This window comes from Oncorhynchus mykiss, chromosome 1, assembly GCF_057628025.1.
Source record: "Oncorhynchus mykiss isolate SJ-2025 chromosome 1, ASM5762802v1, whole genome shotgun sequence".
Taxonomy (NCBI): domain Eukaryota; kingdom Metazoa; phylum Chordata; class Actinopteri; order Salmoniformes; family Salmonidae; genus Oncorhynchus; species Oncorhynchus mykiss.
The window spans coordinates 42,685,759-42,739,402 of NC_143022.1; the positions used below are offsets into that span (position 1 = coordinate 42,685,759).

Consider the following 53,644-nt stretch of genomic DNA (forward strand, 5'->3'; position numbering starts at 1 on the left):
CATTGAGCAAGTTTGGGATGCTCTGGATCGACGTGTTCAGCCATTAAAAAGGAGTGGGACAACATTCCACAGGCCACAATCAACAGCCTGATCAACTCTATGCAAAGGAGATGTGTCGCGCTGCATGAGGCAAATGGTGGTCACACCAGATACTGACTGACTGGTTTGCTGATCCATGCCCCTACTTTTTATTTGAAGGTATCTGTGACCAACAGATGCATATCTGTATTCCCAGTCATGTGAAATCCATAGATTAGAGCCTAATTAATTTATTTACGTTTCCTTATATGAACTGTAACTCAGTAAAATATTTGAAATTGTTGCGTTTATATTGTTGTTCAGTATACATATAAAAAAATCCTTTGTTTACAGTGTGGTTACATTTTCTGTCAGAACAAATGTACAAAAAGAACACTCACATGAAAATAATACACCCCTTGAATATACATTCTTCCTTCCAAACTGGAACTCAAGTGCTCAAGTGTTTTTTTGTTTGTGTGGAGGCGACTGACAAGAGTATGTAGTTCAAATTGTATTATTTTACAAGTTGCTTCTGTTGTTCTAGCTAGGGCATGAGCAGGTAGTGGTCATTTACCAAGGAAAACTACTAGGCCTAGATTCAGTCACATCAAGAGTTAATTAACCGGTGATAGCTGACACCTGCATAGCTGATGTTTTGGAGGTGTCCAAGGTAACTGCATTGGAGCTGTCACATCGTCGAGCATCTGCTCTTGATCATTGTCAGGAAGCCATTCCCATCCCACCAGCGTTAGAAGTTCAGAACAAGAAAGTGTAGGCTACATAGAAATAATGACGTTCAAATTGAAAATCATTCAACAAAGTTAGGATTTCTATCAGCCTAATCAAGCTGTAGATTACATCTCACATTCCAGTGTTTGAACTTGTAAACAAGGCTGCATGAGATTTATCTTAATTATACTCTCAACAGCCAATGGCAATTCCCCCACTTTAGGTAATGCCAACAGCCGCTTGTGGATTTGACAGCTCTATTACAGTGTCACCCCCGACACCGCCAAAACAACCGCTCTGGGGATGTCTTTGGTGGTGTTCCTGCCTGACTACATTGCAAACACCTTCCAGATATCACAACACGTGTTTAATATATCAGCAAACCACATATCTTATGACACAGCAATCTGGTGCCCAACTGCATAACATGTAGTTGTCGTGAACTAATCAAGGCGATCAATCACTATCTGTTCAAGGTTAAATCAGAACACAAGATACATGTTAGCACCAGGTACTGTATAAACAGAGCTAAAGGAATAATCTCCTTCACACATGCCATGATTGCCAGAAAGAATATTCTAAGGGACACACTAGAGACAGTGCTGCTGTGTACTAACCAAAGAACCAAACCTCAACCATGCCATTTTCTTCAAATGGAGTGATGGTCAACAATATTATAAACTCCATGACCTATACAGAAGGCCTATGCATCTATTCAATATGCAGCACTGTAACTCAGTATCTATACATCAGTAGATTACACATATATAAAATACATTGAGTCTTCAAAATATTTTGTTTTTCTACCGTTTTAATGCCATGCGGAATCGGCTAATGAAAGTTACATTTAGAAAAGTCATTTTAATAAACATTTCTGAATGTCAAGAGTCCCCAATGGGTAAGGCAGAAACCATCCAAATACTTATCGCCCACCAGAGGAATATACAGTGCCTTCAGAAAGTATTCATACCCCTTGACCTTTTCCCACATTTTGCTGTGTTACAGCCTGAATTTAAAGTGGATTACATTGAGATTTTGTGTCACTGGCCTACCACACACAATACCCCATATTGTCAGTGGAATTATGTTTTTAGAATTTTTTAGAAATGTAATTAAAAAATAAAGCTGAAACATCTTGAGTCAATAAGTATTCAACCCCTATGTTATGGCAAGCCTAAGTAAGTTCAGGAGTAAAAATGTGCTTAACAAGTCACATAATTTGAATGGATGCATTATGTGTGCAATAATAGTGTTTAATATGATTGTTGAATGACTACCTCATCTCTGTACCCCACACATACAATTATCTGTGAGGCCCCCAGTCGAGCAGTGAATTTCAAACACATATTCAACCACACAGACCAGGGAGTTTTTCCAGTGGCTCGCAATGAAGGGCACATATTGGTAGATGGGTAACAAAAAAGAAAAGCAGATATGGAATATCCCTTTGTGCATGGTGAAGTTATATAATACACTTTGGATGGTGTATCAATACACCCAGTCACTGCAAAGATACAGGCGTTCTTCCTAACTCTGTCGCTGGAGAGGAAGGAAACCACTCAGGGATTTCACCATGAGGTAAATGGTGACTTTAAAACAGTTAGTTTAATGGCTGTGATAGAAGAAAACTGAGGACGGATCAACAACATTGTAGTGACCTAATTGACAGAGTGAAAAGGAAGCCTGAAGAGGATAAAAATATTCCAAAATATGCATCCTGTTTGCAACAAGGCACGAAAGTAATACTTCAAAACATATGGCTAAGCAATTCACTTTTTGTCCTGAAAATAAAGTGCTGTTTGGGGCAAATCCTGCTACATCATGTTATGGGTATGGTTGTAATCGTTAAGGACTGGGATGTTTTAGAGGATAAAAAAAAAATTGATGGAATGGAGATAAGCACAGGCAAAACTCCTAATGTAAAACCTGGTTAAGTCTGCTTTCCAAAAGACAGAGAGGAATTCACCTTTCAGCGGGACAATAACCTAAATCACAAAGGCCAAATATACACTGGAGTTGCTTACCAAGACGACATTGAATGTTCCTGAGTGGCCTAGATAGTTTGACATAAGTCGGGTTGGAAATGTATGTCTAGCAATTATCAACAACCAACTTGACAGAGCTCGAAGAATAATGTGCAAATACTATACAATCCAGGTGTGCAAAGCTCTTAGAGACTTACACTGAAAGACTCACAGCTGTAATTGCTGCCAAAAGTGATTGTAACATGTATTGACTCAGGGGTGTGAATACTTATGTAAATAAGGTATTTCTGTTTTTTTTTATCTTTAAATTTGCAAAAAAATTCTAAAAACCTGTTTTCCCCTTTTCATTACGGGGTATTGTGTGTAGATTGATGAGGATTAAAAAAAAATGTAATCAATTTTAGAATAAGGCTGTAATGTAACAAAATGTGGAAAAAGTGCATAGGCTGAACTCGTTCCAAATGCACTGTATACAGAAAGTATTCCTACCCCTTGACTTATTCCACATTTTGTTGTGGAATTCAAAATGGATACAACTTTTACAATTGTCACCTATCTACGCACAATACCCCTTAATGACAAAGTGAAAACATGTTTTAAGACATTTTGGCAAAGTTTTCAGACCCTTTGCTATGAGACTCGAAATTGAGCCTTCCGGCGAAACTGAGCAATCGGGGGAGAAGGGCCTTGGTCAGTGAGGTGACCAAAAACCTGATGGTCACTCTGACAGAGCTCCATAGTTCCTCTGTGGAGATGGGAAAACCTTCCAGAAGGACAACCATCGTTGCAGCACTCCACGAATCTGGCCTTTATGGTAGAGTGGCCAGATGGAAGCCACTTTTCAGTAAAAGGCATGACAGCCCGCTTGGAGTTTGCCAAAAGGCACCTCAGACCATGAGAAACAAGATTCTCTGGTCTGATGAAACCAAGATAGAACTCTTTGGCTTGAATACCAACAAGTGTCACATCTGGAGGAAACCTGGCACCATCCCTACGGTGAAGCATGGTGGTGGCAGCATCATGATGTGGGGATGTTTTTCAGCGGAAGGGACTGGGAGACTAGTCAGGATCAAGGCAAAAATGACTGGAGCAAAGTACAGAGAGAACCTTGATGAAAACCTGCTCCAGAGTGCTCAGAACTTCAGACTGGAGCAAAGGTTCACCTTCCAAGAGGACAACGACCCTAAGCACACAGCCAAGACAATGCACGAGTGGCTTTGGAACAAGTTTCTGAATGTCCTTGAGTGGCCCAGCCAGAGCCCAGACTTGAACCCGTTTGATCATCTTTGGAGAAACCTGAAAATAGCTGTGTAGCAACGCTCCACATCCAAGCTGACAGAGCTTGAGAGGATCTGCAGAGAACAATGGCAGAAACTCCCCAAATACAGGTGTACCAAGCTTGTAGCGTCATACCCAAGAAGACTCAACATTGTAATCGCTGCCAAAGGTGCTGAGTGAAGGGCCCGAATACTTACGTAAATGTGATATTTCCGTTTTCTTTATACATTTGCAAACATTTCTAAAAACCTGTTTTTGCTTTGTCATTATGGGGTATTGTGTGTAGATTGAAGAGGGAATAAAAAATATTTAAAAAATCTAGAATAAGGCTGTAATGTAACAAAATGTGAAAGAAGTCAAGGTCTGAATATTTTCCGTATGTATGTATGTATGTGTATATATATATATATATATATATATATATATATATATATATATATATATATATATATACACACACACACATACATACATACATACATACATACATACATACATACATACATACATACATATGCACGCACGTGTGTGTATAGATAAACTCAGCAAAAAAAGAAACGTCCCCTTTTCAGGACCCTGTCTTTTAAAGATAATTTCACATATCTTCATTGTAAAGGGTTTAAACACTGTTTCCCATGCTTGTTCAATAAACCATACACAATTAATGTATCATTTCGACACTAACAGCTTACAGACGGTAGGGTATTAAGGTCACATTAAGGTCACACGGGACAGGTACAGGATGGCAACAGCAACTGCCCGAGTTACACCAGGAACACAATCCCTCCATCAGTGCTCAGACTGTCCGCAATAGGCTGAGAGAGGCTGGACTGAGTGCTTGTAGGCCTGTTGTAAGGCAGGTCCTCACCAGACATCACCGGCAACAACGTTGCCTATGGGCACAAACCCAACGTCGCTGGACCAGACAGGACTGGTAAAAAAGTGCTCCTCACTGACGCGGTTTTGTCGCGGTTTTGTCTCACCAGGGGTGATGGTTGGAATCACATTTACCGCCGAAGGAATGAGTGTTAACACCGAGGCCTGTACTCTGGAGCGGTGTGTCACAGCATCATCGGACTGAGCTTCTTGTCATTGCAGGCAATCTCAAAGCTGTGCATTACAGGGAAGACATCCTCCTCCCTCATGTGGTACCCTTCCTGCAGGCTCATCCTGACAATACCCTCCAGCATGACAATGCCACCAGCCATACTGCTCGTTCTGTGCGTGATTTCCCGCAAGACAAGAATTTCAGTGTTCTGCCATGGCCAGCAAAGAGACCGGATCTCAATCCCATTGAGCACGCCTAGGACCTGTTGGATCAGAGGGTGAGGGCTAGGGCCATTCCCTCCAGAAATGTCCTGGAACTTGCAGGTGCCTTGTTGGAAGAGTGGGTTAACATCTCAGAGCAAGAACGGGCAAATATGGTGCAGTCAATGAGGAGGAGATGCAGTGCAGTACTTAATGCAGCTGGTGGCCACACCAGATACTGACTGTTACTTTTGATTTTGACCCCCCCCTTTGTTCAGGGACACATTATTCAATTTCTGTTAGTCACATGTCTGTGGAAGTTGTTCAGTTTGTCTCAGTTGTTGAATCTTACGTTCATACAAATATTTACACATGTTAAGTTTGCTGAAAATAAACGCAGTTGACAGTGAGGACTTTTCTTTTTTTGCAGAGATTATATATATATATATACACACACACACACGTACGTATGTATGTATGCATATACAGTGGGGCAAAAAAAGTATTTAGTCAGCCACCAATTGTGCAAGTTCTCCCACTTAAAAAGATGAGAAGCCTGTAATTTTCATCATAGGAACACTATGACAGACAAAATTAGAAAAAAAATCCAGAAAATCACATTGTAGGATTTTAATTTATTTATTTACAAATTATGGTGGAATATAAATATTTGGTCACCTACAAACAAGCAAGATTTCTGACTCTCACAGACCTGTAACTTCTTCTTCAAGAGGCTCCTCTGTCCTCCACTCGTTACCTGTATTAATGGCACCTGTTTGAACTTGTTATCAGTATAAAAGACACCTGTCCACAACCTCAAACAGTCACACTCCAAACTCCACTATGGCCAAGACCAAAGAGCTGTCAAAGGACACCAGAAACAAAATTGTAGACCTGCACCAGGCTGGGAAGACAGAATCTGCAATAGGTAAGCAGCTTGGTTTGAAGAAATCAACTGTGGGAGCAATTATTAGGAAATGAAAGACATACAAGACCACTGATAATCTCCCTCGATCTGGGGCTCCACGCAAGATCTCACCCCGTGGGGTCAAAATGATCACAAGAACGGTGAGCAAAAATCCCAGAACCACACGGGGGTACCTAGTGAATGACCTGCTGAGAGCTGGGACCAAAGTAACAAAGCCTACTATCAGTAACACACTACGCCGCCAGGGACTCAAATCCTGCAGTGCCAGATGTGTCCCGCTGCTTAAGCCAGTACATGTCCAGGCCCGTCTGAAGTTTGCTAGAGAGCATTTGGATGATCCAAAAGAAGATTGGGAGAATGTCATATGGTCAGATGAAACCAAAATAGAACATTTTGGTAAAACCTCAACTTGTCGTGTTTGGAGGACAAAGAATGCTGAGTTGCATCCAAAGAACACCATACCTACTGTGAAGCATGGGGGTGGAAACATCATGCTTTGGGGCTGTTTCTCTGCAAAGGGTCCAGGACGACTGATCCGTGTAAAGGAAAGAATGAATGGGGCCATGTATCGTGAGATTTTGAGTGAAAACCTCCTTCCATCAGCAAGGGCATTGAAGATGAAACGTGGCTGGGTCTTTCAGCATGACAATGATCCCAAACACACCGCCCGGGCAACGAAGGAGTGGCTTCATAAGAAGCATTTCAAGGTCCTGGAGTGGCCTAGCCAGTCTCCAGATCTCAACCCCATAGAAAATCTTTGGAGGGAGTTGAAAGTCTGTGTTGCCCAGCAACAGCCCCAAAACATCACTGCTCTAGAGGAGATCTGCAAGGAGGAATGGGCCAAAATACCAGCAACAGTGTGTGAAAACCTTGTGAAGACTTACAGAAAACGTTTGACCTTTGTCATTGCCAACAAAGGGTATATAACAAAGTATTGAGATAAACTTTTGTTATTGACCAAATACTTATTTTCCACCATAATTTGCAAATAAATTCATTAAAAATCCTACAATGTGATTTTCTGGATTTTTTTTCTAATTTTGTCTGTCATAGTTGAAGTGTACCTATGATGAAAATTACAGGCCTCTCATCTTTTTAAGTGGGAGAACTTGCACAATTGGTGGCTGACTAAATACTTTTTTGCCCCACTGTATATATACACACACCACCGTTCAAAAGTTTGGGGTCACTTCGAAATGTCCTTGTTTTTGAAAGAAAAGCATTCATTATAACATCAAATTGATAAGAAATATACTGTAGACATTGCTAATGTTGTAAATGACTATTGTAGCTGGAAACGGCAGATTTTTTATGGAAGGCATATAGAGGCCCATTGTCAGCAATCATTACTCCTGTATTCCAATGGTCCATTGTGTTAGCTAATCCACGTTTATCATTTTAAAAGTCTAATTGATCATTAGAAAACCCTTTTGCAATTATGTTAGCACAGCTGAAAACTGTTGTCCGGATTAAAGCAGCAAAAAAACGTGCATTCTTTAGACTGGTTGAGTATCTGGAGCATCAGCATTTGTGGGTCCGATTACAGGATCTAAATTTCCAGAAACAAAGACCTTCTTCTGAAACTCATCAGTCGATTCTTGTTCTGAGAAATGATGGCTATTCCACGAGAGAAACTGAAGATCTCATACAACGCTATGTACTACTCCCTTCACAGAACAGCGCAAACTGGCTCTAACAAGAATATAAAGAGTAGTGGAAGGGCACAATGCACAACTGAGCAAGAGAAGAAGTATATTAGAGTGTCTAGTTTGTGAAACAGACGCCTCACAAGTCCTCAACTGGCAGCTTCATTAATATAGTACCCGCAAAACACCAGACTCAAAGTGATAAAGCTAACACAACGTGCCATTGGAACACAGGAGTGATGGTTGCTGATAATGGGCCTCTGTACGCCTATGTAGATATTCCATTAAAACTCAGCTGTTTCCAGCTACAACAGTCATTTACAACATTAACAATGTCTACACTGTATTTCTGATCAATTTGATGTTATTTTAATGGACAATGTGCTTTTCCTTCAAAAACAAGGACATTTCTAAGTGACTCCAAACTTTTGAACTGTAGTGTATATATACACACAAAAAGACACTACCAGTCAAAAGCTTGGACACACTTACTTGTTCAAGGGTTTTTACTATTTTCTACATTGTAGAACAATAGTGAAGACAAAACTATGAAATAACACATATGGAATCATGTCGTAATCACCCGACCTCAACCCAACTGAGATGGTTTGGGATGAGTTGGACTGCAGAGTGAAGGAAAAGCAGCCAACAAGTGCTCAGCATATGTGGGAACTCCTTCAAGAATGTTGGAAAAGCATTCCAGGTGAATCTGGTTGAGAGAATTCCAAGAGTTTGCAAAGCCTTAGTCAAAGCAAAGGATGGCTATTTTGAAGAATCTCAAATATATTTGAGATAACTTTTGGTTACTATATGATTCCATTTATGTTATTTCATAGTTATGTCTTCACTATTATTAAACAATCTAGAAAATAGTAAAAATAAAGTAAAACCCTTGAATGAGTAAGTGTGTCCAAACTTTTGACTGGTACTGTATATACACACACACGCGTTCTTTTACGACTTATTCTGTGAGCACTCATCCTAATAAATAGTCACACGTTCAACATATAAAGAACAAAATCAACATATTTATATATCTAAGGAATGATTTCCTATCCAAATTCAATTACAATTTGGCCAAACCCCACCCTGTCAACCATGCTTTTAGTGATTCACATCTATACAGCAATTTGATTAAGAACTATCTTTCATTCTATCAAATTTGAGAGGCATGAGCGGAGAAATGGTTCATTAAAAAAATTCAAACTAAACATTAAAGTAGTAACAATGCTGTGGTCGGGAGGATGTGCTCGACCGTAACCCTATCTTTTCCTGTGTCGTATCAAGTCAGGCTTAAAAATCTGCTTTTTTGTTGTATCAAGTCAGGCTCAAGTCAGCTTTAGAGAACAGAACAGCCTATGGAGAAAGGGTGAGACCCCTTCAGTCTCTGACAAACAGAGGAAGACAGACAGCAAGTGAGGGAGGGAGGGAACCTCTGCGCTGGACACAACCTACTATAGGTACAGTGCCTTCAGAAAGTATTCACACCACTATTTCTTTGTTAGAGTCTGAATTTAAAATGGATTACATTTAGATTTTTATGGTCAATGGCATACATACAATACTCCATAATGTCAAAGTGGAATTATGTTTTCCTGAATTCTTAGAAATGAAATAAATATGAAAAGCTGAAATGTCTTGAGTCAATAAGTATTCTACCCCTATGTTATGGCAAGCCTTAACCAGTTCAGAAGTAAAATGTGCTTAACAAGGCACTAAAGTATAACTGCAAAAAAATGTGGCAAAGCAATTAACTGTTTATCTGGGGCAAGTCCAATACAACACATTACTGAGTAACACTCCATATTTTCAAGCAGAGTGGTGGCTACATCATGTTATGGGTATGTTTGTAATCGTTAAGGACTGGGGAGTTGTTCATGATAAAAATAAACAGAATGGCGCTAAGCATAGGCAAAATCCTAGAGAAAAACCTGGTTCAGTCTGCTTTCCACAATAACCTAAAACACAAGGCCAAATCTACACTGGAGTTGCTTACCAAGAAGACAGTGAATGTTCCTGAGTAGCAGAGTTACAGTTTTGACTTAAAGCTGCTTGAAAATCTATGGCATGACTTGAAAATTGTTTAGTAATGATCAACAACCAATTTGACTGAGCTTGAACCTTTTTGAAAAGGATAATGGGATGTGAATACTTATGCAAATTAGATATTTATGTATTTTCAATAAATTTGCAAAAATGTTAAGAACCTTTATTTCACTTTGTCATTATGGGGTTTTGTGTGTAGCTGGTTGAAAAATAAATGATATTCAATCCATTTTGAATTCAGGATGTAACAACTAAATGTTGAATAAGTAAAAGGGTATGAATACTTTTTGAGGGCACTGTAGGGTGGTCTGATCTGTGTCGTAGTGGCTCTAGTCGGAGTCTGAGCTGTCAGCCGTGGGCTGTCTAAGAGCCTCCTCTAGGGGTGCCAGTGTGCCGTCCCTCCTCACCCCCATTGGTCTGATCAGCTGCTGCCTGTGGAGCACAAAAACAGACACAAACAACATCACAACTGGGTCGTATTCACTAGGCAACAAACTGAAACAGCCCGGGACTACCTGAACGTGTCCAATAAGAAACACTTGTTTTCATTTTCCATTTCAAAATGAATTCGACCCTGGTCTGGAGAACCGTGTTTGATGGTGATTAGAAACCACGGTTGGGCTCAACTTGAATTGAAGGCAGTAATTCAGGAAGCAAACAAAAATTAGAATTCAATAATTGAAAGGTCATTTATTTTCAATGACTTATCAATAAACTGAAAAGTAGAAGCTATTTCAAAACATTTTACATTTTAAATTCAAATCACTTCCTGAATTTACTATATTCTATTCAAATTGAGCACAACCCCTGTTAGAAACAAGAATATTACTTTGTGATATTCACAACAGTTTGGAAATCACAGCAGGAGAAAACAAATATTCACCAACAAAGACTAGGGGGAGTGCAGAGGAAAACAAACATGTTACAAACCAGAAGATGTCTCACAGTCACTCAAGGTTGAGAAGAGGATGCAGCCCAGAAGGATGCTCGTCAAGCACTAGAAGGGCGCATTTGCCGATGTACTGTTAGCTTATAATGTTTACTTTGCTACCGGTAGAAATGTAGTAAAGTTGGCTAAACATAGTGGTAAGTAGAACTAATATACTTTTTTCTCCAACCAGCAAAGCTGCGAAGTTAGCTAACATTATCCCATTTCAATGTTTTTAACCTCTTAAGTCAACCCACTACTTTTTCGAACATTCTGTTAAAAATCGCGCAACATTTCAGCGTCCTGCTACTCATGCCAGAAATATAGTATATGCATATGATTAGTATGTGTGGATAGAAAACACTCTGAAGTTTCTAAAACTGGTTAAATAATGTCTGTGACTATAACAGAACATGAACAGCAAGCGAAATCCCAAGAAAAACCTGGTCACAAAGACCACAGAAAAGTATTAATCCGCCAGTCTCTGAATTGTTTATTGCAAGCAAAAATATATAGCCGGGGGCTTGCAGTTCCTACAACTTCCACACGATGTCGCCAAAAATCCTTTGTGTAATGACAAATAGATCCTTCATTTCGTCCAGCATACAGGAAAAGATTTTTGGAAGAGAGAAAAAGGACAACGTTTTCTTGAGTAGCTGCTATTGAATACAGATCGCCCAGTGATCAATTTGATCGATTATTAACGTTTACAAATACCTAAAGTTGGGTTAGAAAAGTAGTTTGAAGTGTTTTGTCAAAGAACATAGGCAACTTATATAATTTTAAAAAATGACGTTGCGTTTTGGAAGGGAGCTTTTTCCTGAACCAGACAGGCTATACAAATGGATATTTTGGGCATACATGGACGGATTTAATCGGGAAAAAGACCCAATTGTGATGTTTATGGAACATATAGGAGTGCCAACAAAGAACATCATCAAAGGTAAGGAATGTTTTATATTTTATTTCTGTGTTTTGTGTAGCGCCGGCTACGCTATTTCTTCTGTTTACGTCCCCTTCAGGTATATTGGGGTGTTGCATGCTATCAGATAATAGCTTCTCATGCTTTCGCCGAAAAGTATTTTAAAAACCTGACTTGTTGGCTAGATTCACAACGAGTGTAGCTTTAATTCAATACCCTGCATGTGTGTTTTAATGAACGTTTGAGTTTTGACGAGTACATTTAGCGTAGCGCATTTGCATTTCCAGGTGTCTAGATGAGACGTCTGCGTCTCAGGTGGGAGTAAGAGTGTTTAATCACAAATTGTCTATCTAGCTAATAACTGATCATGTCAATATGGCTAGTTAACATGCTAACTTTCAGGGGATAAACTAGATGTTTATTTTAGCTTGCCATCTATAGTGGTGCTGACAGTAGTCTTGACTGACAACTACCAGGATGAGGACTTGTCGATGTCAAGGTCTTTCCAAAAGGTCAGATCTCTTATGAAACAAGCTAAATGGCACGTTTGCTTAGCTAGCGAGCTCCATGCCAAATGGATAGGCTACCCTCACGTATCTGAAAAATAATTGATCAATTGATGTTTACTGATCATGAAAAGCATTCCGTTAATTGCTGTATAAATGATGGTAGAGAAATGTGGAATAATCGAAAATGTATAGTTCTGACTGTGCTCTTCAAGAGGTGTTGACATTAAAACCAAACAGTTATAACATTTATTAAAAAATCTCTTAAAAACGGCATGCAGTGGTCAATGGTTTTAGCGGAGCTGGGGGTCTCCTTGCCCCACAGCAGCCAAACCGAACACTCTACACTGTATTGTAACGTTTTATTGATAACAACCTGTAATGGAACCGAACAAGAAGCATATAGAACATTTGTTATTTAAGCAGAGGCTTAGTCCCAGTGTATGGATTCAGAAATCTTCCCCTTCAACATTTGACACAATAGTGTACAACGCCCACATGTTTCATTTGGTAGACAAATATGTTGCTGCCACAATCCACATGTGCTGCTTTGAACCTCAAAACCCTTTGTGTCATGCATTCTACACCTTCTAAAGAGGACCGTTGTTGAGTGGTGGTGGCACTTCTTTTTTTCTTACATCTGGCGCTCAAGAACCCTGGCTGACGACCCGTCCCCCCCTTCATTCACTCAAACACATGTGAACACACACACAAACTCTTATTGTTGGTCATCTCCCTTTCCACGCTCTCCTCTCCTCTGTGGGTCAGTTTAATTACAGGATCAGTGCTCTGTGTAATCTCCTCAAAGCCACACCAGGCCCTCTATCCTAATCCAATTATATCTGCACTGTGTGCCACCAGCTCCCTCTCAGATGTGTTATCACAGAATTAGCCAATCAAAGTCTTAAAACCATGGCTACATTTGCATTCATTTGCACAATTCAAACACAAATTAACATATAACTCCTCATTCCTGGTTCCTCCCCCCAAAAAACAGAGTAAAGCTCTGGAGGAGGACTATGATAAAGAAGACTTGGAGGTGAGCCATGTAATATGATTGTGCGTTATGAATACGGCACAAAGGAAATTTGAAGATCTTATCTCATGTCCTTTCAGTGAAAAGCACTAAATCATTTGTTTTATAAAAAAAAAAAGATACGTAAGCTGGGGTGAGTTCTGACGACTACGCACAACCCTGTTTCACGGTGCCACATCCTCTATCAAATGTGTAATGAAACCATCAACAATAACCAAGACCAAAAAATATTAGAAGCACTTGCTCTTTCCGTGACATAGACTGACCAGGTGAATGCTATGTTAAATCACCTGTCAAATCCACTTCAATCAATGTAGATGAAGGGGAGGAAACAGGTTAAAGAAGGATTTTTAGTGAGACATTGATTGTGTACTGTATATGGCAGGCTATGGCGGAAAGATGGCAGGTTAACAGTTATGGGGTCAGTGTTGTTGACAGATACGTTTTTGAGGTTTAGCCTCCGTCAGGACACTTCAGTATCTCCAGATAGAGAGTGCCATTCAGCCATCCACCTGTCCCAAGCCAATCCCAATCACATCAACCAGAGATGGGCTTTATAAAGATATAATAAGTTCTAACAGGGTGAAAAACAAGATAATGAGTCTAGAGAAGAAGAAAAAAACACCCACTCACTGACAACACTCCTACATTGTAGTCCGTTCTACCAATTAATCCCATGGTGCATCCTGTCCTGTTCCCCACTCTGCAGGATCTGAGGACCCAGGCAAGCAGATATGGTTTGTGTAGGGGGTCAGATTCAGAGCATGCGCTAATTGGAGGAGCAGGTAAGCTGCGAGGGGAAGCACATTCTTGCAGGGCCCTGAGCCATCTCCTGAGAGCCCATCGTGGCATGTTGGATAGGAAGGGCAGCAGCTGGTGACTGTGGTTGCAACACAAATGGCACCCTATTCCCTATATAGTCCCAGCTCTGGTGAAAAGTACTGCACTATATAGGGAATAGGGTGCCATTTGGGATAAAAACCTGTGTCATCACCCTCTCCCTTTCGCCATGTCTACTTGACACCGACCGACACAGCAGAATAGAGAGCTGGAGGGATACAGGAGGAGGAGGATCTGGCTTCAGAGGAAAGGAATCAGCCTCTTGTAGACAGGCACACGCGTCTCATTATGACTCAACCCCCTCTCTGTGGCTGAACAATGACAACGTCAGCTTTTCTTGTGTCTGTAAACATAGTCACCCCTCCACCCCAAAACTAATGCCTCTTCTTTCTAATTGTGCCTATGTCTCAGTCCTACTCCCCTGTCAGTTAGCGTACAATGTTTGGCTCGTGGGCTGAATGAGGAGAAAGGTGAATAAAGGGAAGTAGACATGTTATTAAAAACCCTGACATAAAGTACCACATAAAGGAGTAGAAAGGAGCCGAGGGCTTCCGACCCCACTGTGTGGGCCAATTAGGACGCTAATTAATGGCGTTCTGGTAATGATGCAGCAGCGGCACGCCAACAGCGGCAGCTTCCATTGACTCCAGCTGAATGCAGCGGCAGCCGAGGTGGTATGGCCGGGGCCTAATTGAGCACCGGGGCTAACGGCAGGAGATTCTTCCTCAAATGAACTGGTTGGCAGGGAGCGCGCTCAGTGTTACTCAGCCTCGCATCCACATCATTCTCTGAGTAGCGCTAGGTTCTGCTTGCTAAGGAAAGGCCAGTATGAATGAAGACAGCAGACGTTCAGGTTCAGGGGGACAAATAATAAGCCATAGGGAATCATTCAAACAGGATACAAAGCTATATAATTCAGAAAGGTTAATAATCTGGCATTGAGGGTTACAATGAATAGAAACACTGCTGGCAAACACAGTTGTTGTTGCATTCATACATGATGAGGCTGTGTGGTGGTTGGTTTACCTTGACAACTTGTCAAACATGTTGACCAATTTCTGGGCCTCGTACTCTTTCTGCTCCTCAGTCATGTCTTCGATGGGGTTAGGCATGGGCTCCTCCACGTGACCCGTGATGGGGTTGATGCTGAGACAGACAGAGATAGGACAGAGAGAAGACGTAATGTGTGTAACATTTATTTAACTAGGGAAGTCAGTTAAGAACAAATTCTTATTTACAATGACAGCCTAATAATGATGGTGAAAATGACCCAATGCTTGACTGTCCTGAATGTTTGGCTAGAACGCAGGGCTGTTCAATTCTGGTGCTGGAAGGCCAAAACATTTCTGTTTTTTATTAATACCTGGTAGATAATGGCAGTCACCTGGTGTCACAGGTCTGAATAAGTCCCTTGTCACAGGTCTGAATTAAGTCCCTTTTAAGAAGGAGAGGGTGAAAGCCAGAAGTGTTTCGGCACTCCAGAACCAACATCGAACAGCCCTGGCCACTAGAGTGGCACTTAAGTGGTGTCACGTAAAAGTGATTGATGAAACACCCCTTGGCCCAATAGATTCTGTTGTAGTTAAATAAATGTTGTGGCACTCCCATGATACACCCTAAAGCCAACACAACATTTAATCCAAACATTTAGTAATTCAAAGCAAGGCATGTGTGTCTATGGTCATATATTCAAAGCTTCTGCCTACTCACAAAGGTTTAGCCGATTTGTACTCTTCGGTGTCAGAGTCTTCGTCGTCTGAGTACAGAGTCTCTCCTCGCCCCCCTGCCAGCAGGCCTCTAGCCACCAGGAGTCCTGCTGCATTACCATACCCAGTGTACTTCAACAGGTGGTCCACTGGAGGATTAGAGGGGGAGAAATAAGAACAACACCATGGACAACTGTACTTTATGTAGGGATGGGGGTTTGAAATCATTTCACTGTTCGAATAGTATCATACATTTTTGTTGGATATTCGAAAAACCGTTTAAAGACAGACATAACAAGGATATTTTTGTATTTGATTTAGATTTAAGACCCCTTGAAGTATATAAAAATAGAGTTTCAAACATTTTACTTGGCCTTACTGACATTAGCCCATAGAAACACATTCACTACATGGAACAACAGAACAACATTCCTTTTGATTTTTTGGGGTTGGACTGAAGTGTCTGTGAATTCAGACCCCTCAACTTTTCCATTTTTTTTTGCCAAACTGAGCAATCAGCGGAGAAGGGCCTTAGTCAGGGAGGTGACCAAGAACCCAATGATCACTGACAGAGCTTCAGAGTTCTTCTGTGGAGATGGGAGAACCTTCCAGAAGGATAGAAATCTCTGCAACCCACCACCAAATGAGGCCTTTATGGTAGCAGCCAGATGGAAGCCACTTTCAGTAAAAAGGCACGACAGACCACTTGGAGTTTGCCAAAAGGCACCTAAAGGACTCTCAGACCATGAGAAAAAACATTCTCTGGTCTGATGAAACCAAGATTGAACTCTTTGGCCTGAATGCCAAGCATCACGTCTGGAGGAAACTTGGCACCATCCCTAAGGTGAAGCATAGTGGTGGCATCATCATCATATTGTAGGGATGTTTTTTAGCATCAGGGACTGGGATACTAGTCAGGAACGAGAAAAGATGAACAGAGTAAAGTACAGAGAGAGATCCTTGATGAAAACCTGCTCCAGAGCACTCAGGACCTCAGACTGGGGCAAAGGTTCACATTCCAATAGGAAAATGACCCTAAGCACACAGCCAAGACAACACAGGAGTGGCTTCGGGACAAGTCTCTGAATGTCCTTGAGTGGCCCTGCCAGAGTCCGGACTTGAATCTGATCGAACATCTCTGGAAAGACCTGGAAATAGCTGTGCAGCGACAATCCCCATCCAACCTGACAGAGCTTGAGAGGATCTGCAGAGAAGAATGGGAGACACTCCCCAAATATAGGTGTGCCAAGCTTGTAGTGTCATACCCAAGAAGACTCAAGGCTGAAATCACTGCCAAAGGGGCTTCAACAAAAAGTAAAGGATCTGAATACATATGCAAATGTGATATTTCAGTTTTGATTTTGAATATATTTGCAAATAAATCTGTTTTTGCTTTGTCATTATGGGGTATTGTGTGTAGATTGAGCTGGGAAAAAAAACAATCTAATCCATTTTAGAATAAGGCTGTAACATAACAAAATGTGGAAAAAAATCAAAGGGTCTGAATACTTTCTAAATTGCCTGTACATCTGAGAGATAAGAAAGATCAGGAAAAATGTGTTATTGTTTTTTTTGTGTTTTTTTTTTTACATGTCTGTAACCCCTTATTTTTGTCACCAAACAGTCTCCACAGTACCAGTCAAAAGTTAGAACACCTACTCATTCAAGGGTTTTTCTTTATTTTTACTATTTTTTACATTGTAGAATAATGTTGAAGACATTAAAACAATGAAAAAACACATATGGAATAATGTAGTAACCAAAAAATATTGGATTAGATTTGAGATTATTCAAAGTAGCCACTCGTTGCCTTGATGACAGCTTTGCACACTCTTGGCATTCTCTCAACCAGCTTCATCTGGAACACTTTTCCAACAGTTTTGAAGGAGTTCCCACATATGCTGAGCACTTGTTGGCTGCTTTTCCTGTACTCTGCGGTCCAACTCATCCCAAACCATCTCAATTGGGTTGAGGTCGGGTGATTGTGGAGGCCAGGTCATCTGATACAGCACTCCATCCCTCTCCTTCTTGGTCAAATAGCCCTTATCGGGTCATTGTTCTGTTGAAAAACAAATGAGAGTGGGACTAAGCACAAACCAGATGGAATGGCATCTTGCTGCAGAATGCTGTGGTAGTCATGCTGGTTAAGTGTGAATTGAATTCTAAATAAATCACAGACAATGTCACCAGAAAAGCACCTCTACACAATCACTCCTCCATGCTTCACGGTGGGAACCACACATGGAGATCATCCATTCACCTAATCTGCGTCTTACAAATAGACAGCGGTTTGAACCAAAAATCTACAATTTTGACTCCAGACCAAAAGGACAGATTTCCAACAGTCTAATGTCCATTGCTCGTGTTTCTTGGCCCAAGCAAGTCATTTCTTATTGGTGTCCTTTAGTAGTGGTTTCTTTGCAGCAATTCGACCATGAAGGCCTGATTCACACAGGCTCCTCTGAACAGTTGGTGTTGAGATGTGTCTGTTACTTGAACTGAAGCATTTATTTGGGCTGCAATTTCTGAGGCTGGACACTCTAATGAACTTATCCTCTGCAGCAGAGGTAACTCTGGGTCTTCCTTTCCTGTGGTCGGTCCTCATGAGAGCCAGTTTCATCATAGCACTTGATGGTTTTTGCAACTGCACTTGAAGAAACACAAAGTTCTTGAAATTTTCCATATTGACTGACCTTCATGTCTTAAAGTAATGATGGACTGTCATTTCTCTTTGCTTATTTGTGCACGACCGGCTCAAAATCGGTTAATTTGAAATTGTGTTTTTTTTTTTATACATTGGATAAAAGTAGAGACTCAGAGCTACAAAATTGTATATCATACATAGAGGTCGACCGATTAATCGGAATGGCCAATTAATAAAGTTTTCATAACAATCGGAAATCTGTATTTTTGGACACCGATTTTGCCGATTTTTCTTTTACACCTTTATTTAACTAGGCAAGTCAGTTAAGAACACAGTCCTATTTTCAATGACGGCCTAGGAACGGTGGGTCAACTGCCTTGTTCAGGGGTAGAACGACAGATTTGTACATTGTCAGCTCTGGGATTCAACCTTGCAACCTTTGGGTTAACTAGTCCAACGCTCTAACCACCTGCCTCTCATTGCACTTCACGAGGAGCCTGCCTGTTACGCGAATGCAGTAGAAACCAAGGTAAGTTGCTAGCTAGCATTAAACATCATAATGACTAGTTAACTACACATGGTTGATGATATTACTAGTTTATCTAGTGTGTCCTGCATTGCATATAATCGATGCAACGCTGGGGGATGATTTAACAAAAGCGCAATTGAGAAAAAAGCACAATCGTTGCACGACTGTACCTAACCATAAACACCAATGCCTTTCTTAAAATCAATACACAGAAGTATATTTTTTTTAAACCTGCATATTTAGCTAAATGAAATCCAGGTTAGCAGGCAATATTAAACAGGTGAAATTGTGTCACTTCTCTTGCGTTCATTGCACGCAGTCAGGGTATATGCAACAGTTTGGGCCGCCTGGCTCATTGCGAACTAATTTGCCAGAGTTTTACGTAATTATGACATAACATTGAAGGTTGTACAATGTAACAAGAATATTTAGACTTAGGGATGCCACCCGTTAGATAAAATACCGAACGGTTCCGTATTTCACTGAAATAATAAACGTTTTGTTTTCGAAATGAAAGTTCCCGGATTCGACCATATTAATGACCAAAGGCTCGTATTTCTGTGTGTTATTATGTTATAATTAAGTCTATGATTTGATATTTGATAGAGCAGTCTGACTGAGCGATGGTAGGCAGCAGCAGGCTTGTAAGCATTCATTCAAACAGCACTTTTGTGCGTTTTGACAGCAGCTCTTCGCAAGCACAACACTGTTTATGACTTCAAGCCTATCAGCCTAATGGCTGGTGTAACCGATGTGAAATGGCTAGCTAGTTAGCGGGGTGCGCGCTAATAGCATTTCAAACGCCACTCGCTCTGAGACTTGGACTAGTTATTCCCCTTGCTCTGCAAGGGCCGCAGCTCTTTTGGATCGATGCGTAACGCTGCTTCGAGTGTGGCTGTTGTCGATGTGTTCCTGGTTCGAGCCCAGGTAGGCGCGAGGAGAGGGACAGAAGCTATACTGTTACACTGGCAATACTAAAGTGCCTATAAGAACATCCAATAGTCAAAGGTTAATGAAATACAAATGGTATAGAGAGAAATAGTCCTATAAATACTATATTAAATCCAACCTAAAACCTCTTACCTTGGAATATTGAAGTCTTATGTTAAAAGGAACCACCAACTTTCATATGTTCTCATGTTCTGAGCAAGGAACTCATGGCACATATTGCACTTTTACTTCTCCAACACTTTGTTTTTGCATTATTTATTTGAGGCTAAATGGATTTTTATTGATGTATTATATTAAGTTAAAATAAGTGTTCATTCAGTATTGTTGTAATTGTCATTATTACAAATAAAAAATTAATCGTTATCTGCTTTTTTTTGGTCCTCCAATAAATCGGTATCGCCGTTGAAAAATCATACTCGGTCGACCTCTAATCATACACTACAGTTGAAGAACAATGGGAAAGTTATTCTGCTTTGAAAGTTGATTAACTTTTAAATTAACTTTTGAGAAAATGGCCTTTGAATGTTTTGGTCCTACTATTGGAGAACCCTTCTTTGTCTACACCCATTTAGCATCGTTCACACCCTCTTAAGCTTTTGCCTCACCCATCTCTTTAAGGGTGGATCCGAATGTACTAACAACAGCAGTCAAGAATCCAAGCTAACTTGCTAGTTACTTCCAGACATCTAAGTGAGAGAGAACAGCTCACTGAACATTATTCACCCTAGCAGTGCTGGTTAGGCTGTTATGTTATCCAGAGCGTTGGTGACTACAACTGTGCTGTCAGATTGTCCGTTCTTAAATTCAGACCGTTTCGCGTTGATCCGGACATTCTGACCTCACAACAGAGGTCAAGCACCAAAGCTAACTGGCTAACATTGGCTAGCTTGCGAGCTACTTCCAGACACATAACGAGAGAACATCCCACTCTGACCATTTTACTCACCCTAGCAGAGCTGGTTAGGCTGTTTTCATGTTATCCAGAGCGTTGGTGACTGTCACTGTGCTGCTGGCAACAATTTAACTACGCTTTTTTGCTGACGTTTACTGACACCGGCCAATTTCAACGGGTGTTGAGCATTTGTAAATTCATCAGATATTCAGCACTCTCTGCCACACTCAGACTAGAGTGCTCTGAAATCGGAGTATATGGCCAGACTGAATTTACGAACACACCCGAAATAGTTACTTGCATAGTGAAGTCTTTTATTAAGACGTGTAGCTAGCAAGCTAGCTTGGTAAACAATGAACCATAATCCCTACTCATGACGTTATTACCCTGCATGAATCTGCAGGTAGCTAACCAACCACGTTCAATGTTAGCTAGCTAACATTAGTCTATAGCTAGCTAAGTAAATGGCTCTGAGATATGAATAATAAGGTCATACACGTAACATTAGCTAGCTATCTAGCCAGCCAGCTAACATTATATAGCTAGCTAGGTAAACAATGAACCCTAATCGCAACTCATGGCGTCACTACCCTGCATGAATCTGTAGGTAGCTAACCAACCAAGTTCAATGTTAGCTAGCTAACATTAGGCTATAGCTAGCCAGAAAAATGTCTGTTAAAATTAGAAACGTGTAATGTCTGAAAACGTAGCTAGCTAGACTATCTTATTCATTCATGGTTGGACGCGTCTCCTGTCAGATGCCATCGTTGCCCTTTGTTTTAAGATGTAATCCGGAGACAGGTATTTTCTCCATCTCCTTAGCTATCATACTCAAATTCCACTGACTTCAGTCCTCCAGAAAGTGGTGAGCAACACTTATGCAGTTTTAATACAAGATACATGTTGTTTTTTTAAAGCCGTGTTAGACAGGATTACCTAGACATACTGACCAGCTCAAATAGATAAAAACATGCTATATGGCAGACCAATCCAAACGCATCTCTCGGCATGTCCAGCCCACTCATCTCAGCCAATCATGGCTAGTGGGAAGGTTGCTCACTTTTTCTTTGGCTAAACCAACTAGGCTCGTAAATTAACAATTGTATTAGTATTTACAGATGGCATACATGTTTGTTATTAAGGCACATGAAAGTTCACAAGTTCGAAAAGGCATTTCTGGCAAAAAAAATGCATTTTGATAAAAAAACATTTTTTAACGTTCAAACAACTCTCCTGTGAAATAGTGACCCACGACATATGCATCGTTTCCTGAAACGGATCACATTTGAGCTGTTCTTGCCATAATATGGACTTGGTCTTTTACCAAATAGTTATATCTTCTGTTTACACCCCTACCTTGTCACAACACAACTGATTGGTTCAAATGCATTAAGGAAAGAAATTCCACAAATTAACAAGGCACATCTGTTAATTGAAATGCATTCCAGGTGACTACCTTATGAAGCTGCTTGAAAGAAAGCCAATAGTGTGCAAAGCTGTCAAAGGCAAAGGGTGGCTACTTTGAACAATCTCAAATATATTTGGATTTGTTTAACACTTTTTTGGTTACTACATGATTCCATGTGATATTTCATAGTTTTGATGTCTTCACTATTATTCTACAATGTAGAAAATAGTAAAAATAAAGAAAACTCTTTAATGAGTAAGTGTGTCCAAACTTTTGACTGGTGCTGTATACTTCCATTAATTTTTTCAACTGGTACCAGGGGACATTCAGATGAGGCCTGTAGGTGTCCTAGAGCATAACAACTGACATGTACGTCTCACCTTCCCATAGAGTCATCATAATAGTTTATAGGCCAAACCGTTCGGACCCTACATACAATTTTGTGAGAAGACCAATTTGTGGGATGTCCATGGTCTGACAGACACCGCATCCGATGTAAAAACATAAACATCTCTGTTTAATGCTAATTATATTTCCGCAGGGGCACAGACATCAACCTTGGGGGGGTGAAGAAGATATTTTTAGCTAGCCAGCCAGCTATTGCTAGCCAAGATAGGCAGCTATAGCTAGCCAGCTATTGCTAGCCAGGATAGCCAGCTATAGCTAGCCAGCCAGCTATTGCTAGCCAGGATAGCCAGCTATAGCTAGCCAGCCAGCTATAGCTAGCCAGCCAGCCAGCTATTGCTAGCCAGGATAGCCAGCTATTGCTAGCCAGCCAGCTATTGCTAGCCATCCAGCTATTGCTAGCCAGCCAGCTATTGCTAGCCAGCCAGCTATTGCTAGCCAGCCAGCTATTGCTAGCCAGCCAGCTATAGCTAGCCAGGATAGCCAGCTATAGCTAGCCAGCCAGCTATAGCTAGCCAGCCAACTATTGCTAGCCAGCCAGCTATTGCTAGCCAGCCAGCTATTGCTAGACAGGATAGCCAGCTATAGCTAGCCAGCCAGCTATAGCTAGCCAGCCAGCTATTGCTAGCCAGCCAGCTATTGCTAGCCAGGATAGCCAGCTATAGCTAGCCAGGATAGCCAGCTATCGCTAGCCAGGATAGCCAACTATCGCTAGCCAGGATAATTGAGGCCACATGCTGCACTTTCTCCGCCACCCCATTCAGTTAAAACAACAGTTGGTTAATTGTTGTAGCCTACTCCTTCTCATTTTTGCTAAACTTTTAATTCCGTTATTTTATTCCATCATGCATTGCATTAAGTGAACCATCACTCCACTTGCTACGAATTAAGCATATTTGCCGCTTTGATTGGCCAACATAAACAACAAGCTACACATTTACGGTGTGCAAGTCATAAAACTATGACATTTGTCGTTTTCTTAAATTATTAATTTTAAAATGTCATGGTATATCCCTGTATGTAACATGAATATTTTAATTTAGAAAAAACCTTTTCAGTGTTAAAATAGGTCAATCATAATTATATATTCTTTATTCTGCAAAAATGAACACACACAAGTATTCGAATACTAACGTCCGTTCGGCTATTCGAATAACCGTGCACATCCCTATCATACAGACTGCCCAGTGTCTCTCTCTCTCACCACTCTCTTTGCAGAGGACGAAGAGGAACTCTGCAGCGCTCTGCTTCACGCCCATGTCCACGTGGGTCATGAGGCGCACCAGCTTGTTCCTAACGGTGGACCCTATCTCCGGCCTGACCTTGACCTCCTTCAGCGGGGGCAGCACCTGGAGACAAATACAGCCAACGGGGGCAGAGCCACAGTGAAAATTAACACTGTAGTACACTAGACTAGTGAACTGAGTGATCAGGCCAGCTAATGATCCATCTGCCACTGCTGGAGGATATGTTAGAAGAAAAGTAATCTAGACAGATTTTATAAGATATGTTGTAAGATATGTGAAATAAATACACAGAACAAAAATATAAATGCAACAATTTCACTGAGCTACAGTTCATATAAGGATATCAGTTAATTGAAATAAATTCATTAGGCCCTAATCTATGGATTTCACATGACTGGGAATACAGATATGCAACTGTTGGTCACATATACCTTTTTAAAAAAGGTAGGGACATGGATCAGGAAACCAGTCAGTATCTGGTGTGACCAACATTTGCCTCATGCAGCACGACACATCTCTTTCGCATAGAGTTGATCAGTCTGTTGATTGTGGCCCATGGAATGTTGTCACATTTCTCTTCAAAGGCTGTGCGAAGTTGCTGGATATTGGAGGGAACTGGAACATGATGTCATACACGTCGATCCAGAGCATCCCAAACAGGCTCAATGGGTGATATGTCTGATGAATTTGCAGGCCATGGAAGAACTAGGACATTTACAGTTTCCAGGAATTATGTACAGATCCTTGTGACATGGAGCTGTGCATTATCATACTGAAATACTGTATGAGGTGATGGCAGTAGATGAATGGCACGACAATGTATCTTGTATCGCTGTGCATTCAATTTGCCATTGATAAAATGCAATTGTGTTCGTTGTCCATAGCTTATGCCTGCCCATACCATAACCCCACCTCCACCATGGGGCGCTCTCTGTTCACAATATTGATATCAGCAAACAGCTCGCCCACATGACACCAAACACACTGTCTACCATCTGCCCGGTACAGTTGAAAACGGGATTCATCCAAGAAAAGCACACTTCACCAGCATGCCAGTGGCCATTGAAGGTGAGCATTTGCCCACTGAAGTCAGTTACGATGCCAAACTACAGTCAGGTCAAGACCCTGGTGAGGACGACGAGCAGACAGATGAGACAGTTTCTGAAAGTTTGTGCAAACCCACTTTTTAATCAGCTGTCCGGGTGGCTGTTCTCAGACGATCCCGCAGGTGAAGAAGCCGGATGTGGAGGTCCTGGCCTGGCTTGGTTATATGTGGTCTGCGGATGTGAGGTTGGACGTACTGCCAAATTCTATAAAACCGCTATTCCCAAACTGGGGTATGCGCAATGCCGTCGGGGGTATGCCAAATAAAAATGTGATTCACATTTTCAAATAGTCCATTTAGATTTTCCAACGGGGCTATACATTTAAGTGATGTTTTTTTTTTCTCGAGCAGCCACGTTTCACTGCCAAAAATAAAATTAAACCATATAGTGTTCAGCGAAATAACAATGTCAAATACAGGTAGCCTAGTCAAATAATTAACATCCAATCACAGTAACCGTTACTCTCTCGCAGGAAATCCCCTAACTGTAAGTATGTAGCCAAACGGAGCCGCTGCTCATTCCGTTTGCTCGAAAATAGATAAATGGTTCAAAAAAAGTAAGGCCCGCGTCCATAGAGACACATACCAACTCTACTGTACTACACCTGTGGACGACACAAGTTGTTTTGCTTCCACGAGCACATCCAATGCTAGCATCAGTAATTCTACATTTGTTGCTAGCCCAGCTAGCATGGACACTGACAGTTGTGAATCTGATACAGCTGAAGAGCTACTGCCCCCTTACCCGGGAAAGCACCAAACAGACAGAGACGTTGGACCATCGAAGAGGCGCAAATATGATGAGAACTACATTGATTTGGGGTTCACTTATATTGGGAGTAGTGCCTTGCCTCAGCCACAGTGTGTTATATGTGCAAAAGTACTATCTCACAACTCAATGACACCTTCACTCTTGCACAGACATTTAGAAGCAAAACATGTAAATTTGAAAAATAAGCCACGAGTTTGAGCGAGAATTAAGATGACTATCGAGTAGTAAGACATGTATAAAAGCAACACATACCATTAATAAGAAGGGGCTAGAAGCATCTTTTTGGTTAGCTACTGAGTGGCTATGACAGGCAAGCCCCATACTATTGTGCTGCCGCGAATATGGCTGGGACAATGCTGGGGGAAAAGGCACAAAAAAAAAACTATACAGACAATGACTTCATCAAACAACACTGTTTCACAGCACATCAGTGACATGGCAGGAGATGTTTTAAAACAATTACTGCTTTGCATACAAGCCAGTGAATTCTATGCGTAACAGCTGGATGACTCAACAGACGTGGCGGGCCTGGCACAGCTCTTGGTACAGTTGAAGTCAGAAGTTTACATACACCTTAGCCAAATACATTTAAGCTCAGTTTTTCACAATTCCTGACATTTAATCCTAAAAATTCACTGTCTTAGGTCAGTTAGGATCACCACTTTATTTTAAGAATGAGAAATGTCAGAATAATAGTAGAGAATTATTTATTTCAGCTTTTATTTCTTTCATCACATTCCCAGTGGGTCAGAAGTTTACACACACTCACAATTAGTATTTGGTAGCATTGCCTTTGAATTGTTTAACTTGGGCCAAACGTTTTGGGTAGCCTTCCACAATAAGTTGGGTGAATTTTGTCCCATTCCTCCTGACAGAGCTGGTGTAACTGAGTCAGGTTTGTAGGTCTCCTTGCTCCAGCTTTAACTTCCTGACTGATGTCTTGAGATGTTGCTTCAATATATCCACATAATTTTCTATTTTGTGAAGTGCACCAGTTCCTCCTGCAGCAAAGCTCCCCCACAACATGATGCTGCCACCCCTGTGCTTCAAGGTTGGGATGGTGTTCTGCGGCTTGCAAGTCTCCCCCTTTTTCCTCAAAAACATAACGATGGTCATTATGGCCAAACAGTTCTATTTTTGTTTCATCAGACCAGAGGACATTTCTCCAAAAAGTACAATCTTTGTCCCCATGTGCAGTTGCAAACTATACTCTGGATTTTTATGGCGGTTTTGGAACAGTGGCTTCTTCCTTGCTGAGCGGCCTTTCATGTTATGTCGATATAGGACTCACTTTAGTGTGGATATAGATACTTTTGCACCCGTTCCCTCCAGCATCTTCACAAGGTCCTTTGCTGTTGTTCTGGGATTGATTTGCACTTTTTGCACCAAAGTACGTTCATCTCTAGGAGACAGAACGTGTCTCCTTCCTGAGCGGTATGACGGCTGCGTGGTCCTATGGTGTTTATACTTGCGTTCTATTGTTTGTACAGATGAACGTGGTACCTTCAGGCGTTTGGAAATTGCTACCAAGGATGAAACTGACTTGTGGAGGTCTACAATTTCTTTTCTGAGGTCTTGGCTGATTTCTTTTGATTTTCCCATGATGTCAAGCAAAGAGGCACTGAGTTTGAAGGTAGGTCTTGAAATACATCCACAGGTACACCTCCAATTGACTCAAATGATGTCAATTAGCCTATCAGAAGCTTTTAAAGCCATGACATTTTTCTGAAATTTTCCAAGCTGTTTAAAGGCTTGGTGTATGTAAACTTCTGACCCACTGGAATTGTGATACAGTGAATTATAAGTGAAATAATTTGTCTGTAAACAATTGTTGGAAAATTACTTGCGTCATGCACAAAGTAGATGTTCTTACCGACTTGCCAAAACTATAGTTTGTTAACAAGAAATATGTGGAGTGGTAGAAAAACTTGTTTTAATGACTCCAATCTAAGTATATGTAAACTTCTGACTTCAACTGTACCTATGTGAGAGTGGATTCTCAGCCCTCACTAGCATGAAAACTAAATACAGGCACAGACTGTGTGTGGAAAATGATTTAAGGCTGAGACTCTCTCCAGTACAACATTGCAGAGTTATGTGCACCCTTTCAAGTACACCCTTCTATTTAACCTGTAGTGAGTTATTCACAATTTCTGATGAACAAATAAGGTTTTATATATAAGATGGCTAAATAAAGAGCAAAATTATTAATTATTATTATTTGTGCCCTGGTCCTTTAAGAGCTCCTTGTCACTTCCCACGAGCCGGGTTGTGACAAAAATTCATACTCATTCTTATGTTTAATAAAAGGTATCGTGTGTGTGTGGCAGACTTACAATGATGACAAAAAAAAAAATTTGAGAGTGCGATGGAGGTTGTATGTTTGAAGGGGTACGGGACTATGGCAACAGCTCTGTTGGACATTCCTTCAGTCACCATGCCAATTGCACACTCCCTCAACTTTAGACATCTATGGCATTGAGTTGTGTGACTAAAGTGCACATTTTAGAGTGTCCTTTTATTGCCCTCAGCACACGGTGCACCTGTGTAATGATCATGCTGTTTCTTGATAGCTTCTTGATATGCTACACCTGTCAGGTGGATGGATTATCTTGGCAAAGGAGAGGCGCTCACTAACAGGCATGTAAACAAATTTGTGCAAAAAATCTGAGAAATATGCTTTTTGTGTGTATGGAACATTTCTGGGATCTTTTATTTCAGCTCATGAAACATGGAACCAACACTTTACATGTTGCATTTAGATTTTTTGTTCTGTATATATGTATTTCACACTGATTAAGTAGTTTCACTAATTTTGAAGATCTTAATTTTGCATCACTTTTTATGTATAAGAATAGGATAGATTAGAACATGCCCTTAAAGTGTATGTTCAAGCTCAAGCCCCCTCTAGCTCCAGCACACTACCTGTGTCTTGATGTATCTGCGGATCTCCCTGTGGTACCTGGAACCCTCGGTCAGCAGGCTGAGCACTGGGGTCAGCCCCTCTTTGTAGTTGGCACCCTGCTTGGAATGAGACACACATGAGGCGAGTGACGACAGGCATGCCCACAGAGGCACTGTAGCAGTTGGTTTGTGGACCATTAGCAAAATAACTATTCAGGAATGTATTAGTAAATCAATTTCTATGTTGTGTGGACAGCTTCTAATAGGATGGCCAGGATTTACGCATCATTTCATTGGCTTGTTCAGTAGAGACTGACGTTACTACATAAACAGCCATTTGAATTTCTGAATGGCCTCTAACAGTTAGATAGTCAGTTCCTTAAATGGTGGGTGAGAAGTCACTGGTGGACTGCATCATTGAGGTTAATTCTACTTTGGCTTGAAACATTGTTTTATTTAACTTGTTGGTCAAGAGGAAATGCAAAAGTGTTGGCATGGTTTGTAATAGCAGCCACGGAGATCAAGCAATCAGTTTGAAGAAAGATGCAGAATCGGCAAGTCTTGGTTTGTAGATAAGTGATTCTGTGCAGTCCAATATCTCAAACACACACAATGGGGTGAATCCTAACTTCCACTGAAGTCAAATTTTCACTTACACGTGCATTGATATCAGCGAGAGACATTCAAGTTATTTAACAGACGCTCTTTTCCAGAGCGGCTTACAGGAGCAATTAGGGTTAAGTGATTTGCACAAGGGCACAGACAGATTTTTACCAAGTCAGCTCGGGAATTTGAACCAGCAACCTTTCGGTTACTGGCCCAATGCTCTTAACCGCTAGGCTACCTGTCGCCTCAGTGAAAATGTAAGTGATTGTAAGTAAACATTTGACTTAAGTGGAAGGATTCGCCCAATGTCTCTGGTCCACTAGTTCTTACCTTGTCTATCCTCTTCTCCATAAAGTCCAGTAGCACCTGCACAGCGTCCATGTTCTTCCCGCTGTACTCCTCCTGGCCCCCCTGGACCGGCAAGTCAATCAGCACATCCAGACATGACACTGGCAGGTTACTCAGCAGGTTGATGGCATGGCTGGAGGAGAAGAAGGAAGACATGAGGAAAAAGGAGAAAGGACAGTGGTTAAGTCATTGGTTATAGCATGTAGGAAGGATTAACAAATAATAAATATGGTTTCGTTCTTAAGAATAGGCTACATGCATGTCATTGTTTTCTACCAATCATGAGACTTTTTAAAGACTACTTGTTTGTTAAAAGCACTTTCGTCTAGCATGAAGATACGTTGGGTAGTTATCCCTCTTATTGTTGTGTTTGCGTCAAGACCACAAGGCATTCCATCAGTCTAAACAGACGAGGACCTAAGGTCAACTTTGGATTTTGGACAATGGGCTAACCCCGTGACCAGAGGGACACAACAACATAATCCATAGGACCACAGGGAGCATTATCAATCACTTTTACATGACACATTCTTTACATTCTCGCATGTCCTTCAAAAGAAAGCTTTGTAGTTAATTCACATCAATGAGATGTCCAGAAAAGACATACTGCCGTATGACTTCTAAAAACAGTCTTGGCTTAAAGTTGTAACTTTCACATGAGCTGGATGCTGTCACTGTTGACTAGAGAGTGATTATTGGATGGTGATTAATTAGCACAAACCAAACGATGAATGTGTACTTTCAGAATGCAGTTTTGCCCTGTTGTGTGGAGAGCAGTGAGGAGAAGGGTTGCCAACCTGTGTGCTTCCTCTGTTTTGTCCTCTGTCTGAGTCTTAAGCATCAATAGATGGCGCATGATGGCGGTGACAAGGCGGAGCTGGTGGTCACCACCCTATCAAATGAAGGATGGAAATCAAATCCAATTTTATTGGTCACATACACATATTTAGCAGACGTTATTGCGGGCGAAGCAAAATGCTTGTGTTCCTAGCTCCAACAGTGCAGTAGTATCTAACAATTCACAAAAATACACAAATCTAAAAGTAGATGAATGGAATTAAGAAATATATAAATATTAGGATGAGCAATGTCGGAGTGGCATTGACTAAATACAGTAGAATAGAATACAGTATCAAATCAAAGTTTATTTGTCACGTGCGCAGAATACAACATTTCACCTTACAGTGAAATGCATACTTACAGATGCATACTTACAGACTCAAACCAATAGTGCAAAAAAAGGTATTAGGTGAACAATAGGTAAGTAAATACAGTAGCGAGGCTATAAAAGTTGCGAGGCTACATACAGACACCGGTTAGTCAGGCTGATTGAGGTAATATGTACATGAATGTATAGTTAAAGTGACTATGCATATATGATAAACAGAGAGTAGCAGGTTAGGGGGGGTGTGAGTAAAGCAGTTTGTAAACATTATTAAAGTGGCCAGTGATTAATTGTCTATGTACACTGCTCAAAAAAATAAAGGGAACACTTAAACAACACAATGTAACTCCAAGTCAATCACACTTCTGTGAAATCAAACTGTCCACTTAGGAAGCAACACTGATTGACAATAAATTTCACATGCTGCTGTGCAAATGGAATAGACAACAGGTGGAAATTATAGGCAATTAGCAAGACACCCCCAATAAAGGAGTGGTTCTGCAGGTGGTGACCACAGACCACTTCTCAGTTCCTATACTTCCTGGCTGATGTTTTGATCACTTTTGAATGCTGGCGGTGCTTTCACTCTAGTGGTAGCACGAGACGGAGTCTACAACCCACACAGGTGGCTCAGGTAGTGCAGCTCATCCAGGATGGCACATCAATGCGAGCTGTGGCAAGAATGTTTGCTGTGTCCGTCAGCGTAGTGTCCAGAGCATGGAGGTGCTACCAGGAGACAGGCCAGTACATCAGGAGACGTGGAGGAGGCCGTAAGAGGGCAACAACCCAGCAGCAGGACCGCTACCTCCGCCTTTGTGCAAGGAGGGGCAGGAGGAGCACTGCCAGAGCCCTGCAAAATGACCTCCAGCAGGCCACAAATGTGCATGTGTCTGCTCAAACGGTCAGAAATAGACTCCACGAGGGTGGTATGAGGGACCGACGTCCACAGGTGGGGGTTGTGCTTACAGCCCAACACCGTGCAGGACATTTGGCATTTGCCAGAGAACACCAAGATTGACAAATTCGCCACTGGCGCCCTGTGCTCTTCACAGATGAAAGCAGGTTCACACTGAGCACGTGACAGACGTGACAGAGTCTGGAGACGCCGTGGAGAACGTTCTGCTGCCTGCAACATCCTCCAACATGACCGGTTTGGCGGTGGGTCAGTCATGGTGTGGGGTGGCATTTCTTTGGGGTGCCGCACAGCCCTCCATGTGCTCGCCAGAGGTAGCCTGACTGCCATTAGGTACCGAGATGAGATCCTCAGACCCCTTGTGAGACCATATGCTGGTGTGGTTGGCCCTGGGTTCCTCCTAATGCAAGACAATGCTAGACCTCATGTGGCTGGAGTGTGTCAGCAGTTCCTGCAAGAGGAAGGCATTGATGCTATGGACTGGCCGCCCGTTCCCCAGACCTGAATCCAATTGAGCACATCTGGGACATCATGTCTCGCTCTATCCACCAACGCCCCGTTGCACCACAGACTGTCCAGGAGTTGGCGGATGCTTTAGTCCTAGTCTGGGAGGAGATCCCTCAGGAGACCATCCGCCACCTCATCAGGAGCATGCCCAGGCGTTGTAGGGAGGTCATACAGGCACGTGGAGGCCACACACACTACTGAGCCTCATTTTGACTTGTTTTAAGGTCATTCCATCAAAGTTGGATCAGCCTGTAGTGTGGTTTTCCACTTTAATTTTGAATGTGTCTCCAAATCCAGACCTCCATGGGTTGATAAATTTGATTTCCATTGATAATTTTTGTGTGATTTTGTTCAACATTCAACTATGTAAAGAAAAAAGTATTTAATAAGAATATTTAATTCATTCAGATCTAGGATGTGTTATTTTAGTGTTCCCTTTATTTTTTTGAGCAGTGTATATAGGGCAGTAGCCTCTAAAGGTTGAGCAGCCGGGTGGTACCCAGCTAGTGATGGCTATTTAACAGTTTGATGGCCTTGACATAAAGGCTGTTTTTCAGTCTCTCGGCCCCAGCTTTGATGCACCTGTACTGACCTCGCCTTCTGAATGATAGCAGTGTGAACAGGCTGTGGATCGGGTGGTTGATGTCCTTGATGATCTTTTTGGCATTCCTGTGACGTTGGGTGCTGTAGGTGTCCTGGAGTGCAGGCAGTGTGCCCCCAGTTATGCGTTCGGTAGACCGTACCACCCTCTGGAGAGCCCTGCAGTTGCGGGTAGTGCAGTTGCCGTACCAGGTGGTGAAACAGCCCAACAAGATACTCTCAATTGTGCTTCTGTAAAAGTTTCTGAGGGTCTTAGTGGCCAAGCCAAATTTACTCAGCCTCCTGAGGTTAAAGAGGCGCTGTTGCGCCTTCTTCACCACATTGTCTGTGTGGGTGGACCATTTCAGATTGTCAGTGATGTGTATGCCGAGGAACTTGAAGCTTTCCACCTTCTCCACTGCGGTCATGTCGATGTGGATAGGGGAGTGCTCCCTCTGCTGTTTCCTGAACTCCACCATCAGCTCATTAGTTTTGTTGACGTTGAGAGAGAGGTTATATGGCTCCACTTTGCCAGCTCCCTCACCTCCTACCTGTAGACTGTCTCGTCATTGTTGGTAATCAGGCCTACTACTGTTGTGTCGTCTGCAAACTTGATGATTGAGTTGGAGGCGTGCCTGGCCACACAGTCATGGGTGAACAGGGAGTACAGGATGGGGCTGAGCACGCACACTTGTGGGGCCCCTGTGTTGAGGATCAGCAAAGTGAAGGTGTTGTTTCCTACCTTCGCCACCTGGGAGAGGCCCGTCAGGCAGTCCATGACCCAGTTACACAAGGCGGGGTTCATACCCAGGGCCCCGAGCTTAATGATGAGCTTGGAGGGTACTATGGTGTTGAAGGGTGAGCTATAGTCAATGAACAGCATTCTGATATAGGTATTCCTCTTGTCCAGATGGGATAAGGCAGTGTGCAGTGCAATGGCAATTGCATTGTCTGTGGATCTATTGGGGCGGTAAGCAAATTGAAGTGGGTCTAGGGTGTCAGGTTAGGTAGATAGGTGATATGATCCTTGACTAGCCTCTCAAAGCACATCATGATGACAGAAGTGAGTGCCTTGGGGCGATAGTCATTTAGTTCAGTTACCTTTGCTTTCTTGGGTGGAGGAACAATGGTGGACATCTTGAAGCAAGTGGAGACAGCAGACTGGGATAGGGAGAGATCGAATATGTCCATAAACACACCAGCCAGCTGGTCTGCGCATGCTCTGAGGACGCGGCTAGGGTTGCCGTCTGGGCCGGCAGCCTTTGCCAGGGTTAACACGCTTAAATGTCTTACATTGGCCACATACAACAGACTGATCCTTATGGAAGCATTTCATTGCTTCAAACAAAAGGAGGGGAGGGTCTAAGCAGGTAAGAAGGATACAATTAGCTATGGATGAACCGGAAAGGGGAGGAGGTCATGTAAAAAAGAAAACATAGGAAGATATTGGTCATAGCTCATAACCTGTATCATTTAGGTAACATTTATTATGCCAATACAGGGGTAAAATGTTGTTGTTTTTTAAATTAAAAAACATGAACAGAGAGAGCGAGAGAAAGGAGAAAGGGAGGGACTGTAACTATGGAGAGATTGAGGAAAGATGAGAGGAATTAGGGATTTCCGGACGTGGAAGTCAGACCTAAGAGCTTTGAGTCACTGAGCACAGGCTTTCCATTCCATGCAAATGACCATGTGGGATTGACTCATGAGATGAACAAAGGGCTTTTCTGATCAACGCCACAGATTATCCATTATATTGACCGTATACTCAAGTGGCCGCTTTGACAATGAAAAGAAATGGAAGTTAGTCAGGAGGCAAGATCAGGTGGGGCCATTCTAGCCAATGAGAGGGCAGATACGTGTGTGAACAACAGATACACATTTTTTCTCAATGTTGCCGGGATGTCACGTGTTCCTACTTATATCAGTACACTCGTAACAACCTAGGCGTTACAAGATTTCTATTCGATTAATAAGCCATACGATTATTTCACTAACTCCCCCTGGCTAATCAAGAAAGCTGTAAAGGTGCCAAAGGAGCTTAAGCGAGGTCAGATAGCTGATAAACCTCTTATTGCTGCACTGGCTTATTGGGCTTTCTATTTAAGGGATGTCACTGAATAAAGGCAAGTGTCTTGCTGTTAAACTATCTGTAAATAATATCCTTCAACCAAAGCATGCAAAGTTTGGTGACTTCAATGCTGAATTCAAAATATGCAAGGAGATGTGTCCATCCACAGCCAGTGAGATGTAAAGAATTGATGTTTATGCAGTAACTCTAAATGCTGTGTGATGCTGTGACACTATAGGCTGTGCTCATGGCTGCAGCGTCTAGCCCTCTTTGAGCTCTGAATAATAACAATAATAATAATAAATGCCATTTAGCAGATGCATTTATCCAAAGTGACTTACAGTCGTGTGCATACCTTCAACTGAGCCATACAGGACCATGTGACTGCCATGTTACAAGTACAGCGTACATATCCTCTTTAAAAATGAAAAAAACTCCAAAAGGAGAAAAACATTCTGTAACAGACAGAGGGTGTAACAGTGTAACTCACCTCATCGCTAGTGTCAGACAGCGTAAGGTTGAACAAGGCTTTCAGGGCCTCCATGGCCCTCTCATTGTCTTCAGCAGGAATAGGCAAGGCCTGGAGGCCTGGATGAGCCACCTCGTAGGGGCCCACCCAGCGTAGGTCCAGGGTACGCTCCAGCACCTCTGTGAGGAGCCCCACGGCATGCAGCTCCCTCTGGAGCCCCCCCCGGACGTCTGGCCGCAGAGCCGAGAGCAGGAAGAGCAGGCGCAGGGAGAACAGGCCCACCTCGTGACACCCGGCACGGGCGGCGTGCAGGCGGGCACACAGACCACGTGCCAGCTGCACGTCGGCACCCACCTGCTGTGCCGCCACGCTATTAAACACCACGTTACACAGGCACTTAAGGGCCTCCACCACCACCCTCTCTTCCTCCTCTGTCTGGGCATCCTCTTGCAGACTGTCACCTCCCTCTTCTCCCGCCTGCAGCCGAGCCAGCCCGGCCAGGACCAGCATGCCCTCCCGGGTGCCCACAGGGCCCAGGACCCGCTTGTCCCGGGACAGGATGCGAAGGGTCTCCAGGCAGGTGCTCTGGCAGCAGGACCCAACCTGCCTCCCCAGCACAGTCAGCAGACCCTGACACAGCCTCTGCACAGTGAGAGAAGGTTGGTTCATCAAAAAAACACACAGGGGGCAGAAGCATTATCTAGGCTATAAGTAAAAGTGAAGCACCAGACAAGGCAGAGTATTTACTGTTTACTTACACTTCGTAGGTCCTCCTCTTTTGGGTCAAAGGTAAATGTGCGACTATTCTGAAAAAAGACAGTATACATTAGTCTTGCTGAAACAAACTCAGTGTTCCCGGCAGTTCTCCCTCGCTGTGTACCATGTGAGTAACGTCAGCAAGGTTAAGTACTAATGAGAGAAAAGTCAAATGCATATGCTAAATGGTGCTTTGTCACCTTCATCTGTGCATGATTCTCAGAAATGTTATCTAGAAGTAATTTGTTTCTATGATACAGTAAATAGCTTGCGCAGACAGATTATACGCATGACTACATTAGATAGGATATACGAGTGTGATGCAAAGTATATCGCCATTAGGCTCTAGGTTATCAGTGACAGCGGCTAACGACGTTAGCTAGCAAACTTACCTAGCTAGCTAGCTCAAGTTACAGCAGGAAGTGCAGCAATAGCTATCACCAAATGGGAGCTAGCTAGAATTGTTCATTATATACGCATGCTGTCATTGTATGCTTAGGTAGCTACAGTACATTATTAGAAAGTTATACCATACAATGTTTGGCCACAACACTAGCTAACGTTAGCTAGCTAGCAACCCAGCTAGCCAGGATGAAAATATGCTTCCTACAACACAGCAATGTTTTAAACTCGTTGATTCCTTTCAAAATGAAAGGGGAAATGCAAGTTCTAGATAGACAGTTTTAGTATTAATTTTAGCAGCTATGATTATGTAAACGTTTTTAGATGGCTGGCGAGCTAGCTAATAACTTTGTTTTGGTTGACGTCAAATCGAGGAGAATTACACCCACCTCTACGTTGTACTGGTGCAAAAGCCTTTTAATTTCCTCTTCATTGTTAGTCTCGAGCTTTGACAGGACACTGTTTAAATCCATTCTTAAAATATTTCGATGACAATTCAAGAATTGTAACGTTATATAGTACGTTTCTGAATAATTTGCAGCACCCTATTTGTTTTTTTTTGTATTCGTCTGGCATTCAGTTACATACAGAAGGCTACACACACCCTTCTTCCTTGTTTCAACTTTCACCGGTTAACGTCACGATCTCATCGAAACCGTGCGAGCACAGCGTGCAAGGTCGGTGATCCGCCTATAGTCCCCCACAGTGGACTCGTTATAATACCTATACAACCTAGCATTCAAACAGAATTGGTTCCAATCGTCTTTCCAACATAATTTGTTTTCCCACATACTTTATTTGAAGTATTTGTAAAATTCATTATGTGTTTAGTGTAGGCTTACGTTTTGCTAACCGTTTAATTCTCTCTCAGACAAGGTAAGGTTTACCAATATATATATATATACGCCTCAATTTACTCTTAAAAATACAAAATGCTAATTTGCAACAGAGAAAACCTCAGCAAGACTACAAATGCCAGCAGGAAGCTCCTGCGCTTCATATTGTATTTTATTTAACTAGGTAAGTCAGTTAAGAACAAATTCTTATTTACAATGAAGCCTGCCAAAAGGCCTCCTGTGGGGACGGGTATTACAAATAAAATTATAGGACAAAACACACATCACAAGGAGACACCACAACACTACATAAAGAGAGACCTAAGACAACAACATAGCATGGCAGCAACACAACAACATAGCATGGTAGAAACACCACATGACAACAACATGGCAGCAACACAACATGGTAGCAGCACAAAACATTGTACAAACATTATTGGGCACAGACAACAGCACAAAGGCAAGAAGGTAGAAACAACAATACATCACACGAAGTAGCCACAACTGTCAGTAAGACTGTCCATGATTGAGTCTTTGAATGAAGAGATTTTTGCAACTCGTTCTGGTCACTAGCTGCAGTGAACTGAAAAGAGGAGTGAACCAAGGATGTGTGTGCTTTTGGGACCTTTAACAGAAGGTGACTGGCAGAACGGCTGTTGTATGTGGAGGATGAGGGCTGCAGTAGGTATCTCAGGGGGAGTGAGGCCTAAGAGAGTTTTATAAATAACCATCAACCAGTGGGTCCTGCGATAGGTATACAGAGATGACCAGTTTACAGAGGAGTATAGAGTGCAGTGAAGTGTCCTACAAGGAGCATTGGTGGCAAATCTGATGGCCGAATGGTATCAAATCAAATTACATTTATTTATATAGCCCTTCGTACATCAGCTGATATCTCAAAGTGCTGTACAGAAACCCAGCCTAAAACCCCAAACAGCAAGCAATGCAGGTGTAGAAGCACGGTGGCTAGGAAAAACTCCCTAGAAAGGCCAAAACCTAGGAAGAAACCTAGAGAGAACCAGGCTATGTGGGGTGGCCAGTCCTCTTCTGGCTGTGTCGGGTGAAGATTATAACAGAACATGGCCAAGATGTTCAAATGTTCATAATTGACCAGCATGGTCAAATAATAATAATCACAGGCAGAGCAGTTGAAACTGGAGCAGCAGCACGGCCAGGTGGACTGGGGACAGCAAGGAGTCATCATGTCAGGTAGTCCTGAGGCATGGTCCTAGGGCTCAGGTCCTCCGAGAGAGAGAAAGAAAGAGAGAATGAGAGAGAGAGGATACTTAAATTCACACAGGAAACCGGATAGGACAGGAGAAGTACTCCAGATATAACAAACTGACCCTAGCCCCCCGACACAAACTACTGCAGTATAAATACTGGAGGCTGAGACAGGAGGGGTCAGGAGACACATCTAGCACATCTAAAGAACATCTAGCCGCTCGAGAGCACCCTTACCTGCCAAACTATAAATTACGTCTCTGTAATCTAGCATGGGTAGGATGGTCATCTGAATCAGGATTAGTTTGGCAGCTGGGGTGAAAGAGAAGCAATTACCTTAGAGGAAGCCAAGTCTAGATTTAACCATAGCCTGCAGCTTTGATATGTGCTGAGAGAAGGACAGTGTATCGTCTAGCCATACTCCCAAGTACTTGTATGAGGTGACTACCTCAAGCTCTAAACCCTCAGCGGTATTAATCACACTGGTGGGGAGAGGGGCATTCTTCTTACCAAACCACATGACCTTTGCTTTTGAGGTGTTCAGAACAAGGTTAAGGACAGAGAAAGCTTGTTGGAGACATCTCTAGCTGACACTGTCATCTACCGTTCATCAGTGTGATCAGAGACCTATTCTCAGTTCAAATATTATTAGAAATATTATTAGTTAATCATTCCATTCACTGGCAATGGATCAGCGTTCTCATCATGCCTCCTGGCAGTACTTGTCCAAAAATACTCCATAGTTCATATACACACACACACACACACACACACACACACACACACACACACTAAGCTCCCAGAATAGGTTATATTACATACATGTTTTGCGCAAAGCAGTCAACTAAAGTAATGTAGTTACAGTGCCTTGCGAAAGTATTCTGCCCCCTTGAACTTTGCGACCTTTTGCCACATTTCAGGCTTCAAACATAAAGATATAAAACTGATTTTTTTTTGTGAAGAATCAACAACAAGTGGGACACAATCATGAAGTGGAACGACATTTATTGGATATTTCAAACTTTTTTAACAAATCAAAAACTGAAAAATTGGGCGTGCAAAATTATTCAGCCCCCTTAAGTTAATACTTTGTAGCGCCACCTTTTGCTGCGATTACAGCTGTAAGTCGCTTGGGGTATGTCTCTATCAGTTTTGCACATCGAGAGACTGACATTTTTTCCCATTCCTCCTTGCAAAACACCTCGAGCTCAGTGAGGTTGGATGGAGAGCATTTGTGAACAGCAGTTTTCAGTTCTTTCCACAGATTCTCGATTGGATTCAGGTCTGGACTTTGACTTGGCCATTCTAACACCTGGATATGTTTATTTTTGAACCATTCCATTGTTGATTTTGCTTTATGTTTTGGATCATTGTCTTGTTGGAAGACAAATCTCCGTCCCAGTCTCAGGTCTTTTGCAGACTCCATCAGGTTTTCTTCCAGAATGGTCCTGTATTTGGCTCCATCCATCTTCCCATCAATTTTAACCATCTTCCCTGTCCCTGCTGAAGAAAAGCAGGCCCAAACCATGATGCTGCCACCACCATGTTTGACAGTGGGGATGGTGTGTTCAGGGTGATGAGCTGTGTTGCTTTTACGCCAAACATAACGTTTTGCATTGTTGCCAAAAAGTTCAATTTTGGTTTCATCTGACCAGAGCACCTTCTTCCACATGTTTGGTGTGTCTCCCAGGTGGCTTGTGGCAAACTTTAAACAACACTTTTTATGGATATCTTTAAGAAATGGCTTTCTTCTTGCCACTCTTCCATAAAGGCCAGATTTGTGCAATATACGACTGATTGTTGTCCTATGGACAGAGTCTCCCACCTCAGCTGTAGATCTCTGCAGTTCATCCAGAGTGATCATGGGCCTCTTGGCTGCATCTCTGATCAGTCTTCTTCTTGTATGAGCTGAAAGTTTAGAGGGACGGCCAGGTCTTGGTAGATTTGCAGTGGTCTGATACTCCTTCCATTTCAATATTATCGCTTGCACAGTGCTCCTTGGGATGTTTAAAGCTTGGGAAATCTTTTTGTATCCAAATCCGGCTTTAAACTTCTTCACAACAGTATCTCGGACCTGCCTGGTGTGTTCCTTGTTCTTCATGATGCTCTCTGCGCTTTTAACTGACCTCTGAGACTATCACAGTGCAGGTTCATTTATACGGAGACTTGATTACACACAGGTGGATTGTATTTATCATCATTAGTCATTTAGGTCAACATTGGATCATTCAGAGATCCTCACTGAACTTCTGGAGAGAGTTTTCTGCACTGAAAGTAAAGGGGCTGAATAATTTTGCACGCCCAATTTTTCAGTTTTTGCTTTGTTAAAAAAGTTTGAAATATCCAATAAATGTCGTTCCACTTCATGATTGTGTCCCACTTGTTGTTGATTCTTCACAAAAACATTTTTTTTTTTCTTGAAGCCTGAAATGTGGCAAAAGGTCGCAAAGTTCAAGGGGGCCGAATACTTTCGCAAGGCACTGTAACTTCATCATGGGCGCAGTGGGAATTATATGTATATAATTTCTTACCCCTTACTTGCTGAAAGCTCCAGTTATCCCTGCCTGTACCTGACATTGTTGAAAAACAATTGAACAATGAATAAAGATCATACACAAACAATAGGCTCCTAGAATAGGTCATATTACATACAAGTTTTGCTCAAAGCGGACAACTAAAGTTAAGAGAGAGAGAGAGAGCAAGCAGCTAACGATAGCCATCACTTCCAGCAGATCTCCTTGCTGAGGGTGGTGTTGATCATGCACTGCTTCTCGTGGGGTGAGCCTGATGTTCCGCATGTCACACCCCATGTCTAAAACACAGGCTCGATGTGCTGTAGTTTCACAACTGGATGCTTGTACTCAGATCACACTGGCACAGGATGTCCATGCCCCGGATGGCCTGAGGGACTCCTGTTGGACTGAAAAGCAAAGAGACATTTGGATTAGTGGTGTTTTTTTCCAATGCCGTTTCTGGACAGAAAATGTAATCTTTATCAGAACACAAATCCATCTTGGGCAATTGTTTGTTCTTGTTTTCCAATCAGCTACTTCACTGATGAGTGGGTCTTGCAGATTTACAAGTGCACAGCAAGTCTGCACCGGCACATTACTATCACAACGCTTGTAAATGGAGAAATGTTCACAGTGACTCGTGCAGACATCAAGCTCTGGATCAAGAAGCCTTTGTCTGTGATACCATGTATCCAAACGTGATCTTCTCAAACCCCTACTTCTGGACAATGGCTTTGTCCGACACAGATCCTGGATACAGATCGCAGCAGTATGTTACAACCACATTAGTTGCAACTCTGAGGGGTAGCGTGAAGGAGTGCATTGAACGATACATAGAGTAGGATTGCTTCTGCAGATCCATCTGACTTGGAGTAGAAACTTCTATGTCAGTACAGTCAATGACCATCCTGCAGTTTCTGCTGGCCCCATGAAAAGATGCAGTCAAGCACATTTGGTTAATCTCCTGACATGGAACAGTCTTCATGATGCTAATGAAAAAATGCTTGTGGATCACGTGAATGAAAGTGATGCTAATATTTCTGACAGTGCTTGCACTATAATGGAATAGTTGAGACGGTGCAAGTTGGTGTAGCTGTGACACAGCTTCATAAGTGCCATAAACACTTGATCCTCAAGTGACAGCACCTCAACCCTCCACTTGGCAAAGTAGGCAACACAGTCCTTGTAACGTTCCAAATATTCAAGAACGATATTGAGTGGCCTCCCGGGTGGCGCAGTGGTTAAGGGTGCTGTACTGCAGCGTCAGCTGTGCCACCAGAGACTCTGGGTTCGCGCCCAGGCTCTGTCGTAACCGGCTGCGACCGGGAGGTCCGTGGGGCGACGCACAATTGGCATAGCGTCGTCCGGGTTAGGGAGGGCTTGGCCGGTAGGGATATCCTTGTCTCATCGCGCACCAGCGACTCCTGTGGCGGGCCGGGCGCAGTGCACGCTAACCAAGGTTGCAGTGCACACTAACCAAGGTTGCCAGGTGCACGGTGTTTCCTCTGACACATTGGTGCGGCTGGCTTCCGGGTTGGATGCCCGCTGTGTTAAGAAGCAGTGTGGCTTGATTGGGTTGTGTATCGGAGGACGCATGACTTTCAACCTTCGTCTCTCCCGAGCCCATACAGGAGTTGTAGCGATGTACTGGATTGGATACCACGAAATTGGGGGGGAAAAAATTATTATTATTATTATTTTTTTTTTAAGGTAAGACAGATTGCAGATTGTGTGAAGTAACCATGTTTATTGTAACAACAGGGGCATTGCATGAAATGTTTAATAAAGGCAATTTTTTTCTCAGACCTGCAAATATGATGATAGATTCATGCAATGCTTTTACTATGAAGGAGATCTTTTCACCCCTACTCTTGTCCAAGGTGGTCTGCGAACCCAGACAGTTCGCGAACGACAGGTCAAGGCAGGCAAGGGTTGAAGATCCAGAGTACAGGCCAAGGTACCGGACAGCAGGCATTCTCAGGTCAGGGACAGGCAAAGTTCAGTAATACAGATGTGGAGTAAAGGTACAGGACGGCAGGCAGGGTCAGAGACAGGCAGAGTTCAGTAATCCAGAGGTGAGCAAAGGTACAGGACAGCAGGCTGGCTCAGGGACAGGCATAGTGGTCAGGTGGGTGAGTACAGACTCAGTACAAGCAAGGGTCAAAAACCAGGAGGACGAGAGAAAAAAAGAGGCTGGGAAAAGACAGGCGCTGACAGAACAAACGCTGGTAAACTTGACAAACAAGACAAACTGGCACAGACAGACAGAAAACACAGGCATAAATACCCAGAGGATATGTGGGGAAGATGGGCGACACCTGGAGGGGGTGTTGATTTGGTTATATAAATTGAGCTATAATAGCGATTTGGTCCGCAATGCTTTATGCTAGAAACAAGCTCTATAATACCCCGGGAAAGACGTGACTCCAATGGATATTGGGATATCATTGTTTAATTTCTTTTACATTGAGGCTGACTTTGCTTGGGAAATAATCTAATTCTGTCACTATCAAATTGATTACGCTATTAACTTTCTGTGCAATAGAAGATGTTTAAAACCAGATAGCTTTTAGGGAAACACTCTTGACCTTCTCTTGGGTTAAGCCACGGAAGAAGAGTAGCCAGCAGTTAAAGCTTACATTTTTCTGCATCTGTAAGACTATTCTGTATGGAGTGGAAAGCTAGGTTTAACTTTTGAAAGTACCATGCTCAGATTCCTAATGATGTCTCAAATTTAATTATATTCAAATAGGGATAGTTTCATTGCAAACAAGACACACTGACACATAGGCCTATCGCTCTGTCCATTCCTAGTCTGTAATTTCACTATTTTGTGTGATATTAAAAAAAGATTCAGATAATAAGTAAAATTACGTAGAATTGCATGAAATGTTTAATAAAGGCAATTTTTTTCTCAGACCTGCAAATATGATGATAGATTCATGCAATGCTTTTACTATGAAGGAGATCTTTTCACCCCTACTCTTGTCCAAGGTGGTCTGTGAACCCACAACCTTCTGGCCTGCAGCCCTGTGCGCTACCAAAATTCCCACATTGCCATGTAATTCTTACAGGACGAAGAACAGTTTCTAAAACTGCATATCTAAGGCTCTGGTCTCTCCAAGAAGTGAGGGTAAACGGTAGACATGTTCTCTGCTAACCACTGTTTTAATTATTATTTTGGGTGTAGAGGAGGGCCACTTGTTTGGTTTTTTAAGTGTTCAGGGATAGTTTAGGTAAAATAAAAAATTTGCTGAAGGGAGTGCCATCCATTTTCATTTCAGAGATCCGATTTTATCCATGTAACACTTATTTAAAAAAAAATTCACTCGCATAGCTTTTGCCGAAGCTGCAGTTATTCTTCCCTAGGTCCACACAAAATCATAAAACACAACAAGTAACAAAACACTGATGCGCTGGTAGAAATTGAAAATACAACGATATACAAACAATACAACTAGAGAATAATTTGTGTAGATTGTGTGTGTTCGAGTGTGAGTGTATGTGTGTGTTTCATTTCACAGTCCATATTGTGCATTCGATGTTGTTTTATAACAAAAAGGTAATTTTTCTGTTTGCTTAAGTAATTGGAGATGGAAGGGAGTTCCAAGCGATCATGTCGCTGTATAAAACTGTACGTTGCAGTGAATTTGTTTTGGACTTGGACTGTAAAGAGACCCCTGGTGGCATATCTTGTGGGGTATGTATGTTTGTCTGAGCTGTATGTTATTTGATTATCTAGTCAATCTGGAATTTCCATCACAGTAATATTTCTCATAACTCGAAGAGAAGCAGTTAATCTCTTGTCAACCCTCAACCAGTGAAGACTAGCATGCATATTGTTGATTTTTGTTCCATATGTCAAATAAAATACAAGTATAGTTGTCACATGCTTCGTAAACAGCAGGTGTAGACTAACAGGGAAATGCTTACTTACGGACACTTCCCAATAATAAATAGACAATGAGCAACGATAGCTTGGCTATATACAATACGTGGGATACCAGTACCGAGTTGATGTGCAGGGGTATAAGGTAATTGAGGTAGATACAGTACATATAGGTGGGGGTAAAGTGACTAGGCTACCGGATAGATAATAGACAGTAGCAGCAGCATATGTGATGAGTGTGATAGTGTGTGTGTGTGGCAAATGTGTGCCTGTTTGTATGTGTTATGTGTTGGAGTGTCAGTGTAAGTACACTACATGGCTAAAAGTATGTGGACACCTTCTCGTCGAACATCTCATTCCAAAATCATGGGTATTAATATGGAGTTGGTCCCCCTTTGCTGCTATAACAGCCTCCACTGCTGCTATAACAGCCTCCACTCTGTTGGGAAGGCTTTCCACTAGATGTTGGAACATTGCTGCGGGGACTTCCATTCAGCTACAAGAGCATTAATGAGGTCAGCAGTGCTTCATTGGTAAATCAGAGGGGCCGGAACAAAAAAAGTGAGCAGGGTGACCTGGGGAGCTCTGAGGTAGTGGAACATATATGGAATAAAATCACCTTTTTAATAAAGTATTGCATGTATATCATCACATTTGTGTTGTGGCATTGAGCAGTTGAGTAGAGGCACTTACAAATGTTGAACACATGGGACATTTTTTGGGGGGGGCCTAGGTCCAGAAAATGTTTGGCCTTTTATGAACGAATTTCATGCAATTCTACATAATTTTACATGACTTGAGACTTGGGCATAATCTTTTTTAATGCCTTGTTCAAAACAACTGGGAACTCGGAGCTGGGAATTCTACGACTTCAGTGTGTTCAAGACAACTGGGAAATCAGGAAAAAATTCACTCCGACTGGGAAAATTTGTTTTGAAAGGTCGTCCAACTCTGATTTCCAAGTGGGAACTGAAGTTCATTGACGTCATGATTCGACCTTGTTTATTTTCCAAGTTCCCAGTTGTCTTGAAAGAACCATAATCCCTAAAAAATGATGGAAATGACAGCCCCCCCCCCCCATCAATAGCCTAGGCTTTGGTGTGTGGAGACACATATTGTATGCTACAATATGAGGAAATTATAGTCCTAAAAAGGCTTTCCAGTTTCAATGACTCACCCAATGATGCGCAGCTCACTCACTGGTGTTGAACTATGCACTCTTGCCAAAACCCTCTTTCTTGTTACAATATTTGGAAGTTGATCAAATATTTTGGTAGCCTACAGCTGACATATTAGTCTTCTCTTTTCAAATGGAGACATTTGCTTTCCAACCTGTGTTTTCCCGCAACTGTAAGCTATTTTAAACATTGCGAAAGGCCAGTTTTGTCTGCATGCTGTTTGTTCACTGACAGATTTACCGCAAGTTCCCGACTGGAGTGGGCTACACTCCACAGCTAGGCTATTTTTAAAGTAAGCTATTTATCCTCTGGAAAAATAACCCTCTGTGACAGGATAATTAACTAAGAGGCAACTCGAAAGAACTTTGATCGCGTTTGTTAGAATTTTTACATTGCAAAAGGTAACAATTATTTTTCATGCCACGAGAGGTACCAGCAGGATCCGGCTCAAATTAAGCACTGGAGATCGGCACGGATGTTGGGCGATCAGGCCTGGTTCGCAGTCTGCATTCCAATTCATCCCAAAGGTGTTCAATGGGGTTGAGGGGAGGGTTCTGTGCAGACTAGTCAAGTTCTTACACACCGATAGCGACAAACCATTTCTGAATGAATCTCGCTTTGTGCAGAGGGGCATTGTCATGCTGAAAGGAAAGGGCCTTCCCAAACTTGCCACAAAGTTGGAAGCACAGAATCGTATTGAATGTTATTGTATGCTGTAGTGTTAAGATTTCCCTCCACTGGAACTAAGTTGCCTAGCCCGAACCATGAAAAACTGCCACAGATTGTTATTCCTCCTCCACCAAACTTTACAGTTGGCACTATGCATTCAGACAGGTAGCGTTATCCTGGCAGCTACCAAACCCAGAAACACACTTCATGAAGCTCCCGAGAAACATTTTTTGTGCTGACGTTGCTTCCAGAGGCAGTTTGGAACCCAGGCGATTTTTACACACTGCACTCTTCAGCACTCAGCCGTCCTGTTCTTTGAGCTTGTGTGGCCTACCGCTTTACAGCTGAGCCATTTCTCCTGTACGTTTTCACTTCACAATAACAGCACTTACAGTTGACCGGGGCAGCTCTAGCTGGGCAGAAATTTGACTAAATTACTTGTTGGAAAGTTTGCATCCTATGACGGTGCCACGTTGAAAGTCACTGAGCTCTTCAGTAAGGCCATTCTACTGCCAATGGAGATGCCTATGGGGATTGCATGGCTGTGTGCTCGATTTAATACACCTGTCAGCATCGGGTGTGGCTGAAATAGTCAAATCCACAAATTTGAAGGGTTATGTAGTGTATGTGTGAGTGTGTGGGTAGAGTCCGGTGTGTGTGCATAGAGTGCAAAATGGGTCAATGCCAGGTAGCTATTTGTTTATGTGCAGGGGTACGATGGTAATTGACGTAGTTATGTGCATATACAGTCCATTCATTAAGTACTCAGACCCCTTGACTTTTTCCACATTTTGTTAAATTACAGCCTTATTCTGAAATTGATTGAATAGTTTTTCCCCCCTCATTAATCTACACAAAATACCCCATAATGACAAAGCAAAAACAGGTTTATAAAATTTTTTGCACATAAACAAAGAATTATGGAAAAATTACATTTACATAAGTATTCAGACCCTTTACTCAGTACTTTTTTGTAGCACCTTTGGCAGGTTGGATGTGGAGTGTCGCTGCACAGCTATTTTCAGGTCTCTCTAGAGATGTTCGATCAGGTTCAAGTCCGGGCTCTGGCTGGGCCACTCAAGGACATTCAGAGACTTGTCCCAAATCCACTCCTGCGTTGTCTTGGCTGTGTGCTTAGGGTTGTTGTCGATGGTGTCAGGTTTCCTCCAGACGTGACACTTGGCATTCAGGCCAAATAGTTCAATCTTGGTTTCATCAAATCAAATCAATTTTTATTTGTCACAGAATACAACAGGTGTAGTAGACCTTAAAGTGAAATGCTTACTTACAAGCAATTAACCAACAATGCAGTTTTAAGAGAAATATGTGTTAAGTAAAAAATACATAAGTAAAAAAAAATATATATATATATATCCCTGACCAGAGTATCTTGTTTCTCATGGTCCTTTAGGATCATTTTGGCAAACTCCAAGCAGGCTGTCAGTGCCTTTTACTGAGGAGTGGCTTCTGTCTGGCCACTCTACCATAAAGGTCTGATTGGTGGAGTTCTGCAGAGACGGTTGTTCTTCTGGAAGGTTCTCCCATCTCTGTAGAGGAAATCTGGAGCTCTGTCAGAGTGACCATTGGGTTTTTAGTTACCTCCCAGACCAAGGCCCTTCTCCCCCAATTGCTCAGTTTGGCCGGGTGGCCAGCTCTAGGAAGAATCTTGGTGGTTCCAAACATTCAATGCTGCCAACGTTTTTTGTGCCTCGACACAATCCTGTCTCGGAGCTCTACTGACTATTCCTTCTACCTCATGGCTTGGTTTTTGCTTTGACATGCACTGTCAACTGTGGGACCTTATATAGACAGGTGTGTGCCTTTCCAAATCATGTCCAATCAATTGAATTTACCACAGGTGGATTCCAATCAAGTTGTAGAAACATCTCAAGGATGATCAATGGAAACAGGATGCACCTGAGATCAATTTTCGAGTCTCATAGCAAAGGGTCTGAATACTTATGTAAATAAGGTATTTCTTTTAAAAATGTTGTCTAAATTTGCAAAAATGTCAAATCCTGTTTTTGCTTTGTCATTATGAGGTATTGTGTGTAGATTGAGGGGGGAAATTATTGAATCCATTTTAGAATAAGTCAGTAACGTAACAAAATTTGGAAAAGTCAAGGGGTCTGAACTTTCCGAATGCACTGTAGGTAGGGGTAAAGTGGCTTGGCAATAGGATAGATAATACACAGTAGCAGCAACGTATGTGATGAGTCAAAAGGTTAAGTGCACAGGGGCTGTTCAGGGTCCAGTAGCAGAGAGAACAGTATGACCTGGGTGGTTGGAGTCCTTGACCATTTATACTTCCACTGCCTGGTTTAGAAGTCCTGGATGACAGGTAGCTCGACCCCAGTGATATACTGCGCCGTACCACTACCCTCTGTAGCGCTTGCAGTCGGATGCCAAGCAGTTGCCATACCAAGTGGTAATGCAGCCAGTCAAGATGCTCTCAATTGTGCATCTGTATTACTTTTTAAGCGTCTGAGGGCTCATGACAAATAGTCTCAGCCTCCTGAGGGGGAAGACGTGTTGTCGTGCCTTCTTCACGACTGTGTTGGTAAATATGGACTATGTTAATTCCTCAGTGATGTTGACACAGAGGAACTTAAAGCTCTTGACCCTCTCCACTACAGCTGTCGATGTGGATGGAGGCGTACTCGGCCCTCCATTTTCTGTAGTCCACAATCAGCTCCTTTGTCTTGCTGACATCGTCATTGGCGATCAGGCCTACCACATTGTGTCATTTGCAAACTTAATGATGGTATTGGGGTTGTGGGCAGCCACACAGTCGTGTGTGAACAGGGAGTACAGATGGGGACTAAGTACGCACCCCTGAGGGGCCCCTATGTTGATGGTCAGCGTGGCAGATGTGTTGTTGTCTACCCTCACCACCTGGGGGTGGCCCGTCAAGAAGTCCAGGATCTAGGTACAGAGAGAGGTATTCAGTCCTAGGGTCCTGAGCTTAGTGATGAGCTTAGAGGGAACAACATTCTCACATAGCTATTCATCTTATTCAGGTGGAAAAGGGCAGTGTGGAGTGCAATAGAGATTGCATCACCTGTGGATCTTTTGGGGCGGTATGCGAATTGGAGTGGGTCCAGGGTGTCTGGGATTATGGTGTTTTGGTATTTTTGGTATTTTATTAGGATCCTCATTAGGGCGGCAGGTAGCTTAGTGGTTAGAGCGTTGGACTAGTAACCGAAAGGTTGCAAGATCGAATCCCCGAGCTGACAAGGTAAAAATATGTTGTTCTGCCCCTGAACAAGGCAGATAACCCACTATGCCATCATTGAAAATAATAATTTGTTCTTAACTGACTTGCCTAGTTAAATAAAGATAAAATTAAAAGTTAAAACACTTGCTGTTGCAAAAGCAGCAGCTACTCTTCCTGGGGTCCACATGAAACATAATACAGAACATCAATAGACAAGGACAGAACTACATAACATTTTTAAAAAGGCACAAAAAGGCACACGTAGCCTACATATCAATGCTATCTAGGTCATGCTGTGAGCCATGACCAGCCTTTCAAAATATGTCATGGCTACAGATGTGAGTGCTACGGGGCGATAGTCATTTAGACAGGTTACCTTGACGTTCTTGGGCAGAGGGACTATGGGGGTCTGCTTGAAACATGATATTATTACAGACAGGGTCAGGGAGAGGTTGAAAATGTGAATGTTAACCTATTTAAAAAGGTCTTACTCATTGGCTATTGACAGCGAGATCACAAAGTCATCCGGAACAGCTGGTGCTCTCATGCATGGTTCAGTGTTGCTTGCCTTGACGTGAGTATAGAAGGCATTTACCTCTTCTGGTTGGTTCGCATCACTGGGAAACTCGCGGCTGGGCTTCCCTTTGTAATCCGTGATAGTTTGCAAGCACTACCACATCCGGCATGCATCAGAGCCGGCATAGTAGGATTCGATCGTATTATGTTTGTTTGCCTGTCCGAGGTCAAAGTGGGATTTAATTTAAGCAGCTGGATTTGTGTCCCGCTCCTTGAAAGTGGCAACTCTAGCCTTTAGCTCAGTGAGGATGTTGCCTGTAATCCATGGCTTCTGGTTGGGATATGTACAGTGGGGAGAACAAGTATTTGATACATTGCCTATTTTGCAGGTTTTCCTACTTACAAAGCATGTAAAGGTCTGTAATTTATATCATAGGTACACTTCAACTGTGAGAGACAGAATCTAAAACAAAAATCCAGAAAATCACATTGTATGATTTTTAAGTAATTAATTTGCATTTTATTAATTAATTAATTACTCAAAAATCATACAATGTGATTTTCTGGATTTTGTTTTAGATTCCGTCTCTCATAGTTGAAGTGTACCTATAATAAAAATTACCTGTACCTATGATAAGAATTACATGCTTTGTAAGTAGGAAAATCTGCAAAATCGGCAGTGTATCAAATACTTGTTCTCCCCACTGTGTCACACCCTGACCATAGTTTGCTTTGTATGTTCTTTGTTTTGTTTGGTCAGGGTGTGATCTGAGTGGGCATTCTATGTTGGATGTCTTGTTTGTCTGTTTCTGTGTTTGGGCCTGATATGGTTCTCAATCAGAGGCAGGTGTTAGTCATTGTCTCTGATTGGGAGCCATATTTAGGAAGCCTGTTTTGTGTTGGGTTTTGTGGGTGATTGTTCCTGTCTTTGTGTTTGTTACACCAGATAGGGCTGTTTTCGGTTTTTCATGGTTCTTGTTTTTGTATATTGTTCTATTTTCATCTTTATTAAAGATGTATCTAAATAACCACGCTGCGTTTTGGTCCGCCTCTCCTTCAACAGAAGAATCCCGTGACACACTGTACTGTGGGGACAACTTTGTCAATCAACTTATTAATGAAGCCGGTGACTGATGTGGTAAACTCTTCAAATGTATTGGATGAATCCCAGAACATATTCCAGTCTTTTCTAGCGAAACAGTCCTGTAGCTTATCAGTTGCTTCATTGGACCACGTCACTGGTACTACTTGTTTGAGTTTTTGCTTGTAAACAGGAATCAGAAGGATAGCGTTATGGTCAGATTTGCCAAAGCGAGGGCGAGGTAGACCCTTGTATGCGTTTCTGTGTTTGGAATAAAGGTGATAAAGAGTTTTGTCGCCTCTAGTTGCACAGGGGACATGCTTGTAAAAAATTAGGTACTAACAGATTTCAGTGTCCCTGCATTAAAATCACCGACCACCAGAAGTGCCGCTTCTGGATGTGTATTTTTGTGGTTTACTTATGGCTGTGTACAGCTCGTTGGGTGCTGTCTTAGTGCCAGCATCGGTTTGTAGTTCCTTAACATTAGAAATTGGGCACCAGCTGCTGTTAACAAGGAGACATACCCCTCCTCCGTTAGTCTTACCCAAGGCTGCTGTCCGGACTAGACAATACATTGAGAAACCCTCAAGATACAGTTGAAGTCGGAAGTTTACATACACCTTAGCCAAACACATTTAAACTCAGTTTTTCACAATTCCTGACATTTAATCCTAGTAAAAATTCCCTGTCTTAGATCAGTTAGGATCACCACTTTATTTTAAGAATGTGAAATGTCAGAATAATAGTAGAGAGAATTATTTATTTCAGCTTTATCAGTTCTGCCCACAAATTCTCTATAGGATTGAGATCAGTGCTTTGTGATGGCCACTCCAATACCTTGACTTTGTTGTCCTTAAGCCATTTTGCCACAACAAGAAATTTGTGGAGTGGTTGAAAAATGAGTATTAATGATTACAACATAAGTGTATGTAAACTTACAACTTCAACTCTATATATTGTCCATGTTCAGCCAAGACTCAGAGAAACATAGAATATTACAGTTCTTCAAGGAAACAATGTTCTCTCGGGATATGTTGTTGGAATCGGTCCAGCCACCGGGTTTCTCCACGCCGACAGAGATAAATACCTCTCTGGGAAGAGGAAGGGCAGGGGTGTATGCTTTATGAATAACAACTCATAGTGTGATCATAACAACACACAGGAACTCAAGTTCTTCTGCTCACCCCCCCCCCCCGCCCCTCAAGCGAACACCAAGACTGCACTCAAGGAACTTCACTGGACTCTATGTAAACTGGAAACTATACACCTGGAGGATGCATTTATTGTAGCTGGGGATTTAAACAAAGCTAATTTGAGATCAATGTTACTTAAATTTGATCAGCATGTTGATTGCACGACACGCAGGGCTAATGCTCTCGCCCACTGCTAAAAACTGAAAGCGCAATCCACCGCATTTAATAATGGAAAGAGGTCTGGTGATATGGCTGAATATAAACACTGTAGTTATTCCTTCCGCAAGGCAATCAAACAAGCGAAATGCCGGTACAGGGACAAGGTGGAGTCGCAATTCAACGGCTCAGAAACAAGACATATGTGGCAGGGTCTACAGGAAATCACGGACTACAGAAACAAAAACATCCATGTCACGGATACCGATGTCACTCTTCCAGACAAACTAAACACCTTCTTTGCCCAATTTGAGGATAATACAGTGCCATCTTCATGGCCCACTAACAAAGACTGTGCCCCCTCCCCCCCCACTCCTTCTCTGTGGCTGACGTGAGTAAAACATTTAAACATGTTAACCCTCGCAGGGCTGCTGGCTCTAAAAGCATCCCTAGCCACCTCTTCAGAGCATGCACAGACCAGCTGGGTGGTGTGTTTACGGACATAGTCAATCGCTTCCTATCCCAGTCTGCTGTCCCCATATGCTTCAAGGTGGCTACCATTGTTCCTGTACCCAAGAAGGCAAAGATAACTGAACTAAATGACTACCGCCTTATAGCACTCACCTCTGTCATCATGAAGTGCTTTGAGAGGCTAGTCAAGGATCATATCACTGCCA

The 53,644-nt window shown here is 42.3% G+C and overlaps 1 protein-coding gene across 7 annotated transcripts; it reads right to left on the reverse strand.

Annotated features, from left to right (window-relative positions):
- Positions 1 to 8,843: 8,843 nt before the first annotated feature.
- On the reverse strand, positions 8,844 to 37,186 carry ric8b (RIC8 guanine nucleotide exchange factor B). Of its 7 annotated transcripts, none has more exons than XM_090230877.1 (11): positions 36,882 to 37,143; positions 36,093 to 36,140; positions 35,356 to 35,976; positions 33,896 to 33,955; positions 30,428 to 30,522; positions 29,613 to 29,763; positions 28,698 to 28,793; positions 23,853 to 23,997; positions 15,824 to 15,968; positions 15,140 to 15,259; positions 8,844 to 10,313 (listed from the first exon to the last, which is right to left on the reverse strand). In XM_090230877.1, the coding sequence occupies exons 1-11, from the start codon at positions 36,963 to 36,965 to the stop codon at positions 10,211 to 10,213; spliced, it is 1,668 nt and encodes a 555-aa protein (XP_090087003.1). In that variant the 5' UTR covers positions 36,966 to 37,143; the 3' UTR covers positions 8,844 to 10,210. The 7 variants fall into 7 exon arrangements, with proteins under 7 accessions (XP_090087003.1, XP_090086995.1, XP_021456949.1 ...); XM_090230869.1 differs by having other exon boundaries at positions 28,698 to 28,796; XM_021601274.3 differs by lacking the exon at positions 33,896 to 33,955 and having other exon boundaries at positions 28,698 to 28,796; positions 36,882 to 37,186.
- Between the last annotated feature and the right edge of the window lie 16,458 nt (positions 37,187 to 53,644).

Coding starts and splice junctions, on each gene's coding strand:
- ric8b (XM_090230869.1), bottom strand. CDS start 36,965: ATGGATTTAAACAGTGTCCTGTCAAAGCTCGAGACTAACAATGAAGAG. Junction 15,969..23,852: donor CGTCCTCTGCAAAGAGAGTG/GTGAGAGAGAGA, acceptor CTAATCCTCCAG/TGGACCACCTGTTGAAGTAC. Junction 15,260..15,823: donor TACAAATCGGCTAAACCTTT/GTGAGTAGGCAG, acceptor TGTCTGTCTCAG/CATCAACCCCATCACGGGTC.